General features: G+C 41.0%; 1 protein-coding gene across 2 annotated transcripts; it reads right to left on the bottom strand.

Moving 5' to 3' along the window:
* Positions 1 to 8,465: 8,465 nt before the first annotated feature.
* GCLC (glutamate-cysteine ligase catalytic subunit) lies at positions 8,466 to 56,210 on the bottom strand. 2 transcript variants are annotated; one of them, XM_034991603.1, is made up of 16 exons: positions 55,612 to 56,209; positions 32,616 to 32,728; positions 31,639 to 31,821; positions 28,253 to 28,366; positions 26,637 to 26,695; positions 26,392 to 26,525; positions 22,489 to 22,563; positions 21,913 to 22,029; positions 20,765 to 20,903; positions 20,198 to 20,310; positions 19,617 to 19,709; positions 19,221 to 19,325; positions 11,760 to 11,841; positions 11,572 to 11,675; positions 11,375 to 11,495; positions 8,466 to 10,122 (listed from the first exon to the last, which is right to left on the bottom strand). In XM_034991603.1, exons 1-16 carry the CDS (start codon positions 55,759 to 55,761, stop codon positions 9,911 to 9,913), a joined length of 1,914 nt encoding a protein of 637 aa, XP_034847494.1. In that variant the 5' UTR covers positions 55,762 to 56,209; the 3' UTR covers positions 8,466 to 9,910. The 2 variants fall into 2 exon arrangements, with proteins under 2 accessions (XP_034847494.1, XP_034847495.1); XM_034991604.1 differs by lacking the exon at positions 21,913 to 22,029 and having other exon boundaries at positions 55,612 to 56,210.
* Between the last annotated feature and the right edge of the window lie 15,879 nt (positions 56,211 to 72,089).

Below are 72,089 nucleotides of genomic sequence, written 5' to 3' on the forward strand. Positions count from 1 at the left end.
TTCTAAAACCGCCAGCCACCCCCAGTTCACACATGTGGCCCTGCCAATCCAGTTTCAGTCCAGGGGGCTGCCCTAATGTCCTTTCCCTGCCACTACCAGTCTGTGAATCTGTGCCCCGTCCCCAGCGCAGGAGGCTATCACTCACTGGTGGTGTAGGATCCCCAAAGGCTGGCTCCCTCCCCCTTCCATTTATCCTTCGATATCTGCCCCGGAATCACGGCTCCCCGCTTTGGACCTCAAAACCAACTGCCTGACATATTCTGTTTGTAGAGATCCAGATCTATCTTCTTACACCTCAGGCTGATTTTGTGGGTGTTCAGAGTGGTCTGGTAGATATCCAGCTCAATTCCAGGGACCAGTTGGAATAGGGTCCCCTACTCCTCTGCCATCTTTTCCTCCAAGTCTACTTGATTTATTTATTCAACCACTGATGGACACTTAGTTTGCTTTCCTGTCTTGGCTATTGTAATAATGCTGCAGTGAACATGGTGGTGAGGGGTTGCAGATAGTGTTAGTGTTTTAATTTTCTTCAGATCTACACCCATGGAATTTCTGGATTATATGGCAGTACTCGTTCTAATTTTTTGAAGAACCTCTGTGTACTGTTTTCCATAGTGGCTGCACAAATTTACACTTCCACTAACATTTCATGAGCAGTTTCTTTTTTCCACATTCTCGCCAACATTTATTTCTTGTCTTTTTGATAAGAGTCATTCTAACAGGTGTGAAGTGATATCTCACTTTTTGTGGTTTTGATTTGCATTTCCCTGATGATGAATGTTGTTGAATACCTTTTTATGTACCTGTTATGTACCTGTTGGCCATTTGTATATTTCCTTTGGGAAAATGTCTTTGCAGATCCTCTGCCCATTTTCAAATAGGATTGCTTTTATTCTATTGAGTTGTATGAGTTCTTTATAGAGTTTTGATATTAACATTTTATTTGATAGAAGATTTGCAAATATTTTCTCTCATTCAGTAGGTTGCCTTTTCATTTTGTTGATGGTTACTCTGCTGTGCAGAAGCTTTTCAGTTTGATGTAGACCTAGTTGTTTATTTTTGTTTTTTCTGCCTTTGCTTTTGGTGTTGAATCTGAAGAATCATCGCCAAGATTAATGTCAAGAAGCTTACCACCTTTTTTTCCTAAGAGGTTTATGGTTTCAGGTTTAACATTCAAGTCTGTAAGTCATTTTTTTTTTTAATTGAAATAGGTTAACACACAAATGTTACATTAGTTTCAAATGTACAACAGAGTGATTTGACTACTCTGTATGTTATGCTATGCTGACCTCAAATGTAGCTACCATCTGTCACCACACGATGCTACTACAATATAACTGACTCTATTCTCTATAACTTATATTCCATGATTTATTCATCCTATAACTGGAAGCCTGTACCTCCCACTTCCCTTCACCCATTTTTCCCATCTCCTTACTCCTTCTCCTCTGACAACCATTTGTTTGTTCGTTGTACTTATGGGTCTGTTTCTGCTTGTTTGTTGGCTTGCTTTTTTGTTAAGCTCCACATATAAATAAAATCATACAGTATTCATCTTTCTTTGCCTGATTTATTTCACTTAGCATAATACCCTCTAGATCCATCCATGTTGTTACAAATGGCAATATCTCATTCTTTTTGATGGCTGAGCAATATTTCAGTGTGTGTGTGTGTGTCCCTGTGTCAATAGATGCATGGATTGCTTACATATCTTGGCTATTGTAAATAATGCTGCAATAACCATAGAGGTGCTTATATCTTTTCAAATTAACCTTTTCACTTTCTTTGAGTAAATAGTAGTGGAATTACTGGATCTTATGACATTTCTATTTTTAATTTTTTGAGGAAACCCATACTGTTTTTCATAGTTGCTACGCCAATTTACATTCCTACCAACAGTGCACAAAGTTCCCTTTCCTGCACATTCTCACCAACACTTGTTATTTCTTGTCTTTTTGAGTCTAACCATTCATACAGGAGTAAGGTGATAGCTCACTGCGGTTTTGATTTTCATTTCCCTGATGATGAGTGACGTTGAGCCTCTTTCTTGTGTCTGTTGGCCACCTGTATGTCTTCTTTGGGAAAGTGTCTATTCAGGTCCTCTGCCCATTTTTTAAATCAGATTGGTTGTTTTCTTGGTGTTGAGTTGTATAGGTTCTTAATATATATTAGATATTAACTTCTTGTCAGATCTATCATTTGCAAATATCGTCTCCCATTCAGTAGGTTGCCTTTTTGTTTTGTTAATGGTTTCCTTCACTGTATAAAACCTTTTTATTTTGGTATAGTCCCAATGGCTTAATTTTGCTTTGTTTCCCTTGCCCCTACAAAGAGACAGATCCATGAATATGTTGCCAAGGCTGATCGCAAAGAGATTATTGCTTATCTTTTCTTCTAGAAGCTTTATGATTTCAGGTCTCTCATTTAGGTCCTTAATCCATTTTGAGTTTATTTTTGTGTATGGTGTAAGAAAGTGGTCCAGTTTCATTCCTTTGCATGTAGGTGTCCAGCTTTCCCTTTTTCTTTTTTTTTTTTTAAGATTTTATTTATTTGACAGAGACACAGCAAGAGAGGGAATACAAGCAGGGGGAGTGAGAGAGGGAGAAGCAGGCTTCCCGCTGAGCAGGGAGCCCGATGTGGGGCTTTATCCCAGGACCCTGGGACCATGACCTGAGCTGAAGGCAGACGCTTAACGACTGAGCCACCCAGGCGCCCGAGCTTTCCCTTTCTTTATTGAAGAAACTTTTTCTCCATTGTATATTCTTGCCTCCTTTGTCATAGATTAACTATATAAGAATGGGTTTCTGGACTTTCTATTCTGTTCCATTGACCTATATGTCTGTACCATACTGTTTTGATTACTATAGCTTTATAGTACATCTTGAAATCTGGGATTGTGATACCTAGGAGCTTGTTCTTCTTTTTTAAGATTGCTTTGGTTATTTGGCATCTTTTGTAGTTTGATACAAATTTTAGTATTTTTTGTTCTATTTCTGTGAAAAATGCTGTTGGTATTTTGAGAGGGATTGCATTGAGTCTATAGATTGCTTTAGGTGGTATGGACATTTAATGATATTAATTTTTCCAAGCTATAAGCATGCTATGTCTTTCCATTTGTTTATGTCATCTTCAATTTCTTGCATCAGTGATTTGTAGTTTTCGGAGTACAGGTTTTTCAATCCTTGGTTAAGTTTATTCGTAGGTATTTTATTATTTTTGGTGCAACTGTAAATGAAACTGTTTTCTTGATTTCTCTTTCTGCTACTTCATTATTAGTGTATAGAAACACAACATAAAGGGGGGAAATTGAAGGGGGAGATGAACCATGAGAGACTATGGACTCTGAGAAACAAACAGAGGGTTCTAGAGGGGAGGGGGGTGGGGGAATGGGTTGGCCTGGTGATGGGTATTAAGGAGGGCATGTACTGAATGGATCACTGGGTGTTTTACGCAAACAATGAATCATGGAACACTACATCAAAAACTAATGATGTAATGTATGGTGATTAACGTAACGTAATAAAATAAATAACCTATATAGCATTCAAAAAAAAAAAAAAAAGGAAACAACCTATTTCTGGGTATTAATTTTGTATCCTGCAACTTTACTGAATTCATTTATTACTTTGAGTAGTTTTTTGGTGGAGTCTTTAGGGTTTTCTATGTATGGTATCTGTCATCTGCAAATAGAGACAGTATTACTTCTTCCTTACCAATTTTGATGGTTTCTATTTCTTTTTCTTAGGTAAGAAAAGATTGCTGGGGCTAGGACTTCCAGTACTATGTTGAATAAAAGTGGTTGTTCCTGATCTTAGAGGAAAAGCTCTCAGTTTTTCCATCATTGAATATGATGTTAGCTGTGAGTTTTTCATGTATGGCTTTTATTATGTTGAGGTATATTCCCTCTAAACCTGTTTTGTTAAGAGTTTTCATCATGAACAGGGCGCCTGGGTGGCTCAGTTGGTTAAGCGACTGCCTTTGGCTCAGGTCATGATCCTGGAGTCCCGGGAGCGAGTCCCGCATCGGGCTCCCTATTCAGCAGGGAGTCTGCTTCTCCCTCTGACCCTCCCCCCTCTCATGCTCTCTCTATCTCATTCTCTCTCTCAAATAAATAAATAAAATCTTTAAAAAAAAAGTTTTCATCATGAACAGATGTTGAATTTTGTCAAATGCTTCTTCAACATCTGAGATGATCACATGATTTTTATCCTTTGTTTTGTCAATGTGGTGTATCACTTTAATTGATTTGAAAATTTGAACCATTCTTGCACTTGATTGTGAATGATTTGAAGTATTGTTGAGTGCTGTTTGCTATTTTTTTATTGAGGGTTTCTGCATCTATATTCATCAGGGATATTGGCCTGTAGTTTTCTTTTTTCTTGTAGTGTCTTTGGTGTTTATAGCAGGGTAATGATGGCCTAAAGAATGTATTTAGAAGCTTTCCTTCCTCTTCTTTTTTGGAAAAGCTTGAGACGAATAGGTGTTAACTCTTTTTTAAATGTTTGGTAGAATTCACATGTAAAGCCATCTGGTGGTCCTGGACTTTTGTTTGTTGAGAGTTGATTACCAGTTCAATTTTGTTGTAACTGGTTTGTTAAGATTTTCTATTTCTTCCTGATTTATACATTTCTAGGAATTTATCCATTTCTTCTTAGTTGTTCAATTTGGTGGCCTATAATTTTTTGTAGTATTCTTTTATAAACCTTCATATTTCTGTGGTATCAATTGTTATTTCTCTTTCATTTCTGATTTTATTTATATGAATCCTCCGTTTTTTTCTTGATGAGTCAGCTAAAGATTTATCAATTTTGTTTATCTTTTCAAAGAAGTAGCCTTTGGTCTCAGGGATCTTTTCTATTTCTTTTGAAAGTCTCTATATCATTTATTTCCACTCTGTTCTTTATTATTTCCTTCCTTCAACTAACCTTGGGCTTTGTTCTTGTTCTAGTTCCTTTATGTGTAAGTTTAGATTGTTTGAGATTTTTCTTGTTTCTCCATGTGTGCCTATCTCTATAAATTTTCCTCTTAGAACTGCTTTTGCTGGATCCTAAAGATTTTTGGACTGTTGGATGTTCATTTTCCTTTCTCTCATGAATTTTTAAATTTCCTCTTTCATTTCTTGGTTGACTTGTTTAGTAGCATGTTGTTTAGCCTCCACATGTTTGTGATTTTTTTCCAGTTTTTTCTTTTGATTTCTAGTTTTATATCATTATGCCATGAAAAGATGCTTGATATGAATTTAATCTCCTTAAATATATTGAGGCTTGTTTTGTGGCCTAACATGTGATCTCTCCTGGAGAATGTTCCATGTTCACTTGAAAGAATGTATATGCTGTTATTTTGGGGTGGAATATTCTGTATATATCTGTTAAGTCCATCTGGTCTAATGTGATATTTAAAAACAGTTTCCTTCTTTATTTTTTGGCTGGCTGATCTATTCACTGATGTAAGTGGGATGTTAAAGTCCCCTACTATTATTGTATTACTGTCTATTTCTTTGTTAATATTTGGTTTCTGTATTTAGGTGCTCCCATGTTGGGTGCCTAGATATTTATAATTGTTCTATCCTCTTCTCTGATCAATCTCTTCATTATGTAATGCCCTTCTTTGTATCTTGTTATTATTGTTTTAAAGTCTATTTTGTCTAAGTATTGCTAACTGGCTTTTTCTTCTTTTCCCTTCCATGTGCATGGAATATTTTTTCCATCCCTTCACTTTCAGTTGCATTTGTCTTTAGGTCTGAAGTGAATCCGTTATAGGCAGCATATAAATGGGTCTTACTGTTTTATACATTTAGTCATCCCATGTTTTTCGATTGGAGCATATAGGGCATTTACATTTAAAGGAATTATTGATAGGTATGAACTTATTGCAATTTTGTTAATTGTTTCTGGTTATTTTTGAAGTTCTTCTCTGTTCCTAATTTTTTTCTCTTGTGATTGATGAGTTTCTTTAGCGTTATGCTTTTATTCTTTAAAATTTTTTTGTCTGTTTAGGTTTTTGGTTTGTGTTTGCATGAAATTCATATATAACATCCTAAGAATATAGCGGTCTATGTTGTCACTTAAGTTCGAACACATTTAAAAATCACTAAATTTTTACTCCCCCTCTTCCATGTTTTATGTATGTTGTCATATTTTACATCTTTTAAAAATCCCCTTAACTAATTTTTAGATATAATTGATTTCACTGCTTTTTCTTTTAACCTTCATACTACCTTTGTAAGTGACTGGTCTAGTCTCTTTACTGTGTGTGTGCTTTTGCTCATGAAATTTTTTCCTTTCATAATTTTCTTCTAATCATGGTTTTTTCTTTTCCACTTAAAGAAGTCCCTTTACTATGTCTTGTAAGGCTTGTTTCCTTCGATTCTGAATTATAACCTTGTCAGGTGGAGTATTCTTGGTTGTAGATTTTTTTCTTTAGCACTTTAAATATCTTGTGCTACTTCCTTCTGGACTGCAAAGTTTCTGCTGAAAACTCAGCTGATAGCCCTATGATATTTCCTTATATATATAACCAGTTGCTTTTCTCTTGTTTTTTGTTTTTTTTTTTTTAATCTTCTCTTTAATCTCTGACATTGTAATTATTACATATTGTGGTGTGGGCCTGTTTGGGTTCATCTTGTTTGAAACTCTGTACTTCCTCAACCTGGATGTCTATTTTCTTCCCCAGATTAAGGAATTCCCAAACTATTATTTCTCTAATAAGTTTTCTGCCCCTTTCTTCCTCTCTTCTCTTTCTTGGGCCCCTATAATGTGAATGTTTTGTGTTTGATGTTCAAGCAATCTCTTAACCTGTCTTCATTTAAAAAAAAATGCGTTTCTTTTTGCTGTTCAGTGTGGGTGATTTTTATTACTCTTGTCTTCCCATTTGCTGATACATTCTTCTGCATGTTCTGTGTTGATTCCCTGTAGTATATTTTTGTTATTGTAGTCTTTCTTCAGCTTTTTAAAATTTTCTATCTCTTGTTGATATTGAGTTCATCCACTCTTCTCTCCAGTCCAGTGAGCATCTTTATGATTACTTTGAATTCCTTATCAAGTAGATTGGTTATCTGTTTCATTTATTTTTTTCTGAGATTTTTGTCGTCCTTTCATTTGGAGCATATTTCTATGTCTCATTTTGCTTGACCTTTTGTGTTTCTGTGAATTAGGTGGAATAGCTACTTCTAAACTTGAAGGAATGGTCTTGTGCCTGGTTGTCTCCTGTGTAGATTGTGTGTGCTTGGTGACTGGCTGGCTGGAGGTGTGGATGGCAGGAATTGTGGCTGGCATGATTTGGTGGGGGGGAAGGGTCCCAGGACATTCCACGTTGGGCCTGCCCTGGTAGTATGCCCAGAGCTGAAGTGGGCATAGGCTGGGCAGTTTCAGGGCTGTCTGTACAGAGTGTCCCCAACAGGATAGCTGAAGTGGGTGCAAGCTGGGGTATCACCACGTGTTCCTCTCAGGAGGCATTTTGGTGGGTGGATGAAGTGCTGGCAGGGCGACTGGAGGTAAAGTGAGTGCAGTTCTGTTCCTAAAACCCCAAATTCTCTGTTGGGCTCAGATGGTAAAACTCAGGAAAGGTGGCGGTCTGGTTTTTGGGAAGAGAAGAATCTAGATACAACACATTAGAACTAAAGACAAGTGTCACTCGAGACTTAAAATGACTATAGCTGAGGTACAGAGCATGATCTAAGTCCTTGTTACTCAAAAGGGACCCACAGAGCAGCAGCCTCAGCATCTCCTGGGAGCGTTTTAGAAGTGGAAAACAGACCCCACCCCAGGCCCACTAAGCCAGAATGTGCAACTTACTAAGATCCCAGCAGATCTGGATGCAGATTAGTTTGACAAGTCCTGCCCTAGGATCATTCAGATAAAGAAGTCCGAGCTAAGAAAAGTGGATTGACCATCATGTTATAAGGGGCTCAGGGGGAGGAGAGGATGTTGATCCAAACACATGGGTTGGCAACAGCTCTTGGCCAGGCTTGCTGATTCACAGTCCTGTGTCTCTAGCTTACAGTGGACACAGCACCACCCCTGTGACCACTGACTCAGCACGGCAGTAGTCTGGACTGAAAGAAACATCCACTGCCAGGGGTCCTGTCATCCGTCCAGCAGGTCTCTCCCCTCCCCCTGGGGGTGGACAGCTCCTAAAGGAGTGGAGGCACCTGTTTTGAGACCAGGCTTCTTTCTAAAAACATCGGAGGATTGCAATGAAGAAATGTCACTGGAGAACCTGGGTGGCTCAGTCGTTAAGCGTCTGCTGTCGGCTCAGGTCATGATCCCAGGGTCCTGGGTTCCAGCCCCGTGTCAGGCTCCCTGCTCAGCAGGGAGTCTGCTTCTCCCTCTCTCCCCTGCTTGTGCGCACTCGCTCGCACTGTCATAAAATCTTAAAAAAAAAAAAATGTCATGGAGGATCTGGGCTAATTACAACAATCCCCATCACCCTCCATTTAGCTGTGGAACTCACACATCCGAAAGCTGTCAGAATGCTAATTCCATTCTTTTATTTCCTCATACCACAAACATTTTTAGTTCATCTGCCTTTTTACAACCTGATTTATACAAGCAAACTGCAAATGAAAAACAGGCATTCTTAAATCCTTCAAAATACATGTATGAAACATCGCACAAAGCATAGTATTTATACACAAACAGGCTTAGCTGAAGCAGCTTTATCGCAGTTTGTTAAAATTAGCATTACAACTTAAATATTTATGCCTATAAAAGTTTGCATAATCTGCTATACATAGTTATTTCAGAAGCAGTTAGGACCTAACTAATTGGGGGAAAAAAAAAAACCAACAAAAGCACTAACAATTATGTAAACTTAAATTATTTACAATTGAACATGTAGGGTCCTGATTCACAAAACTTAGTGCACATCATGATTCATTCATGGTTTTCATAGAGAAGGTAAGTATTATGTGGAATATTTCCCAGGTAAAATCTAGAATGGTCTTTAGGAGAATGTCAATATGTTTACTGGAAACTAGAGAAAAAGTAACAAAACAAAGACTTGAGCAACTGCTTTTGATTTGAAAATTGAAGTATATATATAGCAGCGATCAGAACCAAAAGGGGCCACAACAGGGCTGGTGCTATTTCTGACATTACTCTTGGTATGTACAGGAAGAGAATTCTGCCCCTTTTTTTAATAATTAAAAAAATCACCCCCCCAGTTCACCACAGGTGAATTCAAAGTAATAGTCTTTCTTTCTACAGACTGCTCTTTAAACTTAATGCCTAAATCAGCAAATTTAAACAAAGAAGTACCTTTTATAACAGCCTTCAGTTCAATGGATTTTATTTAGAGGTGAAAGCTTGAGGCAGGGTGACCAAGCTGTTAGCTATTCCAATTACAAAAGAAACATTAGAGACAAGGTGCCAGAAACCCAAGGTTACCCTGGAAGCATTTCAAGGGATTCAATAGTGATTTTAAGTACACAACAAAGAAGACTCAAAGAAAATTAACAAGACTAACTTTTTTTAAAGAGAAGTGATAAATTTCAGTGAATCAGGTCCCAGGTAAAGTCTTAAAAAAAACAAAACAAAACCAAAAATTTACAGTAAACATCTTAAACTCTGGAATGCAGGTATAGTACAGTGACAAGTACATTACATTTACAAAACTGCTCAGACAGTAGGTATTCCAGAGTAAGAACTGAAAAATGTACAAGCCAGTTCACAAGGACTTTAGATACAATGTTATTAAAATACATTGTTAATCATAAAAATATTTTACTATGTACATGTATGCTGTATAAACTCTAGATTTACCTACTGAAGGAAAGCCTCTAAACCCATCTCTGGCCGACTGGCCCGAGAGTGCCATTCTAGAATTTGGTCTTCATCCCACACACGGGCTGAGGAGTACTGCAGTCAGTTCTCCAATAAAATAGTAATATGTTTTTCCTTCGGCAGAAGGTCTAGTTGGAAGAGTCAGTTTTACTTCCACTGTATTTTACTTTCCTAAATGCTGGTCCAAGTAACTCTGGGCATTCACATAATTCATTTGCAATTTGGTTACACTTTAAAATAAGGCTATAGTTCATTTCATCAGTTATCACACTGTCTTGCTTGTAGTCAGGATGGTTTGCGATAAACTCTCTCATCCACCTGGCAACTGTCATTAGTTCTCCTGGAGGGGGAAAAATTAAGACAACATAAGTTTTTTTTTTTTTTTTACAGTAAGTTCACTTTGGTGACTGGCATAAACACAATCCTAAAGAAAAATCAGTATGACCTTCTGGTGTACCCACATGGCAGAGGCTGGGGAAGTTGGAAGAATTCCTCCTGGGGAAGAATTTTAGGTTGCAGGCAACTAGCACACACATCCCAAGGTTCGATGTTACCCACACAGGGGCACTGCCAGCTCTTCAGAAACGGGAAGCCACTAAGGATGTCACGTACGCGAGGACTACAGCTAACACTGATGTGTGACGTGGAAGTTGGTAGGACAGTAGACCCTAGGAGTTCTCATCACAAGGAGAAATTTTCTTTTTCTTTTCTTCTGTCTATATAAGAAGAGGATCTTGACTGAGCCTACTGTGGTAATCGCTTCATCATATATGTAAATCAAACCATCCTGCCGTAGGCCTTACGTTTATGCTATGATGTATGTCAATTATTCTTCAACCAAACTGGAAAGAAATCCAAAACCAGGAGCTAAAACGTGTAGTAGAGCATGTGTCCTCCCATTTGGCTGGAGCTGTTACTGATTCAGGAAGTGTAGGGTCTGAAGTTCCCAGAACCATCTTCGATCAAAGAGGTGGAGAAAATAAGGAATAGTTAAGTAGAATGAATGAAGGGAGGAACTGGCAGACACGCCGTTTCGGGGTATATCTTATGTGACTCCATGAAAGTCTCAAGGGAAATGTCAGACGCCATTACTATTACTCTTACAGCTGACTGCTCCCTTGTGCCAGGCCCTTGTTAGGCACCATCAATGTGATCTCAAAACAAACAAAGAGGGGTTTTGGGGCACTCACTGGATCAGAAGCAGGCTGAAGAACCAGACGTCCTAGCTGTCGCTCCTGTAACCTAGAGTTACTTAGCCCTAAAGAGAGCGCCCGTGGTGATGTACAACAAACACAGCTGCCCATAAATGACTAACAGGCAATCTAGATACTCTAGTTCATTGTCTAAGATGCTATGGACTTAAAGACGCATCACTGCTTGATGAACTGGTACGAGAAAAACCACTGCCAATTAAACGGTCAATGATTATAAGGTGCATCCCATTGCAGAGACATCAAGTGTGAAAAAGAATGCACTGATAAAATACAGTATACCTGAAAAGACTATGTTAAGAAACTGAAGACTGTAAGACTGTAAAGGTTCTGCCTACATTAAGATTTAAAACAAGAAAGAAAAAGCAAAGGATGCCATACCAGATGCTCTCTTCTTAATTAGCTTTAGGTAGTTCAGAATACTGCATCTGGTGTCCACATCCACTTCCATGTTTTCAAGGTAAGAGTTCAGAATTGGGATCAGTCCAGGAAACACAGCTTCCTACGAGAAGCAGGGCACATCATTAGTGCTCTGGCCACAGGTGGAGGCGGTGAGGGGCGTGGAGCAGGGCCCCTACCTTCCCGTTGATGATGGTGTCTATGCTCATCAGGGTGTACTCCTCTACTGCCTGTTCCGTGCTGTTCTGGGCCTTGCTGTAGCCGTCCACCATGGTGGTGCCACCTGCCAGAGGACAGGACAGAGGCGCTTGAGCAGCGTGCTGTAGCCTAAAGTAAGTGACCCTAGAAATCCAAGAGAATGTAATACCTTTGCAAATATCTTTCCTGAAATAAAACATTCCCTGCAAGACAGCATCGCGTTTCTGTGCAACTTTCATGTTTTCATCAACCTAAGGGAGAAAAATAATCATGGCTACGTCAGAACATTCTCGATCCAACATAGAAGTTGTGGTGCCTTCCTCGCTTTTGCAATTAAGACTCACCCCATAAGAATTCTAATTTTCCCTTCAACGCTTTCTGTTGGAGGAACAGACTTTTCACTTTTATGTGCGGCCTGTGTCCTCCAACTACAGATGGGCATGTGCTTTTTAATAAGAACGGGGGAATTCTAAGTTTACTTTAAAAAACACAACAAAAACTTACATTCACATGGGCTTCCTGTACTCCAAAACACCTTTAGAAACAAAGCTGTGACTGAGCCTAGTAGGAAATCCCTGGAGGGCAAGGGGTTGGTTCTCTTCTCACAGCACAGTGACTCACCCAAGATGCCAGGGTAACCAAAGGCAGAGAACCCAGAGAGAACTTCTGGTTCAGTGCTGTGCCCTCCCTACCACGGGGGATTTGCTGCCTCACTGTGGTGAGGAGAGGAAAAGAGTCGACAGATTGTCAAATATGGAATAAGGTTAGCCCTCTAAGAACAGAGGGTCCATCTGGTAGTTCTGGCCACAGCAACTATACATGAGCTCAAAAAACTTTTAAAAAAATCTATATATACCCAGGAATGCCTGGGTGGCTCAGTTGGCTAAGCATCAGACTCTTGATCTTAGCTCAGGTCTTGATCTCAGGGTCGTGAGGTTGGGGCTCTATGATGGGGCTCTATGATGGGCATGGAGCCTACTTAAAAAAGAAAAAAAAAGAAAAAGGAAAAAAAAAATATACTCAGCAGTAAGACTGCTGGATCATGTGGTATGCCCAGGCCACACACCAGATCAGTTAAATCAGAGCCTGCGATTGTGGGTCCCAGCTATCTGTATCTATTTTATATCAAAGCTTCATTTCTGGTGTACAAAATAGTGATTCAACAACTGAATCCATTATGCTGTGCTTGCAACAAATGTAGCTCCCATCTGTCACCATACAACACTAAAGTACCACTAACTATATTCCCTGTCCTTACGCTTTCCTCCCTAGGACTTAGTCCTTGATAACTGGAAGCCTGTACCACCTGCTGCCCTTCCCCATTTTGCTCACTCCCCCACTCCCTCCCCTCTGGCAACCATCGGTTTGTTCTCTGTATTTAAGGGTCTGATTCTGTTTTGTTCATTTTTTTTTTTTTTTTAGATTCTACGTAGAAGTGAAATCACAAGGAACTGGTCTTTCTCTGACTTAGAATAATACTCTTTAGGTCCATTTCTGCTGTCGCAAATGGCAACATCTCATTTTTTATGGCTGAGTACTATTCCATTGTACATATAACCACATCTTTTTTCTCCATCTATTGGTGGACACTTGGATCGCTTCCATATCTTGGCTATTGTAAATAATGCTGCAATAAACATAATAGGGGTGTATATCTTTTTGAATTAATATTTTTTCTTCAGGTAACACCCAGTAGTGGAATTACTAAATCATATTGTAATTCTATTTTTCTGAGGAACCTCCATATGGTTTTCCACAGTGGCTTCACTAACTTACATTCCCACCAACAGTGCACAAAGGGTTTCTTTTTCTCCTCATCCTCACCAACATTGCTATATCTTGTCTTTTTGATTCTAGCCATTTTGACAGGTGTAAGATATCTCATTGTGGTTTCGATTTGCATATCCCTGACGGTGAGTGAACAACTTTTCATATGTCTGCTGGCCATTTGCAGGTCTTCTTTGGAAAAATGTCTATTCAAGCCCTCTGTCCATTTTTTAATCGGATTTTGTTTTGTGTGTGCGTGAACTTTTTTATATATATATATATATATTCTGGATATTAACAGATATAACATTTGCAGATATCTTCTATTCAGCATGTTGCCTTTTTGTTTTGCTGATTGTTTCCTTTTCTGTGCAAAACCTTTTTAGTTTGATGTGGTTACAGATTTTTACTCATTTCCCTTGCCAGAGATGTATCTAGAAAAATATGGCTAAGGTATGTGTCAAAGATTACTGCTTATGTTTTCTTCTATGAGTTTTATGGTTTTAGGTCTCACATTTAGGTCTTCAATCCATTTTGAGTTTATTTTTGTATCTGGTTTAAGAAAGTGGTTCAGTTTCATTCTTTTGCATGTTGCTGTCCAGTTTTTCCAGTACTATTTATTGAAGAGATGGTCTTTTTCCCATTGTATATTCTTGCCTCCTCTGTCATAGACTGACCACATAAGAGTGGGTTTATTTTGGGGCTCTCTATTCTGTTCCACTGACCTACGTGTCTACCTTTGGGCCAGTACCTTACTGTTTCAACTGTAATAGCTTTGTAGTATATCTTGAAATCTGGGATTGTGATACCCCCAGCTTTGTTCTTTCTCAAGATTGCTTTGGCTATTTGGGAGAGGGTTTTTTTGTTGTTGTTCCAAACAAATTTTAGGATTATTCTATGAAAAATACTATTGGTATTTTGATAGGAATTGCACTGAATCTGCAGATTGTTTTAGCAGGGACATTTTAACAATATTCTTCCAGTCCATAAGCATGGTATCTTTCCATTTGTTAGTGTCATCTTCAGTTTCTTTCATCATTGTTTTATAGTTTTCAGAGTACAGGTTTTTCACTCCTTGGTTAAGTTTATTTCTAGGTATTTTCTTTTTTGCTTAATTGTATATAAATTTTACTTTCTGCTTTGTTATTGTGTATAGAAATGCAACAGATTTCTGTGAATTTTATAGCCTACAGCTTTACCAATTCATTTATTACCTCAGAGTTTTTTTGGTGTAGTCTTTAGAGTTTCCTATATAGTATCATGTCATCTGCAAATGAGTTTAACTTACTCCTTACCAATGTGGATGCATTTCTTTTTCTTGTCAGAATCCTGGGACTAGGATGACTTCTAGTACTATGCTGAATAAAAGTGGTAGGAATAGATATCCTTGTCTTGTTCCTGATCTTAGAGGAAAAGCTCTCAGTTTTTCACCACTGAGTATGTTAGCCATGGGTTTTTCATATATGGCCTTTATTATGTTCCCTCTAAACCCACTTTGTTGGGAGTATTCATGAATGGATGTTGAATTTTGCCAAATTTTTTTTTTTTTGCATCCACTGAAATAATGATTTTTATCCTCCACTCCATTAATGTGGTGTACCACATTAAAAGATTTGCAACTACTGAACAATCCTTGCATCCCCAGAATAAATCTCACTTGATCATGGTGAATGATCCTTTTAATGTGTTGTTGAATATGGTTTTCTAATATCTTATTGAGGATTTTGCATCTCTGTTCATCAAAGATACTCACCCATACATCTTCATCTGGTTTTGGTAATAGGGTAATGCTGGCCTCATAGAATGTATATGGAAGCTCTTCTTCCTCTTTTTTTTTTTTTTTTGCAACAGTTTGAGGGAAATAGGTATTAACTCTTCTTTAAATGTTTGGTAGAATTCACCTGTAAATCCATCTGGTCCTGGACTTTTGAGTTTTTGGATTATCAGTTCATTACTATATAGTATTTGGTCTGTTCAGATTTTCTATTTCTTCTGGATTCAGTTTTGGAATATACTATTTCTAGGAATTTATCCATTTCTTCTTGTTTGTCCAATCTGTTGGCATATAATTTTCTGTAGTAGTCTCTTACAATCCTTTGTATTTCTGTGGTGTCAGCTGTTACTTTTTTTTCATCTCTGATTTTACTGTGTTCTCTTTTACTTGAGGAATCTAAAGGTGTTTCAATTTCATTTATCTTTTCAAAGAACCAGCTCTTGGTTCCATTGATCTTTTCTATTGTTTTAGTGTCTATTTCATTTATTTCTGTTCTGAGCTGTATTTCCTACCTCCTACTAATTTGGGGCTTTGTTCTCCTTTCTCTAGTCCCTTTAGGCATAAGGCTCTTCGGAATTTTTCTTGTTTCTTGTGGTAGGCTTGTATCACTGTAATACTCTGTCTCCCAAATTTGGACCATTGTGTTTTTATTTTCATTTGTCTCCATGTACAAAAAACTCTTGATTGTGAATTCTCTATTTTTCCAGTGACTTTTGAAGTAGAGCTGGTAACACTTTTTAGTCTCATTTCTCATAACGAAATTTAGGAGAATCTTAACATACATAAGCTAAAGGGTCATGTTGAACTAGGATGGATGGTGCCAAGTATTTGATTACTGTAAGGCCTGTCTCCCATACTCAATTTCTACTGTTATTTTTATTTTTTTTGAGACACGACCTAAATAATCTAGACACTTCTATGAACATATCCAAATAACAGTATAAATTCCATCATGGCTATGAACAAGTTTTCATTTGATATTTTTTTCTTACTCCTGACAAAAGTTCCTAAAGATCATTTTAATTTTTGCTTTTATGAATTCCTCTTTAGAAGTATACTTTACTACTGCACTTTAGATTATCAGTTTGACTGCTAAGGTTTACTTTAAATCTCTTAAGTATTTAAAGCTATGATTTTCCCTTTAGAGACTAGCTTTGCCAGCAACCTAGTTTTGAGTTCATTTAATACCTACAAGGAAAGTAATTTTAGATTTCCAACAGTTAAATTTCTCTTGAACATCTTTTTGTTGATTTTGGTGGGAATGCATCCTGTATGGTGTTTACTTTTGAAAGGTGAAGAAAATCTTCCTTAGGGCGCTTGGCAAAACATGTGCTGTGGTAGGAGATTTGTGAGGACGACTATACAAAGCCAGCTTATTAACTGTGCCATTTAATTCCCCAAGAGCCTTTCTCTTTCTTTGGTTACATGGCCTGTCAGGCACTGAGTAACAGGCAAGGCACTCTAAGTGATTTACCTCCATGAATCCCACATGTTCTTATAAAAGCCTACTTATCCCCAATTCTACACATGCAAACAGAGGCACTGGGATGCTAAGTACCTTGTTCAGGTTAAAAAGCCGGTAAGGAGTACAGGTGATTTCCGAATTTAATGCTAACAATGCAGCCACATCAGAGCCACCACACTACAGTGCCTTTAATTCTTTTGTGCTTCTGAGAAAGGCCGGCTACACTTTAACGTACAAAACAGAAATCATGGCTCCAATACTATCTTGGAAGAATACAGAAAACGGCTTTCTCTATTTAATACTTTATTCTCACACTTTTGTCTGTTATCAATTTGTCATTTCTGCTCTCTCTTTAAAAGGTCATTATCCAGTTCCCTGTCTTGTTTTAGGGATGCAAACACCTTACACCATTATGTTGCTCTTTTATATCATCTGTTTTAGCTTTTTAACAAGATAGTTTAGTCTATTCACATTTGTTTTCATCTTATTTTCACCATTTTATGTTCTCTGGGCTATATCATATCACTCCCTTGCCCCACCCCTAACTTTTGTGGCACTGAAAAGGTTCTCTTTGTTCTTTTCCCACTCCTTTTAACTAGCAGGTTAGAAGTAAAAATTCTTCCACTGTCCCCTTGGTAGGTAAGAGTTCTGGCATACCATTAGCACTAATAATCTGTTAAGTGTTGATGGAATCACCTGGAATTTCCAGTTTGGGAAGACAATTCTGTTTTCCTTACCCCTCAGGATTCTGTAGACTTTTCTCCATCTCAGCATTTAATGTTGGAGATGAGGAGGGATATCAACTCTTTTTTTTTTCCTCTTGGCACTATCTGATCTTTCTCTCCCATTCAGATGGCTGATTTTTCTCTTTTAGGATTCAGAAATTCCTAGATTTGGGTTCTTTAAATATTTCTGTCCCATCCTCAAAGGACTCTCACTCAGGGAAAATTCTATTTCTCAGATTACTGGATCTCATTTTTTTATATAGATCATTCTCTTCTAAATGATTGTAAACATTGAACTTTCCAGAGGAATTCGCCATGTTTCAGTTTTTCCATGATTTCCATTTTCTTGTCATCCTGAGATAAATCTCAATTTGGTTCCTAGATTATCAACTTGGATCTTTAACATCGTTGGCTTTAACTGGTGAATATACTGAGTTTTAAAAGCGTAGCTTTTTCTACGAACTCTTCTCCAAATGCTCTCTCCTCCATAGTGCTTGGTTATTTTCTCTAGAATTTTTTCAAGGGCACTAATTAGAATTTCTTTAAGAATTCTTTCCAGTTGCTTGAATTAACTATATTTCACTGAGGGGAATGCATTCTGTAAGCCCAGCTGGGCCCTTCCCTTAAGGCATTAAAAGTTATCCATTTTCCACTGACTTTCAGACATCTATTCATATTTGTTAACAAAGGCATAGATGGGGAACTTCCAGGGACTCTTCCTTACAGGGGCTGATCCCCCTTAGCAGGTCTACCTGTATGGGCAAATGGCCCATAGAATCCTATGGGTTACTTTTGGCCTGGGTGTTAAGAGCAGGCAGAGACAGGCTGAGGCCAAACTTCCCTCAGGGTGTGCGGGTGGGACAGGTACAGGCTGGAGATCCCCCTCATGGAGATAGTAGGGAGTGAGGTGGGACAGAGGCTGAGCTAGGCATTTCTTTTTTCCTTCCGTGCTTGCTCTGACAGGGCTGCTCTACCTCTCCTTTCTTTGGCACTAAATCCTCAGCAGACCCCTCACTCAGCCCAGCAACCTTTCCCAGCCACTTGCTGCGCCCAGGGACCCACTGGCCCTGGAAGCAAAGGTCTCCAGTTAATTAGCTGCTGTCTCACAGTCTGGAATTGTTCCAAGGCTCTGCTGGGAAACAGCTTCCAGAGAGCTCCTTTTTGAGTTTTTATTGGGCTGGAGCTGATGAACTAGTAGTTGTTTTTCTGATAGTCCAATCTACCTTCTCCAGAAACATCTCCAGTTTGGTTCCACTGAGGTGACCTTTTCCTGCATCCCAGCAGTTACACTTGCCCCTCTCCTATTTTACTATCATAACCAAAACGGCATTTGGGGGAGGATGAAATCAACTTGTGGATTCTCTCCAACCATCATCCTAAATTGAAAGCTTCTAGAAATAAAGTAGTTATTCAAAAGCAACCCTAAGGGGCACCTGGGTGGCTCAGTCGTTAAGCGTCTGCCTTCGGCTCAGGTCATGATCCCAGGGTCCTGGGATCGAGCCCCGCGTTGGGCTCCCTGCTCAGTGGGAAGCCTGCTTCTCCCTCTCCCACTGCCCCGGCTTGTGTTCCCTCTCTCACTGTCTCTGTCAAATAAATAAATAAAATCTTTAAAAAACAACAACAACAAAAAAACAAAAGCAACCCTAAATCTCTTTCAAACAGGCTAAGGAGCTACTGTTAGCACTTTTTGTTTTCCAGGAATCTCTACTAATGCAGTACCAAAATCTACAGCATAAGCTTTGGTTTAAAAGGAAAAAGAATAGGGTAGAGGAGAAGCCATTTTATTCTAAATGGTGAAAATTCTCAATCAGGTCAGATCTAAAATAAATATTATACATAAATAAGCAACAGATAATAATCTGTAGATACCCAAACCCATCACTATACCGACATTCTTACCTTTGATAGTGGAATGAGAAAATCCAGTTTGTATGAAAGGATCACTCTGGTAAGCAGCACCACAAACACCACATATGCAGAGTTCTCAAAGTCTGTTAACTGAACCTAGACAAGCAGGAGCCCAGAGAAGTTATGGACCAACTACACAAACATGCTCTTCCCTGACAGGCCCCTCCTCAGATCATGTCATGCCCAAGCCAGCTCCTACTTCACCACGTGGGGCTTGGAAGCCCTCTGTCCACAATCTATTCTCAGAAGTCAATCTTTAGGTTTTGGACCTGCTTTTATCATGCACGTATTTGATTTGTATTTGAAGAGCCTCTGAGAAGAGCATTAGAAGGGTAATGGGCAGAGGACGGGCATGATCGAATCACTTCCTGCTGATGTGCATCTTACCTCCATGGGTCGGAATTCTACTCTCCATCCAATATCTGAGTTTGGAGGAGGGGGTTTAAATCTCATCGTCTGCCAATTTGTGGACTGAATATTCTATAATAAAAAAAAGCAGACAATAAAACCAACTTTCCACATGTCCAGGATAATATTAAGATGGCTTGATATTTAATAAGGGAAAATTATTCATTGCTGATACCAAATACTCCTTAATTTACAAATACAAAAAGGTACAATGTAGTATTTCCTTGGTGTGTGACCTACTAGGAAAACAAAGTGTTTAACAAAAGTTGGGTGATATGTTGGCAGCACAGAAATAATTGATGCCATTTTTTTTTATGCAGCAAGTTTGAATTTTTCACCTTTCTGCAATCAAGAGAAAATACAGAAAAAATGCAAAATCAGATATAACTTGTCAGAATCATAAAATAAGGGTACTTTAAACCAATCTAAAATTTCTTAATTCTTTATTGCACTAGACAGTGAAAGGCGTCAAGAGATTTCTCCTATAACTGCTCACAGGTACAGAAAATGGCCTCCATCTTGGTTAGTGAAGTGCAATGCATTTAAAACAGAGGTGATACCTCAAAATGGTCAGATTCATTGGCATCATCCAAGTGTATTTTCTCTTCGAACAGAGTCAGTGGGTCTCTAATGAAGAGATGAGCAACATGCTGGGCCAGGAGACGATCAATGCCTGTCAAGAGAGGTTACACCAGACTCCCATCAAAGCCACAGGCTCCATTGTGTCTAAGTCCAGTAAGAAGACAGGACAGCTCAGCAAGTTTGAAGACAGGGCATCTAAAAGCTTAGGAAGTGGCTGGTTTGTTCAGTATCTGCATGTTGCCCAGGGTTTTATCCTACAGACCCTGAGAAAGTGCCAGAATTTTCTTTGCTACTTACACAATGCCTGGTGGGGCACTGGTGTGGACCTAGATACAGACCTCCAAAGTAAGTTCCTTTGCTAAAAGTCAAGAAGATCTCACAAGTATTTGGAACTTGAAACTTTAGGAACAAGCAGCCTCATAAGAAAAGTTAAGAGACTTCACACTAAAAATAGAAACCAGACCAGAAGTCAGCAACAAGTTCTAAAGAGCTTTGAATAACTAAAAGTGTGTAATCAAATCTAGAGAAAAGGAGTGGCTGCTCACCTTCCTGCAACAGTTGTTCGTAGATTTCTTTATCTATCGTCAAGTCGATGTCATTGTACTTCTCACCACACTCAGATAAGTAACTGTCTATCGAATCGTATCGGGACTTACTGATCCTATAGTTATTGTTCTTCAGTGGCTAAAATTGAAAAAAAATACGAATGAATGTCATATAAAATGCTCTGGAAATAAATGCTTTTATGTTTTATATGTAATAATTATATATAAATATCCAACCTGAAAAAAAGTTAATCCTGAGACGTTATCAGGGAAAATTGTTTTTTAAAAATCTGGAAGTAACTTAAGTAGCTGCTCTCTGATATGACTTAAGTATACTTTTTTTTTTTTTTAAAGCAGATCGCCTTCATTCTTATTAAGCTAGGAAAATATATGCCAAGGTTGAAAGCAAACCTATTAACGTAAAACAGAGCTACTAAAATCATTTCTCCCTTAAAGTTTTATTCTACTCAGGCAACATGTTCAACAGCACTCACATGAAGACCAGAGCAGACCAGTGCAGCCCTGGCTGAGAACATCAGAGGCTCATTTAAAAACCATGTCCAGGTCCCAGTTCTGGAGATACTTGTTCATTAGGTCTAAAATGGGCCTGGGTGTCTATTTTTAAAGATCTTCAAAGGTGGTTTTGACGCACACTCCAGGTTGGAGAGGTACACAGTCACAGTTCAACATGCAAACAAGAGGCACTAACCTACCCTTAGTAGGCAAATCTAACCCTTTATATGGGGCAAAATAATCTTTGACCACAGATTCCACAGCAGAAAGCTCATATACAAAGCACTCATGCAGTATCAAAAGCCTTTTGGTAACAATAGCCCATCAGCACTTAGTTCCAAAATATAAGGGGAAAAAAAGCATCACTAAGTTTTAGAAGAGGAGGAAACAAATATAGATTTCAAAAAGTGATGAAAACTCCTTACCCCAACCAAATCATGTTTCCTATATATTCACCCCAAAACAAACACTATGACATCAAAGACAAATTTATAACCTGTGAATTTCTTCCCACCTGTGACTAAACCACTCAAGATAAAAATTTAAGGGAGACTTCAACATTATAAGTAATTACAATAACCCCATTTTACCTGCTTGATTTTTTAAAAAAGGCTATTAAGGAAAATCACTCCCACCTCCAGTCCTCTCTCCTCCCGAGTTCTATCATCTACAGATGCAGAAATCACTCCCCAGCGACAATCAATGTCAGACACATAGCCTCGGTAAAAGGGAGATGCAGCGCTCAAAGCCATCTAAAAACAAACAAGAGTCAGCACCTGCAGGTTCAAAGTGTCACTTACACGCTGAGAAAAGCACCATGCAGTTATCTCTGGTCTAGAAGAATCAGTTTAGGTGAGCCCTATGGAGCTCTACTCCTCTGTGCTTGCTTTTTCATAGTGAAAGATACCAAAAGGGACTCAAATCCTTGGATGGGATTCATTTAATCATCCCCTCTGTCATGCTGAATGTGAAGGACAGGAGAGGGGAAACGGCTACACTCAAACTTGACACTTTAACACACAGATGTCTTACTAGCAATAGTAAACTTCTACAGCTTGGAGTAAGTCCATTAGCTCTAAATGCAAACTCTTTATGTTAGTTCATTTCTGAATAAAGTCTTAACTGGACTTAAATGGCACAGAGTCAGCAAATGTTGCACAAGCACTCTCTCTACAAAGAAGTCTTTTAAGTAAGATGTCGTTTCTACTTACGACAATTGGACAGATAGTGGCCAACTGATCGTACAGGTATCTGGCTTCAGATATGCTGCAGGCTTGGAACGTTACCTGTTTAAAAATTACAGGTTATTAACAATGATGAATCATCAACATCCTCCCCAAGGAGTCGAGTCTGAGGAGGAGGATGGCCAGGGAAGACAGAGGGCATGGTGTGCAACGGTCACTCCACAGCTAACAACACTTATTAACACAGCAGTTTTGTTTTTAAAAGTTGCCTTGGATGAATTTTGCCAAACAATGGCATTTGATCATGTTCACAACTAATATAACCATTTCCTAAGTTAAATAGGATTAAAATGTCAGGAAAGGAAAGGAAGACACTAGGTAAATGGCAAGTTCAGCAAGGCATCGCCGTGACTTATTTCCCTCGACAGCATCCCAGGCACTTCAGTTAGCTCAACGGTTAGAGAAATTTTGGTACAAAAGGATAGAGATGCTCATAATGGATTTCAAAGCTCACTGGTGGCAAGTACAGGAATAGCCTGGGACACAGTGAGACTGGAGGAAGGGAGAGCAGTTAAAATACTGCAGCTGACTAACCAAGGAGGGCTGTAGGAGGCGGCACACCGGAGTCAAAGCAGTGGCCGCTAGGAGCCGGGGTGGGGTGGGGGTAGAGAGAATAAAGGTGTGACTTAGGTTTTGGCTTGGGTGTTCCTGGGACAGACAGTGAGCAGAGGCACCAAGACACGACGGGCATATGAAGGAAAGGAGCACGTAAAGAAACGCTTTAAGTGGCTGGGTCTCCAGGGCTAATGCCCAGAAGACAAGTCTGGGGTGAAGAAGTATTTATGGAGGAAGCTCAGATAATGTTCTGAAGATGGGCAGGATCACCCAGGAAGCCTGCAGAAGAGGCGTAAGTAGAACATTTCAGAGTTAGGCAGAGAAAAAAAAATCGTATCATTCATTAGTACAAATGTTGTAGAAACAGTTACCCAAAAGAAACCAAAAAAGGCCTGCCTGCCTTGGGGTGGGGAGCAGTGGAAGAGACTAGGAACACAAATCCTGGTTGGGTTATAGCATATCTGTATTAACTGCAAATGGGGAACAGTTTTCCTGTCCTCTGTTATTTAATAATGATATTTTGAATTTAGTGTTGGTGTAGGAAATAAATAAGGGCTTAATCCTTGAAAGAGTAGCAGAGTGAATGTTTACTGTTATAATCCCAACCTGTTATTTCCCAGTTTTAGCCAGGTCTCAATTTTGCTTTTTTAACAAAGAACTTCTGTTAGGAGATTCACCGTCTACCTGGAGAATTATATTCACGTCAGTGTGGTAACTACAGAAAAATAATTATTTAGACAACTTGCTATAATTTCTGTTAATGATTCAACGCTATATTTTAATTAAAATGCCCTGGCAATTAACCAGCCATTACTAATTAATACAACATAGAGAAGAGTTGTGTCCTAGACCTCAAGGAATAAGACTATCAAAGGTTAAAGGAAGAGCCTAAGCAGGGTTGGCAATTGGGTCACTCTTCACCAAAACAAGGGCAGTTTCTGCAAAGAGGTGGGAACTCAGAAATCAGCTTGTGCAAGGCTAAGGATAACATGTCAAGCGAGGAAACGGGAGACAGTAAGCCAAGTATTTACATACTTCTCTGCTGGGACAGATTGGCTTCTCTTAGATGACTTAGTATTTACTAGACAATTCACAGGCAAATCCTGGAAAAAAGTATGCTTAAGAAAATTCGCACCTGGAATTCCACAGTTAAGTTACAACAGTGAAGTGCGGGGGTGCGGGGGGGTGCGGGGGGGAGTTCTTATGCCTTCAAAAGTATGAACAGTTTTGGCTTCTGGTGTCCCTTTAAAGTATCTCATAAGAGGAAAAGCAGTGTCACTAGGAAACAGAGGGGAAAAAAGAGGAAGTATGAAAAATAGATGTTAGAAAACTAAATGTCTAATCTAAAATTTACCTAGAACCCACTTTTGAAGGCACCTGATTTTTCTTAGAGGGAGAAATACCTATTACAACGTGCACGAACTTATTAAATGATTCCTGGAAAACTCCCCAAGAGTCAAGCATTTGAGTGTGATTATGTGACTTTGTTTTGTACAGTTAAGTCTTCCATTAACCTTAAAAAATTACTTTAAAACATTTTCTACTTTACTTTAACAAGCAGTTTCTAGTTTTCCACTTGAGAGACACAAAGCAGGGTGTTTTCTGTGGTGATGTGTGGAATTCATCTCATTTCCCATAAACTTTATGTGATTCATGCTAATAATTTTTTAAGTGGAGTATTCAAAGTAGGGTCTTGGACGTGCTACCAACAAAAAGAAAACTTCATCCTAAACCCATGACAAAACGTACATTTGGATGGAAAATTGCATCTACAGGTAATAAAAATGTTAGAACACATTTATTTGTATGGTATTTCAAGAGAAAGACTATCCCTTTGGAATGAAGTAACTGTGCTGTCCCTGGCCAGGCACTCTGGTTTAATATTAAACCAAGAAAAGGCAATCAGTACTCCAATTGCACTGTTACAATTTTAAAGCCATGCACTGTAAGTTCTAGAGCTTAATGGTTCTCTTTAAAAACATTTGTAATTAAGATAGAAAAGCAGATATGCAGGTAAAAGTAAAAAGGTCTCTTTTTTATGAAATGTGACCCTTTGTAAGGAAACTTACTGGCCTGTTTTTTTGGAAGACCACACACTTTATACTGCCTTTGTGAGTCAGGAAAATCAGAAGAAAAAAAAAAAAAAAGAGATGGTTATGTAAACACATTCAACATGGAGCAATCGGACTCTGGCATTCAATGTTCATTTTACAGAGTTGTAAAAATAAGCACATCAGAGCTTTATGTGCAAGAAGGCGCCTGTCTACACTGCAATTGAGATGATGGGAATGCAGAGTTTTTTGGCCTCTGGATGGAGACTGGGCAGACTGGAGGCCCAGTGACTGATGTGGGGCTAGGCTTCACACTACTCCAGGCCTCTAAGGACGCCAGTTCTAATCTTCAGAAATAATCCGAACTGCATACAATCTCCTTGGACAATAACAAGTAGCCTTTTTACTGGAAGTTTTCAATTTTCCCTTTATACGTTGTGCAACTCCTACTCCTGTTCTTATGATTTTAAGCAAAGGAAAGGTTAAAACCAGCACTTCCATTGATAAAAAACAGCAAAGTAAATATTAGCTTAGAGTCAGACCTAGAAAGGGATTTAATATAAACCTTCCGGTTAACCAAGGAGAAAACCAAGATGAAAAGAAGTGAGGAGAGCTACCCAAACCCATGAGTAGGAGGCCCAGCTGCAGGCCAACCACAGGCCCACTGCCACCAGGAGGGTCCTGTGCCCGCCCACCCAGGTCCTAAGTGAGCTTGGGTACAGTTCCTGCCAGGGGCACCAGCCATCTGACTAGATCCACGGGAAGTTTTAATGGAGAAAACACAGAAAGGCTGTACCACCTATGTGACTTAGCCAGGGGCAAGGCAAACACGGGCTGCTCAGTAGTTCTTTTTATACCACTAGATGGCCTTGCCTGAATATGAACATTTCAAGTCCAAACAATCCTTCCCTTGGATCACAAGGTCACTGGAGTGCATCCAGAGGTTACTTTCAGAAACAGAGATCTGAATGATGTTACAAGCTCTAGGCCCGACCATCACCAGAAAGAACAGAGGCAGGGATCATAGAATATTTCGCACTGTAAGTTAAGTAACAACCATTTATCTTTGTAGTAAACTGGAGATTCTCCATCAAGAGATAGCTACCAATGAATTTACTAAAAATCACTGGTTTTCAGAAAGGCACACTTGGCTTTCGTTTCAACCTGATTACAATGTAATTGTAAAAAATGCGAATCTATAAAGAAAACTAGTAAGTAGAAATGGATGAGGGCACTCTGCCTCTCTGTGTATTTGAAACAATACCTGAAGACAGCAATTGCCCATCCCAAATCCCATGGCATCCATGTAAATATGATCAGGCTTAGAAGCCTTGGTTGCCTCCTCATCCTCAGGAAATGCTTCTATAAATGGAGAGGGTGTATTCTTGTCCTTAAATACTGTAGAATTAAATTAAAGGAAAAAAAAAAAGGGGGACAAGGGTGAGATTCAAGATTTAAACAGCAATTCCCCAGGTGCCTCTCCCACCCCACCATCCGCTGTGGACTTACTTGGTACATTGATGACAACCTTTTCTCCTCTCCTGTGTCGGATATTTCTTGTTAGGGTACTGAAAGACAACCAAACGTCATAAATCGGCCTCCTAAGAACCACCATGTAAAAGAAGAATTTGATCATATACAAGTAAATAGAATGAAATCCTACCTCAAACTAACTCTCTGAGGCAATCCTATAGAATATTTATGTGCATCAAGATATTCTGAGGGAATTTTCTGTGAGAAGGCTTTGCATTAACACCACTTCCTCTGCCTCTTACTCAAGAACGCCACTGTCTCCCCTGTTCAACCCCAGATACCCCAGCTTGCTGTAACTTCTCAAATCAAATTCAAGTGTCTGGGGTCTGCTGGTGATCTGGTCTCACCATACGTTTCTAACACATCCCATGTCTACTCCGAAGACTTCAAGCTTTAATACTTACTTTCCCTAGGCATCTCTGGAGCTCCAATACCTTGTTACTATCCCTCCCAATTGGCAGTATTAATACCTATTCTCTAGACCCACAGTGTCTAATCCAGAAGCCACCAGGCACACTGTGGCTGCTGTGCACTTGAAATGGGGCTAGTCCTAATTAAAATATGCTCTGAGGATATTATACACACCAGATTTTGAAGACTTACTACAAAACACAAAAATAAGGTAAAATATCAATAATTTAAAAATATTGACATATTGAAATAATTTTGGATAAAAACTAAATAACATATAATAAAATTAAATTCATCTTTTTTATTTTCATGTGACTTAGAAAATTTAAAACATCTGAGGCTGACATGATTCTAGTGGACAGTGGTGATGCAGACTCAGCTTGTGGACCAGCTCTTTCCCACGGTTGCCAGGATCCCCTCCATCAGAAGCATCCTCTCCTTTCTCTAAGGAGGGTCTCTGATGCATCTACCTTTTGGCATCCAGCATAATCTTATCTTTTCTTGCAGCTGAATCTATTTTCCCCTTGGGCACACTGTAACATTTGAAGTTGGAAACTCCATCTATAAATCTGTTCCATCAAAAGACTCTGCATGTTAACAGGTGTGCAGACCTGTCAAAGGAATCAACACTGGCAAGTCCCAAGGGCCTCACCTGCAGGTCAGGAGCCTAGTTTAGGACTATAGAGGAGATTCAAGGTACAAAGTAAGATCAAACTGTTGTGGGCCCTGAAGCCACTTTGAACCCAGGAATGAAACTACAAGCTACTAGAGCTAGAAGTTAATAGAATAGAAGGTAAAGAGTTGTACATATCTTGCCTTGTCATGAAAGTATAGTAAGTGGAATGAGATCACAGAGAGGGGGAGAAAAGGTAGGAATAACTAAGAAAACTTCCCCAAATAGGCGCTTATAAAACTAGGACTGAAAAAATCTGTACACTTAAGATGACAGTGGCTAAGCCAACGACTTTAAGATGACCTGTAAGATGGGCAAGTCGAGCTGTGCTCTAAAAAGCAAGGATCAAGCAGTCACATGTGTATATCCTGCTGGGTTCTCCGGTTCATTACAATAGGAGGCTGAGTTCAGTAAGTGCTCAGCAAGGATTCTAGGAAGGAGCGCCTTACTCTCAGCAGGCACGGTAAGAGTGAGGGACATCTGTGTTTAAAGGCAGAGCCATACTCACCTGAAGCGGGGGTGCTTGTTTATGGCTTCATCAGGAAAGAAGAGGGACTTGGAAGCTCCTCCTTCAACTGGACTGGGTTTGAACTCTGGCAGCGTGAACCCAGGACAGCCTAATCTACAACAAATTGAAGAACTAAGTAGGTAGGATTTGTTTTCAGAAGTTAATAACGTCTCACCATCACTGCACCTATTAAGAACCACCCACCCCCGTCTACTTTCCCCCCTACCAGGAGTCTAGCACATGAATGCTGTGTAAGTACCGTGCTTTACAAACACCCCCCTTGTACTTGGTCTTCCTCACCGACATCTTTGGCGATTACAGCCTGTTAGAGACTTTATCCATTCACTCGGGATCTCTAGAGTGCTTCTTCACGTCCTATCCATCTCTTCATTTAACAGAGAGCACCAACAGCACAGAAGTCCCTTGGCTAGGTCACGTCAATTGTCACAGGCTATGGGTTCCCTCTACACAGCGTCCGATGGTCTTCCTTTACCATCTCATCTCTCATCTGATTGTTTTTTGACCCCTGCACAGCCCCACTGCCCCCAACCTGTTGATAAGCCTTGTTCAAATATCAAAGGGCTCTCCTGCTTTTTGCCTCTACAGATCACCTCATGAGTCCCTCAGATTAGGTAGTGTCTCTACAGGTGTCCCCATCCGCCTCCAAGATCTCCCTCTGATGTCTAAGACCCAACCCTATTCTCTTACTTGACCTAACCAAGAGCTTTAATTCCAACACAGAAAAAGGAACCTCTGTCTTTATCCCTAAAAGTAAAGTTCAAATTCCACATCCAGCTCTTCAAGTTAAGAATTTTAAGGTCATTGTTAAATGTGCTGTGAGACAGGACAAAGACCGACAAAGTTTGTGAATACAAAACAAGGGAGGCTCTTGGCAGGGCTTTAGATCAGTGGTAGGAAACTCTGGGCTTAAGAGCCAAGACTACCCATGCCTTATGTTCAGCCCCTACCTTTTATAAAATAAAGCACCTGTTGGCTGCCCATATCCGCCTTGTGAACAACAATGGAATTTGCTGATCTTATCTGGAAAACCGTTTCCAGCTATAATGAAGGTTCCTGAGAATTCTTGCAGCTGTGTGCATTATTTACTAGGAGCCTGCAAACTTAGGGAAAATCCTGTAAGAGTGGCAGACTTCAACCTTGAGGATTCCGAGGCAACCAGAATTAGACTGAATGGAGGGAGAATGAAAATGTGTTTGGCAGGACAGAGACAGTCAGAACTCTGATCCTCAGACTCCTACAGCACTGTTTTTCTTCCAGACTGGCACCATCCCACAAACCCTTCTGCAGCACTGGAAGATTTCATGTCCACCCTGTCCAATACCAGTGTGTCCAATACATGTGCCTAGTGAGCACCTGAACTGAGCCTAGTGTGACTGAGAAACTAAAATTTCTATTTAAGTGTCATTAATTTAAATTTAAATATTCACTTGGGCATGGTTTTGGATTATAGCTCCACGATACAGAGTTTTGCCTCTTTACAGAGAAAAATCACACAGTTTACACTTAAGAAACCAAGTATTCCTTTCTCTCTCGATGCCAAAACAAAACTTTCCTTATCATTTACGACTGATAGAAGGTGAGGCTTCTCCAACTAAATAATTATTATTCTTGTTTTGTTTACAAGTCCAAAAATACCCTCCCGTCAAAAAATATAAGTTTTTAAAAAAATTAGATTTTTAGAATAAAACTTATTCCTCTGTCTCAGCGCTCCCTTTATAGTAACTCCTACTGCTTTTAGGATAGCAACCCAAATTCTCAGTTAACAGGATCTGGCCCACCAACTACCTGCCCAGCCTCCCCTTCCCTCTCAGAGTCCTGGCCCCACCGGCCAGCCTTCTTCTGGTTCTCAAGAGGCTCCGTGCTCTCCCTATTCATCCTGGGACATTTGCCCACTCTGCTCACTCTCTCTAGGCTGTCCCTCCCCTCCCCACTCGTAGTAAAGTCGTACCAGGACTCTGGACATCACTCCAATCCTCTTCCCCACCTCACAGAGTCCACCTGACAACCACGTCCCACTCTCTGCTCCACATCTTTTCCTCCTAGCACTTCAACTTTATATTCCCTAGATCTGTGGCTATCTGATCACTCAGTCTCCGCAGAGGCAAAGACTGTCTATCTCTTTGTATTCATGACTGCATCCCCACACTGCATGGCTCTGGCATGGAGCAGGCTCTCAAGTATCTGAGTGAAAGGCAGTCATGATTTTTTTTTTTTTTTTTTACCTCCTCCTTAAAACACTAGGCGCAAAGGACTATGCCAACTCTCTTCCAAGCAAACCTGTCCACCCTCATCCAGCTGGGGCTTTTCTTCTGGCAGGAAGCAGGGAATGGCCTGCCTAATGGAACAAAGCAATCACAGAAAATAAGAGATGTATCTCTAAATGTTTGAGTTGCTTAAATAGGGTTTCAACCATTTAGATGTTACACTGAAGATTTTTAAAAAGAAAATCCCTTCCAAGACCAGTGGTAGGATTCCGAACACCTGAGTTCATTATGGACATTTATCAGAAAAAAGAGGGATGGTATAAAAATAGTTCTAAGTGTTTCAGTCTATGGATACCAATCCCCAAAGCTCTTTTGAACCCTGAGGAGGAAGCATACTTTGCCACAATCTGACAGCTAGCACAGGTAAGTCAGATTTACAATTTGGTAGAACTGCATTCCTATGCAGAGCTCCTATGTGTAACTGTACGATATTTATGTACCTCATTCTAGCTAAGAGCATAGCTTCACTATTTATGGTTTTTTTTATATTTATTTTTAGCAACTTTCAGCCATAACTAGATTTGATGACAACCTGTAAATTTCCTTTTCAACACAAGACTCAAACATGGCCTAATGACCCCCCTCATTCACAGTTAGGATGTATCAGCAGTGGCCTGGGAGCACGGATGCCAGCCCTCCACCAGGTGACCATCCCACCGGCCACCAATACCAGCATCTGCCAGCAGGCAAACAGGCCCAAGGAAGCAACGGTGAGAGTCGAGTGAGAAGAGCACCTGATAATCATCTGACTCAGCTACTCCTTACAGGGTCAGAACTGCCTGGCAGACGCGCCGCTCCCTCCACCCCGACCTGGGGTGGATGCCACCACGATGCTAGCAGTCACGGTGGTCCTCACGGTCTTGCCCACTGAGGCCAGACGAATGCTCTCACCACAGTGCCCCGGGCCACCACCCGCCTGCTGAAACTGGCACGCAAGTTTTGCCTGTGGCTCTAACATTACAGATTCTATCAAATGCAGCATATAAAGTACGAACTGTCTGTAAAGTAGAACTGTATGGTCAAATGCGTGGGTCATGATCTGTTCTTTTAGAACCTAAAGCTCTGAACGATCTGCTGGGGCATGTTCATTTAGGAACTAACCTGGGAAATGAAGTTATTGTGCAGAGAGCCTGGTTTTCTCCTAATAAAGAAGTCGCTTCCTTCCGACGTTTCCTCATGTTGTCTTCGACTGTGTTGAACTCGGACATTGTTCCTCCATACGGCTGTCCGGGTGTACCTTCAATCATGTAACTGCCATACTCTGGTCTCCACAGGGTAGGATGGCTACAGAGGAGGAAAAATTCCATTCCCTCATATTTTGCTGCCATCTACTCAATTTTTGGAAGTTTTTAAAAAGTCACTTCCAAAAATGGAGACACCACTCCATATTAAATGAAGCTAAGAACTCCTTTACAGTTCCCAAAGGCTGGTCATTCTCCTGAGCTCTTCAACTAGGTGAGGGTTAGAAGTACAAATATCCAAAATATTTGTAAGTAACTGAAAACCACACACAGCCCACTCACTCTTCAAGACAAGCTAGTCCACTTTGTGAGAAAGGGGAGGAGGCCATAAGGGCTCTTTCAGTTCACTGTTGGCCTCCAAACTCAAATGCTGCCTCCCGAAGTTGCCGGAGTAGGAAAATGGAACTGAAAAGTACATGCCCCTTCACCTCTTTGTCTACTTAGAGAAGTATTAAAAAACATCCTACCAGCCAAATAAACTCAGTGTAAGTTTTATCTGGCACCATGGTTTGGGATCTCAGTAACACTCTGTCCATGTTTTTTTTTAACATTTAGTAATAGTAAGCAGGCTTTATACTGTGTTGATAGTTCTAAGTGCTTAAATACATTAAGTATTTAAAATGTCAACACCCTACACAGGAGGTATACTATCTCTACTTTACAGATGAAGAAAGAGAGGCATAGAGACATTAAGTAACTTGCCCAAGGTTACACCCATCTATGAAGTAGGGGAACCAGGCGATGCCATCCTGCCTCCTACATCTGAAGAATGATTCTACTTTAGTAGTTCTAGCAGGTTCAGAAACACTAAAGCAACCCTTTGGTTTATCAGCTTACTTTGGGTTTGTCCTTTCCCCCTTTTCTTGTAGAGTTTCAAGAACTTCCTCTCCGGACAGGACCAACCGGACTTTCTTATTTTCATGATCAAAAGACACCAACATGTATTCCACCTGTTGAAAGTAAAAGAAAGATTAACCTCCTTCCAGACTCGTGTTCAGGGTCATCTTCAGGAGAAGGCAGGGAGATGTGAAGGCTGGAAAGGACCCACAGTAACTTGACAGTCACATTTGCTTACGCTACATGGCACACAATGACTGTTCTTTTGCATAATAAGAAAAACTGGAGAAAGCCATCAGTCAATAGGGCCACTGTTTGAGAACCAGAACTTATTCCTTCATTACTTCTTTCTCCTGCTCTACTTAGTATCCCAAAGAAAAGTCAAGATACCCATTTTGACATTGTACTTTAAAAGTATTTCAAAGCTAAAATTCTATAAATTGCAATTACAAAAAGAAACTGCATTTTTAAATTTATTTCCTCAAGTGGCTTACCGGAAGTTTACGAAAGTGGTTATCTGAGCAGATTATCATGGTAGATTATCCTCATTTACTGGCAGGTTATTAACTCCCATTGTAAGTCTCACTGTTGGAGAGTTAAATCATAATCATAAACCACCAGTATGGAGAAGTTATTTTAGGAGTTTCAACAATTTAATTTTGGTTTTTCAAGAGTAACTTAAGACAACTTCCCCACCCTGAAACCATATGCAATTTACAAGGCAAGGTGCACTAGTGCATTTATAACAATACCTGGTGGAATTCTGATAAAAATCAGGAGTTAAATACCAAAGTGAGACTTTTCTGGGCAGAGTACAAATAGAGCCTGCTTTTGTTTTCCCTGAAATCACATGCTTTTAATCATGATAGTTGGTGTAAACAGTGAAGATTATGAATCATGATTTATGGCTGAAATAAAACATTATCCATATGTAAGTGAAAAGGTATGGAATCAGACCATTCAGGCAAACACTTCAAAGTACCCTTAGGACAAGATACTGGGACAGAGAAAAGAAAAGGTGATCAACTGGTGCCCAACGAAGCAGACCAGTCAGCAGAAATACTTTGTTTAGCTTATCATAAAAAAAGAAAAAAAAAAGCAACAATCCAGTATCAACCTGACATTTCACATATAAATCCAGATTTCCAGCCTTAAAAACAAATACCCAGAAGCCCATTTCTACTGGGTGGGGTATGAGCTGCTCTCCTCTAAGGGGGCATGCTCTGGTCTGCGGTGGCCTATTCTTTATTATGTGTACCTGCCTGGTCTTGGACGGTGTTTCAGTTAGCCATCCATTACCACAGACACAGTCTGTGTTCAACAAGAGACAGTTTTACACCTCAGCTAAGAAATGGAATTATAAAGGGGAAAAATGTTAGTAACCATAGAAAATAGCCTGGCAGGTTTAAACAGTAAAAATTAAACTTTCAACTACCTTTTATTAGTTGTTGCTATGGACTGAATGTTTGTGTCCCACTCCCCCAAATTCATATGTTCAAGCCTTTAATCCCCAATGGGATGGGATTAGTGTCCTTACTAGAAGAAATGAGAAAGATGATCTCTCTTGCCACCATGTGAAGACACAGCAAGAAGGCAGCTGTTTGTAAGCCAGGAAGAGAGCCCTCATCTGGAAATAAATCTCCCGCCACCTTTAATCTTGGGACTTTCCAACCTACAGAACCATGAGAAATATGTCTGTTGTTTAAGCCACCTAACCTATGGTAAATGTTACAGTAGCCTGAACTAAGATAGCTGTCTTACTGATGAGTTTAAGTTCCTATTCTTGCTTTTCTATTAGAACTTTTTAGTTCAAGAAATAGGTAAGACTATTTGGTTTAGCTACATGAACCAGAAATGTGAAATTTGCACTTGTACAATCACTCAATGTCAAATGCCTGAAAACTGGGCTGCAGAATCCGGAATTGCTCCCAGATTTAAGTACAGATAGCTATCCAGGAGTCCTGGATCTGGATGGAGAAGCTAAGAGCTGATGGAACAAGAAACTTTGCTAAGTCTCAGGATGGATATATAAAAATATCCTAAGTGTTAGAAGCAAGTTTACTTTTAAATGAGCATAATGCGAAAGGGTATGCTGTGAATTTTCGTATGTGGATCCTAATCTCCAAATCCATCATTTGAAGTAGGCATGATCACCTATTTTACAAATGTGCAAATATGCCCAGAGAGGCTGAATAAACTGCCCAAGTCCACAGTGTAAGGGCAGGGATGTGAACCTAGCCCGCCTGGCCTCAAAGCACAGCACACCTTGCTGCTAGGACTCTAAAGGATGCCAATCTTGGTTAGTAATGATAAGCTTTTAGAAAAACCGTTATGGGGCGCCTGGGGGGGGGGGCTCAGTCAGTTAAGTGTCTGCTTTCAGCTCAGTTCATGATCCTGGGGTCCTGGGATCGAGCCCTGCATCAGGCTCCCTGCTAAGGAGGGAGCCTGCTTCTCCCTCTCCTCCCGGCCTGTGCTCTCACAATCTGTTGCTATCTTTTTCTCAAATAAAAATCTTTAAAAAAGAATCGTTATAAGCTATATGAGGCAGGGACATGATATAATAGTGGCTGAAAATCTCACAAATTGATTATGCTTTATTTTATGAAGTGGGCCTGACATCATAGAGACATTGCTGTTACAGTTATAGATTTCAACAGATGCCTTAGCCCAGCTCTGCCTCTCTGAGGAGGAATCTTCCTACTTCAGTACTTCCTCCTTTGATCACTGGCTCCAACATATCTGCACGGCATCATCAACTATCTGTGTTCTCTTCTTAACCAGAGAGCATGTTTCCTGCAAGACAGATGAAGAGACACTTCCTAGCTTACTGGGTTCCCATCATTTATCTATTATCAAAATGAGCAAGAATTTTTGTACCACTTATATAAGCTAAAGTGCAGTAACTCTTGTTGGTTTCCTAGTTTTGAAATAATTGAAATCCTTAGTTTTCAAAATCACTGAGACCATGAGTTTAAAGCATGGGAAGGGCAGAAGAACAAAAAGCTCAAACTCAGCCTGAGTTTTATTTTTTATTTTTTTAAAAAATTTTATTTATTTATTTATTTGAGAGACAGAGAGAGAATGAGAGAGGGGAGGGTCAGAGGGAAAAGCAGACTCCCTGCTGAGCAGGGAGCCCAACGTGGGACTTGATTCCAGGACTCCAGGATCATGACCTGAGCCGAAGGCAGTCGCTTAACCAACTGAGCCACCCAGGCGCCCCTCAGCCTGAGCTTTAAATATCAGCCAAACGGATGACATTTAAAATGCTTACAAACCAAACTCTCCTTAGTTAAAAAATAATCATCCATGATATCATTAAGCAAATGAAACAGAAACACATCAGAATATTTACCCAAGGAGACAAAAAACAAACGTGCTTACTTTTGGATAAAATGAAAGTTCAGTTGGAAGCCTTAAGAACTCCCTAAACATTTTTCCAACTCAAATTTAAGGTGCTCGGAAGTAACCACCTCCCGCCTCCCCAGTCGCTTTGATTTTCTGCCTCAGTGCTCAGGATGGTTCTTTCAGTTCTTGTCTTTGTTATCTTTTTAAACCCCTCCCCCACCCACTTCAATACATTTATGTTTATTTCTAATTCCAGATCACACAAACATCAAATGATTAACTCGATCTTTCCTAACAGCCAAACTAGAGCCAAAATGGAGTTTGGTTCAGTGAGCTAGCTGTTGAGTGATAATAAAATGACACATTAAGGCAATGCTTTCCCCGTGTAGAATACCTAATGCCACAGGATTTTATTATATCTGGATTTTGTCCCCATCTTAAACTTCCTTTTTGCATCCAAAGGATGAGAGAGAAAAAGATAAAATCAAAGAGAAAATAACAGAAGGGACATAGAGGCCCTTCTGAACACAACAGATTCCAAGGATCAAACATACCTGCTTCCTAACTTCAAATAGCATGCGGGCTGCGTAATCAGAGTTATAGCAACATCTATGTACACTGAACACATACCCAAACCCGAAGGCATTATAAGTGGTCTGCAGAGTGACTAATTCAAATTTGTGTAATCAATATAGTATTTCAAAGTAGCAGAAATAGCCCCTGGGCTCTCTATTCCCGGTTAAATGTAACTTAGGGACACTGCTATGTGGTACTCGTCATTTATCTTTTTAAATGGGGGGAGAATAGACACAATCAAAATAACTTACCACTAGGTGAGACACTCATTTTAAAATGTGCATTTTCTACAAATGAAAATTAAAATTTAGATTTCATTGCCAAAAAGGCTAAATTTTATCCCACTAGGGTAAAAAGCCACTAGTATCTTGGAGCTGCTGAATCGAAGACAAAGGCCCATTCAAAAGACTATTATGTAGGCTACGTATTATAGAGTGTTGCTAGGAATGACCTGAACACAATAACCCACTAGTCATTCAGTGCAGGTTTACACAAGCATGAGGTGCTTTATGTTCATCCAAAAGTAGGCCAACAGAAGTAAAGAATCTTAATTGAGGGTGATGTAAGTACTCAGGACAATGCTGGATGTATAGCAGACAGTGAAATACTTGTGGCATCAGAGTTCAAGATAACAAGAGTAACCGTTAATATCAAAATATTAATTTTTTTAGGACTCATGTTGTCTTTACATGGCATTTACCACTAATTTAAAATAAATTTCCTTTGTAAAAAAAAAAAAAAAAAAAATTTTTTTTATACTCTACCATGAAGGTAAGGATTTCAAGGAGCTTACGAAAGTAGAAAGTAGAAAATTTCTACTCCCTGGAGGTAAAAATGGTGTTCCATTAGGAAAGCAATCTAGGTTCTATAAGGCTCAGAAGCAGTTAGAGGCAGTTCCCTGTGTTAGGGAGGTTCTACTTTGAGAAATTGTCTCCAGCCATCCTACCGAAACTCAAAATTTGGGGTTCAGGGCCAGCTGCTCTACTCCACTGTTGGTGGTTGTCTTGATGCCTGCTGGAACTACCTGTCGCTTCTCAGAGACCCTGTTTTCTCTTTACGCTAACTCCAAAGCAAGCCCACAGCCACTTTGAGGGTTAAGGATCCAGTCAGAGTTCATGCCCGCTCAGCACCCAAACCCATGATCTTGCTGTCTGCTCCCACCCCTCTGTCCTTTTACCCACTCAACCAGGCCCAGTATTAGTAGGTGTTGGCAATACGGTGAAGAATCAGGCAGGTGTGGCTCTGTTCTCAAGCTTCCACTGTGGTTCTCAAGTCACGGACAGTAACGTAACAGAGCCAAACGATCTGGGAGAGTGCTCAGGATGACCAAGTAGAACTGTGCGTATGCAGTAGAACTGATCCAGTCTAGGGGATCAGAAGGCTTCTTGGAGGAAAGGGACTGGCCAGACGAAGGAGAGGGTCTACTGATGTTTCAACAACCTCCCAGAAGACTCCCATGCTTTCCCCAGCCACCATTCTGACTGCAGCACAATCACAGGTCTGGCTGGTCAGAGATGCAGATAAACTGGGTCCACCCCATAGAGATCACGCCACAACAGTCCTTCTCTAGATTAGAAGCAGTTTTAAAGCTCGCAGCCATGCCTTCTGTCCAAAGACTGTTTTCTCACATGGCAAAATACAAATGACCATTACTTCTGGGCACACTCGACCATCCAGTCGGATGGCATCCTTTTCCATACCTAGCAAGATACACAAACTGAGAGCACCCAAAGAGGTGCTAGCTGCAGGGATGCTTATTTTTAAACACCTGTACTTAAATAGGGAAGACGTGCATGACGAGACCAAAAGAAGAGCTGTGCTTCCACTTGAGTAAGAAATTCTAATATGGATGTAATGAAATTTGATGTGGCTCAATGTGATTGAAGGTGGACTCCCAGGTGAGACACATCTAACAGCACTGCAAATACCAAAACCACTGTTTTATGCGGTTACGTCTGAACACTTTGGGGGGACTAGTAACCATAAGGTAGAATCTGTAACACACGTGCTTTTGTGCAGCCTTGTTTACGGTGAGGTTTTAAACTGCTGATAGGTTATATTAAACGGCCCTATGGTCCCCAAAGAAATGCTTTAGTAGTTTAGTCTAAAGTTCTATCAAATTCTTAAATTATTGGATGTATTTTGACTTTCTCTCCTACTATGAAATGTCATTTCGTACCACAGAATTACACAGGGTGTACTCTAGGGAAGTTTACACTTTAGGAAACCAAAATAAATGTGGCCTCACCCTGACCTGGTCTTCTGTTGGCATCCTAGATTAGGACTTCAGCTTACAGAGTGTGCTGCTTTTTATTTATAATATGTTAATCTCAATTTTAACAATACATAACCATCAGTGAATTTCCTGTATGATTCAGTGAAGTAACTTCCTTGAATCATCATCTTGGCCCACACAGAGAAAAATTTTTCACATGCCAAGATTAGTAACACGAAGAAGCCTAAGTGAAAAAACTGAAGACTGTAAAAGAGGGAAAGAAGAGGCGCCCAGGTGGCTCAGTTAGTTAAGCTGTCTGCCTTTGGCTCAGGTCAGGGTCCTGGGATGGAGCTCCGTGTCGGGCTCCTTGCTCAGCGGGGAGCCTGCTTCTCCCTCTCTTCCCTGCTTCTGCTGTTTGTCTCTCTCTCAAATAAATAATAAAATCTTTAAAAAAAAAAAAAAAAAAGGAAGAAAATGGCAGTTGCCAGGGAAAATAAGAGACATAATGACACCTTTCACTAAAGAAAAAACATCACATTGTCCATTCTAGTAGATAGTAGGCACATGTGGCTATTCAGATTTAGATTTAACTCAAATTAAAAATCCAGTTCCCAAGTTCCACTAGCAACATAGGGCTAGTGGCTACCCTACTGAGTAAAGCAAATATTTCTATTACTGCAGAGTTCTGTTGGACCACACTGGACTAAAACCCAGAAGAAACCACAACCCTGGAATTGTACCTGGGCATGCTAATTCATGACATAGAAAATCCCTCAAAGTAGATCTGCTTTCATGTGCTGTTAGTAGCATGAGACATTTATTTTCTGGGCCTCTGACTTTACGTCTATTTTTTTTAACCATACCACTACACTTCAGGCATGTATCAGTTTTAATTTTCTGATGGTTATAAAGACCATGTTAAGGGACTTAAGGGACACCTGGGTGGCTCAAGTCGGTTAAGCGTCTGCCTTCGGCTCAGGTCATGATCCCAGGGTCCTGGGATCGAGCCCCACATCGGGCTCCCTGCTCGGCGGGGAGCCTGCTTCTCCCTCTCCCTCTGCCTGCCACTCTGCCTTCTTGTGCAAATAAATAAAATCTTAAAAAAAAAAAAAAAAGAAAAGAAAAAAAAAGACCATGTTAAAGGCATTCCTACCTTCTTTCTAATCAAATCTAGCACAACCTAACCAGTCTTCTCACACAAATTAACCCCACAAAAGGTAGTTCCATCAAGTTACCAATGTGATGCTTCCTGTGGCTACCAACTTAACACAGGCAACTCAGCAGTTAAAACAACCTAAACCTAAACCAGAAGACAAGTCCTCCTGAAGAAACACTATTGTAAATATAGTTTTCATTTATCTCAAAACATCTGTACTTTAGACCTACAGCTTCTGGGTTCTAAGGACAAATGAATTCCTTGGCTCTTTCCTGTGAACATATTCCTCTGCTAGAATCCTGGTCACCGCGTGGCTAACAAGGAAGGAGGTAATCTGGTCCCCATCCAGATAGAGGCTGCTTTGGATCGACTGCTCTGCAGTGCTCAGTGTTGCGGGGCGTGCATCACGAACCTCTGAGGTGGCTCCTACCAGGTGTAGGCGAGCTTAGGGCTTTAGCAGGGGGCACGCTGGTGCTGGAGAGACTACCCGCTCTCCGTGGTGGTACCCAGCTCTGCCTGAACGCACTCCTAGAGCTGGGCAAGAAAACAAGCACATTCCTTCAAGGTATAAGTTAGGTTGGCCTAAATTCAAGGACTGCCCGAGAAATAGAAATCTGGAGTTTTAGTTTTTAGAACTAGTGGTAGACTAACCCACCAAAGGGGTTTAAAAAAAAAAAAAAAAAAGTGCTTTCTAAAGAGACTGAGAACCAATGCTAAAACAGAGAAATTCCACCTCCAAAGTGACTGCTGTGCCCAGAGAGGCTCACCTATGCCCCCAGTGACAGGGCAGGGGGTGGGGGGCAGGGATTGAACACCTCCAAGTTTAATGCTATATTCCACCGTCACAAGAATCGAGCTCACTCTTTCGTACTCATATCTCATAAAGGCAGCATCAGGGCTCCCCCTCAGGAACACCACCTGGATGTTTGGGCATATCCCACTGAGAGCTATTCTAACCTTAGGTTGGGATGTGAAAGATGGAGACTGCTGTTCACGCGAACTCCTTTCCTGCCCTATTTGAAATTCATGTGAAAGAGGTAAGTCGAAGCGCCTGATTCTGGCCCACTACCTGCTGCCCTGGGCTGAGGCTGGCACGGGCTGCATAACTATCGAGTGAGGTCAGCCCGATGTTCATATAAAGGGCTCCACCGCCAGCAGAAGATTAGCTGGGAGGCTGCAGTCACGTGACTAAACCCGTTAGCATTTGTCCTGCAGACCGAGAAATTTACCAAGCATATTCAGAATTATAATTTTGAAAGGATGGGGCATTTCCCGAGAAGGGAATCACTGGCCATCTGGTAATGAAAAATACTGAAGCATCTGGGGCTCTAAGACATTTATATTTTCACTCAAACAAAAAGTCTACTTCCTTTATCACCACCAGCCCTTCCTCTTTTTCTTTTTCTGCCCACCTTCAATCTCATCTTGGGTTGGAGCCCATGAAGACGGTCAGAGTGCTTTTCCTCCTGCTTATTTGGGAGCTGGTATATGGGGGCAGCAGGCTTTGGAGTCCTTCAGTTTCTGGGAGGGAGTACGTAAAAACTGCGTGTAAACTGCCTGAAGCAGGAGTAAGTACACAGCACCACTCAGATGCTAGTGGCTATTGTTTTTAGCTCGTGGGCGGGGTAAGTTTATTGAGACAGGATAGAGGTGTTTTCCAAACATCAGTTACAACCCTTGTAGTGAGCCAAAGTAGGCTGTAATCAACATTACACAAAACTCTTGAAATAGAGACTACCAGAATAGGTCACTCATGGGAAGGGAAGTACCATTTCACCAAAATATTTCATTTGGCATTTGTTTCAGGTACCATAGGACTCAGCCAAAAGTGAAAGCTGGTAGTGTGGACCACCACCTAATTCTGCAGTCAAGTAGTCCTGGGTTCCTGCACCAAGCAGATCCCGTCATTCCCCTCTTTGAAACTTTCAAGCAGCCCACACTGAGCAAAAAACCCCACACCCCTCACCCAGAGCATTAGCGCCAGTCTTCTGGCTCTGCCTCCTTTGTTTCAAACCTCCCTCTTCCCCACCATTTTGGGGCCACACTTCTGTTCTTCCAACAACCAAGTCAGGGCCTTGACAGCACTTCTCTCTGCTTGAGAAGATTTCACCTCATCCCTTCAAACAGCTGGCTCCTGTGGATCACAGATTAAGTGCTACCTTTTCAGAGAAACCTTTGCTGACCACCCCGCTCCCTCAGCACTAGGACCTCTTTCTTGTCCCCATCCCCAAGGGGGCACCACCCTGCTCAGAACAGTCTTAATTTTCCCTCTTTTCTTAGAAATATTACCATTACAGACATTTGGAATTTGTCTTAGACTCTGGGCCTTAGTTTCATCATTTGGAAAAATGGGGGGGGGGGGGGAGTCCCTTCCAGCTTTAAAGCAATACAAGTATCCCCCTGCTTTTCAAAAATTTGAACCAAGCCATTTCGTTTGTATGACAGACCTACAATTAGCAAAGGTTTCCCCGTTATCGGAAAGCACAGTGTTCCTATAAAACCATGCTTGTGTTCCCTCTCTTGCTGTGTCTCTGTCAAATAAATAATATCTTTAAAAGAAAAAAAAAAATTTCGTAAGGGGAATTGGTATAGAGAGAAGAGTGTTCCCTGTTTTCCAAAAGTTTGTGGTAGGCCACTTGCTTTTACAAAAGACCTGCATTAGCATGGTAACTGCTGCCCCCCCACCCCCCATAAAAGCAAAAATCCTCTTTGGATTTCTTTCGTTAGTGAAAAACATACTAATGTAGGTCTTTCATAAAAGCAAAATGCCGTAATGCAAAATTTTCAGAAAGTGGGGGATAACTGTACCTGTTTTTGCTAAATGAAAGAAATCTGAAGGTTTTTTTTTTTTTTTTGCCTTTACAGAAAAAGGCGAAAATAACATCCTCTCAGCAAGCCCCTTTAGACACAATGGGCACCCCAAACATCGAGAATGTAGTCAAGTCCCTTCCTTGGGAACCACACCAAGCATGTCAGCCTAAAGTAGGCATAGTTCTGACCTTTGTCAGTGAGCATCTCGGCTTTATCTTGGTTTATTTTGTGCATCCATGAGCAAGACATGTCCTAAAGTATCAAAAAAAAAAAATATCTAAGGTTATTTTTGGGGTCTGGGAACACTCAAAATTTTTTCCATACATATTAACGGTAATTGCTTCTTTTTACACCATTTTGGGTTACAAAATGTTTCATAGGGATGCTCTACTTTTGGTTGGTGGGGGAAATCTATATTTCTGTATTTCTATTAAGCTCTTCTAGAAATTCTTATATGATCATCCATTTTTCTTTCACTCTCAAATATGTTACTCAGTATGCACTGCCAGGAAGGTAATTTTATTCAAATGCATTGTCTTATTACCCAAAGCTTACCCCTTTTAAGCATATATCTCTTAAAAATGTTTATGTATATATCAGCGGAAGTCTTTCTAAAATTGATTACATCCTCTTCTGCTATCAATTGGAAGATCCTAAACACATTTTCACTTTTTATTAAGGCTTCAGACTTCATTAGCAATTTTATTTCTTTAACTAGAATCACAGCAGAGCAAGGTTCTTTGAGGTACAATGGGCTGCCACGTCTAGATGTGCTTTTCACAGCTGCTCTCTGAATCGATTGGTTTATAGTTCATCCTGGGTTGAGAAACCAGATGCCAAGCTTTCAGGAATTGTGTATTAAATGAGTGCTCTGGGTGAGGGCTTGAGACACTTTTCGGAGTAAAGTGCATACACTTTATACTTAGAAGCCTTCTGTTTACTTCCTAGTCCTCTGAGTACTAAAGCCCCCAGGATCAGGACCGCTAGATATAATTTAATACAGCAGTGGCAGCCTTGGGGGGCCAAGAAGAGAGGACTACCATGCTTAAGCACAGGCAGGGCTGTCTGAAAGCACGCTAGATAAAAAGGTAACTTCCAAGTACCCAACTTGTGTAAACATATGAACATTTCCAGAAGGAAATGAAGGACACACTCCTAAATAACCTCTTCAGGTTTGTCTGAGGTTTAAAGTGCTCAGAGCATATCCTTTCAAACAAAAACTTTTCAAATGAAAAAAATGTTAACTTTCAGGGTTGCAGGTCACTGCTGCAACCCTGAACTCTTGTAAACACTTCAGACAAGTGCCAACCAGCTTTTAAAGGTACTTCCAGATCTCGACTCTCTCTCCAGAGCATTAAAATATGTGAAGCCCCGTGTACCCCAGCCCATGACCCCTGCAGGTAATCCACATGGGGCAGAGTCACAGCCTAGATTCTTACTAGCTTCCAGGAAAAGGGTCATGGAGTCTCTTGCCTAACAGTTTTGTTTTAACTCTGCTACATCAGCATCCAGGAGGAAAAAAAAAAAGGAAAAAAAAAGCATTAACCAAATCCAAAGGACTAAAAAAAGGACCTCGGGGGGAAGGGAGACAAGACCAGTGGATCTGTGTGAACATTTATGCAATGAGGAACATCTGGTTTGGGGTTCTTTTGTAATCCTGTTCTGGAAATAAGTTTAACTACCAAATCCCAAATGGTCTGTCTGACCATGACAGACACAGAAAACCCAAGCATACAGAAATCTCTCCAAAGAGTGTCCAACAGAATTGTAGCCATATCAACTCTCCAAGGATATACCAATCCAGATAACCAAGGTTTCTGAATACCTATCAAGATATATCCAAAATGGGGCGCCTGGGTGGCTCAGTCGTTAAGTGTCTGCCTTCATCTCAGGTCGCGATCCCAGGGTCCTGGGATCGAGCCCCGCATCGGGCTCCTTGCTCAGCGGGGAGCCTGCTTCTCCCTCTCTCACTCCCCCTGCTTGTGTTCCCTCTCTGTGTCTTTCTCTGTCAAATAAATAAAATCTTTAAAAAAAAAAAAAAAAGATATATCTGAAATGAGCTCTTTTGGCTAGAAGTCTGAGGTTTAATCATGTTTCCCTAATGTCTTAAATAATGTCTGAGAAACCCAATCTTTAAGTGGAGACTCAGGGACATCATTCTAATATACTCAATCCATTACAATCATTGTCAATATGTTACAGAGACAACTTAATAGCCATGGAGGTACTACTTAAGTGATACCCAAACCCACATGCTATCCAATTCAACAAAAATAGGTCAATTCTGTTTCTTTCTAAAATTATAATCAAGATTTCAAGGACCCTATGAGCTGTGAAAACATCTACGGGCTTTGTGCCATTTATTTTGGCCAGAAACCAACTTTTGCTTTTCTCCCAAATTCTTAATATGTTCCAGATAGGCTGTTGCCAAAGCCTCCAGTCCCTCCCCAACCAGCAAATCCAGTGGCTTCACTTCAGTTCCCATCCTTCCACAGCTCTTGAAAGCGTGCTCTTCTTCCTGTACATGACAGGGCTACTACCCCTCACACGGTTTCCTCTCAGGATCCCACGTGTATTCATCAGGGTTCTGAGGCACCGCCAAGGTTTCTTCTCCCTGGGCTAGCTCACTCTCCACTTTGGTTTTAACCACCATCTTTAGGCCTGTGGCTGCCCCACCATACACACACAGTCAGCTCAGATGTTGCTCCAGCTTTCTCCTGTCTACCTGGTATTTCTCCTAAAGGAGTACAGGGCTCCTTAAATTAAAGGGTTCCAGAACAGAATATCCAAACCAACTGTTCCCCGAGGAACCATCCTTGCAGGGACTCTTACTCACTTGGTCATCTTTGCCAGGAACGCGTATGAGAGACATAACCTAACCCCTCATGTGCCAGCCAGGTCCTTTCACTCCTTCTCTTAAGTATCTCTCTTTTTTTTTTCCCTTAAGATTTTATTTGTCAGAGAGAGAGACAGAGAGAGAGACACAGAGAGAGCTCACAAGCAGGGGCAGAGGCAAGCAGAGGGAGAAGCAGGATTCCTGTGGAGCAGGGAGCCCGATGCAGGGCTCGATCCCAGGACCCTGGGATCATGATCTGAGCCAAAGGTAGACGCTTAACTGACTGAGCCACCCAGGTGCCCTAAAGTATCTCTTTAATATACACAAATCTTTATCTCCAGAGTCCTAGGCTACACTCTCTTCTCTCTCCTAGCAATGACATGTCCTCTGTAGTGTGGGCTCCTTGTCTCTAGTTATTCCTCCCAACCCATTCCATTTCACACTATAACCAAAGGGGCCTAGAAGAAATCCCCTTGTACCAGTCTTGGACTTACAATACTATGTCTCCTGACATGGCCTATTACAAAGGACCTTCAACAACCTGAACCCAACCCACCTTTCCAGCCTCAACTTCTAGCCATTCCCTTTTCCCTGCTTTGGTCCTGTGTTACAGCAATACTCCCTCAACATCAGGCACCTCCATAATCTCACATTTGTGCATTCCCTTTCCTTGCTTCTCCATCTCCCTTTGAGACCTTCCATCCCCACCTTCCATCCATAAGACTCCCAGGATCTCTAGATATACAGCAAACTCCTCCTCTCCTCCCTCCCGCTCGTCCACCCACCTGCCTTCCACCAGAATTCAAGGGTAGAGAGCTTCTCACTTGTCTTGATTTCTCTCTTCAACCCCATGACCTAACACAGGAAGTCCTTGATATATTAGGAAGTACACAATAAATACTTAATTTAAAAATTATCCATCATGGAAATAAAGCTTTTAGTGTTTTGCCATATGTAAGTAAAACTTAAATATCAGTTTTCAAGAAAACATTTTTGCAATACCATCTTGCTTTTTTTTTTTTTTTTTTAAAGATTTTATTTATTTATTTGACAGAGAGAGACACAGCGAGAGAGGGAATACAAGCAGGGGGAATAGGAGAGGGAGAAGCAGGCTTCCCGCGGAGCAGGGAGCCCGATGTGGGGCTCGATCCCAGGACCCTGGGATCATGACCTGAGCTGAAGGCAGACGCTTAACGACTGAGCCACCCAGGTGCCCCCCATCTTGCTTTTAATGGAAAGTTTGTGAGGCTCAAATAGGCTTAAGACATTAAAAAATTTCTAGAAACCTAGTATCCATGGCTTTATAATTAGGTTACTTTGTCAGTAGCCAGTGAAGTATATTATCTTAGACCAATGCTAAAACCCAAAAGGTGACAGGGTAAGGAAATAGATTCTACCATTTCTTGTATTCATTTCCTGATTTTTATAAGTTGAATGGAATTTAGAGTATTCTGAAAGTTAAATTGTTAAAAATACAATTAAAAACTATATATATGTAAACATGCAATTCAAAACTAAATGGTAGGTTTTTGTGATTAGTCTTACAGATAAGGAAATTGTGGTCTTACGAATTTAAGTTCTATATCTAAGATCACACAATCATTCAGGGGAAGACTCGGGGCTTAGACTTCCATCTTCAAATTAAAGTCTATTCATAAAATGTACGCAAACTTTTCAAATAATGTGTTTTCACCAAATACCCAGTCACAGGATGAAAACAGGGATACTAAGTGATGAACATCATAGCATAAAGGCAAAGAAAATCCTGACTTTAAAAAAACTTGGCTAAGGGCACCTGGCTGGCTAAGTTGGAAGAGTATGCAACTCAGTCTTGGGGTTGTGAGTTCAAGGCCCACGATGGGTGTGGAGATTACTTAAAAATAAATATTTTATTTATTAATAAAAAATAAAAACTTGGCTAAATGTTGGTTGCTGGAGGTATCTTATAACCATGAGGGCTGCCAGCCTTTGGACAAAGTTTACAGAGAAAGGAGAACAGAGCTGTAGAAAAAATGGGAAAGACTTCTACTTCTGCTCAAGACGGAGTAAAAGCAACCAGTTTTACCTTCCCACCTGAAATAGCCAAAATGAGAGAGAGTGTATGGAATAGCTTTTTCAAGACACTGGATAGCAGTAACACAAGGCAGAGATTCCTGAGATATGGGGGAGAAAAGCGAAGTGAGCTCTTTAATTGCCCCAACTTACTGCCTGGAAGAGAGGCTCTAGGCTCATGGGCAGGAAGGTGAAGCAGAACTTGGAGTACTCCCTGAATTGAAGAGAGAGGGAACTGAAGGCCTGAGGAAACCAAATCAATTAGAGTTCACAGGACCAAGTACCACAGAAAAGAGCTGCACAGAGAACCCTGGAGATCTGCAGAGGGCTCCCCCTTAAGGATTCAGTAGTAAATCAACACATACAGGAGGCAAGTACCCAAAGCTGGGGCCAAGTGTGTTCCCACAAGCCAGAATAGAATAAGTCCTAATTCAGGGGCAATGGGGAAAATATTCACAAAGGTCTTGCCTCAGTAGAAGGATTAGCCCTAAACTAGAGACTTCTCCAGATCTGCTTAATTATAAAATCAAGACCTCAAAGGACTGAACTACCTCCAAATAACTGTATTGTAGAACAAGGCTTAAAGAATAGTTAGGAATATACAAAGAAGAAGCACCCAACAAGGTAAAATTCATAATATCTGACATCCAATCAAAGATAACCAGGCATGCAAAGAAGGAAACTTATTCAGAAAAAAATAAAACTGAACTTAATCTTAAATAACAAAGACAAAAAAATTAGCTAAGACATTAAAACCATTGTTATAACTGTATCCCACATGTTCAAGTTTAGTAAGGTTGCAGAAGATATATATATAAAAGTCAATTTTATTTCAATCTATCAGCAATGAAGAATCAGAAATTGCAACATAATACCATTTACAATAGGAAAAAAAATGAAACCATGATAAATCTAACAAAAGATGTGAAAGACTTGTAAGTTAAAAACTAAAAAAACATGGATAAGAGAAATTAAAGGTTTACTTGTTCATGGGTCAGAAGACTCATTAAGATGTCAATTCTTCCCAAATCGATCTACAGATTGAATGCAATTGCTGTCAAAATCCCAGGAGGGTTTGTTCTTGGTAGAAATTGCCAAGCTGGTTCTAAAAATCCTGTAGAAATTCAAAGGGCCTAGAAAAGTCAAAACAAGTTGAAAAAGAAGAAAGTTGGAGACCTAACACTGCCTGATCTCACAACGTACTATAAAGCTATAGCTATAAAAAGAGTATAGTACTGGCATAAAGATAGACAGATCAGTGGAACAGTACAAAGAATCCAGAAATAAAGCCACACGAACAGACAGACTACTGGAATTCGACAAGCTACAAAGGCCATGTACCTCTGGCAGTGGAGAAAGGATGGTCTTTTCAACAAATGGTGCTGGGGCAACCCACATCAAAAATCCATACCTTACACCATAGACAAAGCTAACTCAAAATGGATCATAGACCTAAATGTAAAGCCTAAGATTATAAAACTTCTAGAAGAAAATACAGGAGAAAACATTTGTGATCTTGGATTAAGGAAAGATTTCTTAGATACCACACCAAAAGTATGATCCATAAAAGAACAAGCAGACAAACTGGACTTCATTAAAATGAACAACTACTCTGTTCTTCAAAAGACACCCTTATTAACAGAATGAAAATAGACTGGAAGAACATGTGCAATGTAAATTATCTTGTAAGAACTATATCTAGAATATATAAAGAACTATCAAAACTCAACTAGGCAAATGGCTTTAAGCACACTTCACAAAAAAGGCATACAGATGGCAAATAATCTCATGAAAAGATACTCATCACCACTGGTCAAGGGAAATGCATATTAAAAATACAATGAAATACCATCACATACTTATTAGAATGGCTAAAATTAAAGAAACTGACTATACCACGTGTAGACAAGGATATGGACAAACAAACTGGTATACATGGCTGCTAGGAATGTAAAATGGTTCAACCATTTTTAAAAAGTTTGTTAGTTTCCTTAAAAATTAAAACAAATCGGGGCACCTGGGTGGCTCAGTCATTAAGCGTCTGCCTTCAGCTCAGGTCATGATCCCAGGGTCCTGGGATCAGGCCCTGCATCAGGCTCCCTGCTCCGCATCTCCCTCTCCCACTCCCCCTGCTTGTATTCCTTCTCTTGCTGTGTCTCTGTCAAATAAATAAATGAAATCTTTAAAAAAAAAAAAAATTAAAACAAATCGCTCCTAGGGAATAATCAAGGTAGATAAAAGCATAAATCCATACAAAGGCACATACATTAATGTTGACACAAGTTTTGCTTGTAATAGCTAAAAATTGGATACAATCCAAATGAATAAATTGTAGTATATCCATGCAATGGCATATTACTCAGTAATTCAAAAGAACATGCAATAAAATGAATCTCAAAATATACAAGCAGCTTAAAAAGCCAGACCAAAAAAGTACATGCTTTATGATTTCCTAGATATAAAACTCTAGGAAATGCAAAGTCTACTATGGTGCCAGAAAGCAGATCAATGGTTGCCTGTGGAAGTGGGGAGGGAAGAGGGGAATTAGGAAGAGGCACAAGGACAGTTTTAGAGATGATGTATATTATTTTGATTGTGGTGGTAGTTTCACAAGTATATACATATATCAGAACTTATCAAACTAGCAAACTGTATATTTTAAGTATGTGCAGTTTACTGTATGTCAATTATATCAAAATAAAGGTGGTAAAGAGTTTTTAAAAATCCACCTAACTTGGTTAAAGTATGTATAAACAGAGAATACTAACTTGCAAACTTATGAGAATATGGCCCATCCAATACCAGCAACGTCAGTAATGCCCCCAATATAGTTTTCTAAATTTAACAACACATTCAGATGCCTTGAGTATATAAAAAGTTCAGAAACACAAATTTATTTTTCCTTGATTTCACCACTGTGCTTTAGAGACAGGTGAATAATAAATACTGTTAAAACAATGTCCACAGTGATAGCAAAGTGAAAGATAAAACAACTTTGCTTTACAGGTCACAAAATACTCAATGTAAGAAACCTGAACATTCCTAATGACTATCAAGAAATATTTGTACTCCATATCTAATTCTGGTCAGTGTCCAATAATGCATTAAGGCAAAATTTAGATTTTAAAATGCAATTTAGAAATACTATAGTTCTCGGGCGCCTGGGTGGCTCAGTTGGTTAAGCGCTGCCTTCGGCTCAGGTCATGATCCTGGAGTCCCTGGGTAGAGTCCCGCATCGGGCTCCCTGCTCGGCAGGGAGTCTGCTTCTCCCTCTGACCCTCCCCCCTCTCATGTGCTCTCTCTCATTCTCTCTCTCTCAAATAAATAAATAAAATCTTTAAAAAACAAAAAAGACTTAAAAAAATACTATAGTTCTCAAATACAATCAATACCATCAAAAATAACTAAGCTAATGGAATATAATTCTATCTGAAAAAACAAATTTAAGTTAACTGGTTAAGAAAATACCCACATACATGGAATGCCCCATTCCCCATAGCCATTTATTTTTTTAATTATTTTTTTCTTCAAGTTTTCATTTAAATTCCAGTTAGTTAGTACTAATATTAGTTTCGGGTGTAGAATTTAGTGGTTCATCACCTACAAACACCTGGCGCTCAACCTAAGTGCCCTCCTTAATCCCCATCACCTGTTTAACCCATGCCCCCACCTCCCTCCCAGCAACCCTCAGTTTATGCTCTATCATTAAGAGTCTGCTTGACCATGGCTATTTAAATGAGATAAACAGATATTGAAGAACTTCCAAGTGAATGTTTTAAGTTACCATTTATGAGTCTTCATTCAAAAGGCGAGGCACTTACTTGTAAACCATTTCATCAACATTCTCATTTAATCTTTATAACCCTATAAGGCATTATCATCCTATTTTATAGATAAAAAAACTGAGGTTGAGATAAAGCAATTTGTCCAAAGCTACATGTTAATTTACACTCAAATGAAAATCTGTTTGTCCATTCTAGATTTATAGCTGTTATTTTTTTATAGGATCATAAGCTTATTAATTAACAAGCTATGCATTTTCTAAATAGTCACTTAAGCATTCTTAACCTACACAGGCAAATTTGTCCTTCAAACTCAATGGATGACATATCAGCCCTTAACATATCCCATCCCAGTTTTGTTGGCTTTATGCATGGTAAGAACACACTCAAATATTAAGGACATATATTCTCCTAAGTTCACATGCACTTCTCTGCTAACTAGAAGACAATTCACCTTCTTAACTTTAAGAGCCACTACACTGGGTTAGAAAAATTGGAAAAACTATACATTTGCTTTTAAATGTTGTTTTCTGACACCTCTATAACCTGTAGCGTGAACTCTGTAAAAGGAGATTTGATGAAATCTCATACACATTGTAAATAATCCAAAACCTGGTATTACGTGTTTAAGAAACGGACCTGAAGTCAGACAGATTTCAATTCTGATAATGTCTCTGTTGTTAAGTAGCCGAAAAGGCCGGGCAGGCAGCTAACACTAGAGTGAATTCAAAAGTTGTACTTACTGCACACTCCAGTTAAAAACAAAATCTGCACCTGAAAAGTTTTTGTCAGCTGTGAAAAGGTAAGTGCTTTCTTTTCTGCATATGTAGAATGCTTAGCAGGCAAGAGAGCACCCAAGAAGAGCCCTCTTACCTCTCCCCCACAGTCCCCATCCTGGGGCAAAATGAACTGTTCTCCCGGCAATCCAGGACTTAGAACTATCTCCTAAAGAAACCATAAATGGTGGCTAGGGTTAGGACCCGTTACACCAAAGGTGAAATGCATCTGTAAGCTGATCTGGGAATCTACATATTCATAAGGTTATCACAGGAAAATACTTTTGATTTCCAAAAAGCCAGCAGACATACACCTTCAGAATACCGTTTTTACAACGATTGGTGGTAGCCTTGGCTTTACTCAACAGTCTAAAGACTATCCTGCAGGTGAATTTCAAAAAGTAACATTCTGGTTTGAAATATGTACATTTAAAGAAAAAATCTTATTGAAACTGTTCTTACTCAAACTATAAAAGCTAGGAGAGTCCAACCCTGTCATTTTCCACAAGAGGAAACTGAGGCTCACAATCACACAGGCAGTTTGGCAGGCCCTGGAATACAAATCCAGAGTTCTGATAAACACCACCAGATATAAATATTGTCCTAGTAATAACTAGGGCTGAGCATTTCCAAAAGTGGCAGGGTCTCCTAACCACAGTTTTAAGGGTTTTGGTTTTTGTTTTTTTGCGGGGGGGGGGGGCAAGGAGGAAGCTTCTAAGACCAAAACTTCCCACAAAAAGCAGTAATTTGGTATCACACCAAGCAGTCTAACATATCACATCTCAAACACCATTTTCGGTCTGACGAGGCCATCCTCCATCTCCAGGGCCACACCACCCACCACACCCTTCTCCCCTTTTATCTGCCCAGCCTGTTTCTCAGTTACTTCTCAAGGCTTCTGCATACGATACATGCATGCTTGCTGCCTGGCCTTGCCTGCAGACTTCTGCTTCAGCAGATGTGATCCGTGAGTTCCTATGTGTAAGCAATGGCGCCAACACTGGAGTAGTTCTCTCCTGCTCTTTTTCAAAGGCTCAGCTCATCAAGGAAGCCTCTCAAGATAAATGTGAGAGTCTGGCTCTCAAACTCCTTAAGTGGCAACCATACTAAGAATTTACATGCGACTCAATACAGACCTGCTCACACGTACCCTCAAATAACCCAAAAGTCTGACATGCTATACTTGCTATTTATGACAAAGTGGTCCCTCTTCATCCAATTCCATTTCACTTTTTTTTTTTTAAGTTCTGGAGAGAAAAAAAGTCTAGGGAGAACCTAAATGTGTTTCTCAACCCGCTAATGGATCATGACCTGCAGTCTGAAAAATAACGTTCTGTAACATAAGAGTGATTACTTTGACATGATACTGGAGGCATCAGCAAATATTTCGGCATGAGACTCCCTACCCTCTTCCAAAACCTCACCTCCTCCCTGCCCAGTCATAGAGATACCACAATGGAGAACTCGTTCCTGCAATACCACAGGTCAGGGATGGGAGGGAGAACCAACTTCAGGGGACTAAGGTGAAGTGCCATTTCAGGAGTAGAAAGTAGAGTAAGGCTTTTTTTTTTTCCTTCTTCTTTTTTCTTTAACCATCTGAGCAGCCTTCACAATCTGAATTCTTCCCTATGTGTCAGGCTGCCTATTTCCGACTGGACTGTCAACACTTGTGGGCAGGAATTTTACTCTTCTTGAAAATCCTACACTCCACCCCTACACATAACTGAAGCAGAATTTAAAGTTATGAGAAGTGTGTTATTTTTAATATCTAAGATAACTTTTCTACTTCATGGCTTCTATTAGACAGTAAATTTCCCACTCCAAAAGATGCTGCTTTATTGGGGGGGGGCGGGAAAGAAGCAAAGAGATGTGGGACAGGAAAAAAAAACCAAACAAACCAGGGGGTCGGGGGATAGAAGACAGATCATTAAATGCACACAATACATAAATGAACATATACAACGGAAGATGCTATGAAGCAACAAGGAACTTTAGAATAAAACTGAAGAATTACCACCAAACACAATACTGTACCCCTTTTCTGTCCAAAGTATGGCAAACCCCTTCTAGTATAAATGTGAATTACTATTATACTTTTCTAACTTAAAACACAATTCTACTGTAAAAAGCAGAATTATCTCCCAACTTTAGAAACAGACGAACTAATTTTGTGAGGAAACAGGCGCAGCACCACCCTGACGCTTGGGTCAAGGGTAGTAACATCAACTAAAAGATAAATTTACACCTGAGCAAGCCACGGAACACAAATGGTGAAAACAAACAGATGCACTTTCCAAAAAAGCATTTAATTATTATTATTTTTTTTAAAGATTTTATTTATTTATTAGAGAGAGAGAGAGAATGAGATACAGAGAGCATGAGAGGGAGGAAGGTCAGAGGGAGAAGCAGACTCCCTGCCGAGCAGGGAGCCCGATGCGGGACTCGATCCCGGGACTCCAGGATCATGACCTGAGCCGAAGGCAGTCGCTTAACCAACTGAGCCACCCAGGCGCCCCAAAAGCATTTAATTATTGAAATAGCATCTACATGTAACTTTTAAAAACGGGAAGGGAGAGTACAAAAAGCTTTGGCAGACGAAAACTAAATATAAAGGGGGCAATGCTTTCCAAATCATTCCAATAAACAATGGTTCAACAAACTGAAAAGGCAAAGACATTTCAGCTCTAGGCAGAACACATGTTGAAACACTGATTTGTAAAGTTTAGACACTGGATCCAGGCCACAGAAAGGCACCAACAAATCCCAATTGCGAAGCTTCAAGAGTTCCCATTCAGAATTAAACAGGAACAAGAAGTTTCCTCCCCTTTAGGAAAACTGAGCCATAATATCTGTTCTATGCCTATAAAGTGGTGGTGAAGCGGGGAGGGTGAGGAAGGGAGTGTGAAGAGAGTGCGAGAAAGCTGATGAGAAGCAGCTGGGGTTTTAAAAGTAACCTGCATGAGATGGGGCAGAAGCGAACATCCTCGAGACCTGATTGCCAGCAGCAAGGCCCTTCTAGGACAACTTGGTCCCTTTCTCACTGATCGCAAAAGCGCATTTTGACACCTGACGGTAGATCGCGATACGCGGCCAGCGGATATACCAGACTGAAAACTCCTGGAAGCACCGAATGTCACACTTGCTTACGCCCGCACCCTCCCAGAGCCTAACCCATTTGTTGAATGAAGGGAGAACCCTAAGAATGAATGAATGGGATAGAGAAGTCTAGGGAGAAGGCTCGGGCAGGGCCCCATGCTCGGGAGAGCCCCGGACGCCCGCCGGGTGAGGGCAGCGACAGCGTGCCGCGGCGGGGACGCGTCTGGGGACCCTCGGGGCGCACCGCAGGACGCGGACCGCCGTGGGGGCGCGGGGCGCGCCTCGCCGAACAAAGGAGAGGGAGTGGCCTGACAGGGGCGCCCGGCGGGGGCGGAGGCCGCGGGTGCTCACCTCGTCGCCCCACTTGAGCACGTCCTTGTGCCGGTCCTTGACGGCGTGGTAGATGTGCAGGAACTGGAGGATCCCGTGCCGCCGCACGTGGTCGGCGTGGCGCTTGGTCTCCTCCCAGCTCAGCGGCGAGCCCTGGGACAGCAGCCCCATGGCTGCCCCCTCCTCCTCCTCCTCGGGGCTGACGGCGGCCGCTCGCTCAGACGCGAGCCGGACACTCAGCTGCCCGCAGACGGCGGCGGCGGCAGCGGCTGCTCCGCCCCGCGGGGGCGCCCTTGGGCCGCAGCCGGCGGAGGGACGGTCCGCTCCGCTCCTCTGCGCGGGGTCCTTGCCGCCCAGGTGACCGACTCAGGGGTCCGGCGCGCCGCGCGGACACAGAGGCAGAGGACGGGAGGGCAGGCGGGGCGGCTCTCGGCCCGGCGGCCTCGCCCCTCGCCCGCTCCGGCTCCCGCCCCGCTCCTGCTCCGAGGCGGCAGCGACGGACCCCACAGGCACGGTGCGGCGGCGGCTCTCGCTTCTCTTTACCGGTGTCGTGCACTAGCTTCTTCCTACTTGTGACCAAGACCTGCGCCGCCACAGAGCATGCCCAGTCTTCCTATCGACTCACGGCTCCAGGGCGCGATCCGTCGCTCCGGATTTTAAAGACTACGGGCGGGGGCGGGGAAAGAAGGCGGTGCAGGAGAGGAGGCGTGGCCGAGCGCCCAAAGAGGCTCAAAGGCGGCCTCGGAGGAGGCGTGCGCAGGCGTGGTTGGGGCGGAGTCAAAGGGGCGGCGGTGGGTGGAGTGAGGTCCCGCATGCTTTAGGCAAAGGAGTTACGTAAAAACCTGTGTTCTCTAATCCAAAGAGATAAACTTTGTGTTGCGGAAAAAATTGGTTATTGGAATTAATAACAACCCACTATATTCTTTTTGAGGTGAGAAAAAGCCTCACGCTTATAAAAAACAGATGAGAGGTGCAGGGTATGGTAATAACTCCATAGCTTGGGAGTCAGATGAAACACCTGTTAAATTCTAGTTTCCACTATTTACTGTGACATCTTGGGCACGCTATTTCCGTACCGGTGCAAAATTATATTAATTCTATCTTTTATGGATGTTGTAAGAGTGTGCACGATGCAGACGTTCAGAGTCTATGACCAATAAATTACCTGGTTATTAAGAGGAATCAATTTGTCTACAAGTTTTCTGTATATACAATGTGTAAATATTACAAGTATTTGTGTAGTCTCTAAATTAATTATTTGATGAGATAAAGTCTTTGGATGGCCCAGACACCATTCATTGCAACGAAAGGGACTTTGACAACATCTCCAGATGGATTTTTTGAAGGAATCATCTCCAAAAGCAAAACCTAATATTCATCCATTATGTGACTAAAATGATGTTCACGTGAGCTTACCAAGGAGAAGATATTAGAAACAACTGGAGTTGACCCTATCCTGGTGGGAAAGAGAAAGGAGGTACCTCACCCCCAGAAATCTGTGTTGACAGAGTGATGATGTGTCAAGGAGAGAAAAAGTGACAGCAACTAGATCACACATGTACTGAGGCCAGAAAGTGTGTATTTATTGTGCCCACTTCCATCAACTACAAAGTTAACATTTAGTAAGTACTCATTAACTGCTGAATGGATATAGGGTAATAGGAGTCTCTTCTCCCACACCCCTTCATAGTGGATGTGCCCCTCTCAGGGATTGGGGACATGGAAACCCAAGGTCTGGCTGTAATTTCCAGAGTGGAGTGTGTGTATGTGGGGTGTGGGTGTGGGTGCGGCTGTGGGGGTGTTTGAAGCTCAGGAGATGTTTCAATCCCCAGCTCACAGCAAGAATAAAAATCAAGCCTCGTTTTAATTTGTTCACGGCTGACTCAGCAACCTCAGCTTCTGCACCCACTCTTCCTTGTACCCTCTGCACCAATATCACCAGGCTTGTTTGGTCCTGGCTTTCCACCGTTTTTTCCTGCTTGGAATTCTCCACCTGACACATTCCTGTTTATCTGTTGAGTCCCAGTTATTCCTCTCCTTAATTTGGTTGCATTTATGCATGCATCTCTTTCTACATTAGGATAAAATCATTTTAAAAATATCTCCACACTAGTGACTTCCTCTGGAGAGATGATTTATGCCTTTTGATTTTTTTTTTTTTTTAGAAAAGCGCTTGTATAAATCTTAGCTTTCTATGGAAGGCAGGGAGTTTGGGGAGCTGGCGGGGCAGTGTTGCTCATGTTTCACATGCAGGTGAGGCATCTAAAAGATCATTTTTTATTCTCAAAATCTCATCTCACATTTGCATAGGCCTGCGTTGTTCAACACAATAGCCATCAACCACATGTGGCTACCGAGCCTTTGAAACATGGCTAATTTGACTGTAAAACTGAATTTTAGTTTTATTTTAATCCACTTAAATATAAATTTCAAAATTGATATTCCATTTCGTTACTGGAACACTTACATAAATTTGGAGCAGGTTGGGAATGTGAATTTACTTTTTTGTCTGTTAATTTTATGACATGGACATACAGATCAAGCATTTCCAATGAAAATTTAGTGGCCTAGGAGATGTACTGTGAGTGTAACACACATACTAGATTCAAAGACAGTACAAAAATAAAAATGTAAATATTTCATTAATAATCTTATATTGACCACATGTTGCTGTAACAGTATTTTGGATATATTAAGATACAGTATAGTGCTTAAATTAATTCACCTGCTTCTGTTTAGTTTTTAAAGGTGGTTAATGGGAAATTTAAGATTCTCTCTGTCGCTCACATTCCTCTTAATTGAAACAGAGCAGGTGCAGACATTTACACTTTGCAATGCACACACTTTCCTCCCACCCCTGCTGGATTTCCTCACAATACCTGAAGCTGGGCTCTTGGGAGAATATCAGTTCCGTTTTAATGGACAGGGTGGTTCAGTAAGAGACTAAGTTCAAGGTTAGCCAAAGCCCTACGTGGTACTGAATGTAGTGAGAGTTAACACTGTAATTTGAGTCATTCAGCCACAGGTTCCAGGTGACACAAAAGGGGGCCTCTCCTACCCGAAATCTGAGCCAGTACCCTGAAGAGCCCCCGGGCTCCGTTCAATCTCAAATCAGGTGCAGCATGGTGGCACTATGGGTCAGTTATGTCAAAGTTAAACCACGGCCGCCACAGTGCCTTTACCAACTGCTGTTACGGGGCGGGAAGAAACCCACCACAGATCAACAGAAGTCACATTCAACGACAATCAATCCCCTCTGTTTGACAGTGTTTTTCATTTTTAGGTTTACTTCTCCTTCAGTACTTCTACGAGTAGGTTTTCAGCGACCAGCCCCGGACAGATCTTTTACAGGTTTAACGATCGCTAAGGGGAAAAGGCTCTGGTAGACTGCAGAACCAGCTCTTCTCCAAGCCTTGCCCGACGGCGGATTCCTCTTCACATCTTCCGCGGAAAAAACCTGGACTCAGTGGGCCTGAACCTACCATTGCCAGCGGCGATCCAGACAACGCTTCCCCGCCTCCTACCCCGGCGACAGCCGCAAGCCCCGCCTCCAGGGCCGCCCGGAAAACCCGGACCGTGGAGCTGGGAGGCTGGCGACTCGGCGCCACCGCGGGGCCGAGCTGAGCATGCTCGAAGAGCGGCTCAGTCGCGGGAGGAAGCGGCGCGGGCCGCGGGGGCTGCACGCCGCGTCGTTGTTGTGATCCAGCCCCCGCCACGTGACTGCGCGGGGCCCGCCTCCAGACGCGCGGTGCCGCCTCCCAGTGACTCAGCACTTTGTGCCGGTTCCGTGCGAGAGGTCAATGCGGGGATCCTGCTCGGGGGCAAAGTGACGGCCCTCCACCCTTCACACTCCCCCACCCCCACCCCCACCTCGGCTGCTGTGCAGCGTGTTGCAGCAGCCATTTCAGACTCGTTCATTTTCCGGCCTCCCCGCAAGGAGGAAGAAATACATTTCCCTGTAGTCACGCCGGTTCCAATTTTCCCTGAGTCAGCAGCTCCGCAGAGATCAACTGAGCAAGCAGAAGGGTTGTGCCTAAGGGTCTCTGAGGAAGAAATTTTGCAGGTTCAGGCTGCTTGCGGTCATCTGCCCCAGCCCTTACTGTTCTGTTGGCTTGAACATCCCTGAGATGCTCTCCCGGGGGTCTCAATAATTTACTCTTCATGGTGCACCTGCTTTACGCCAAGCACTTTGATCTGGAAAACATTGAATAACCCTGCTTGTTGCCATATTTTATAGATAAGGCGACCGAGATCCAGTAATGGTAAATAACAGGTAGTGGCGATGCAGGGATCTGAACTCCGGTGTACTTTCTACTGTACCTCACAGGCTGGGTGAAGCTGAGGGCTTCTTTTTGGGGGCTCTTCATTCTAACTCCACTAAGCCCTCCTCTCCTTTGACACTCCCTTGCCCCCAAAAGACCTCTGTTCAGACAGTGAGGCGTTTACGATTTTCGTGCTTTGTATTTTAACTAATTGGTAGAAACAAACAGCTATCTCTCAAGTGTACGCGGTACAAAGTGCAAAAAGGATTATTTTCCCCTACCATTGCATTATACTTGGAATTTGATTGGACTACATTGAAGAAGTACCCCCAGGGCTTTATCATAGAAGCACGGTATCCAAAAGACTGGTCTTCACCCTAGCTCAGGGTAACCTGCCTAATCTAAGTAAAGTGGTGTTCTTTATCATCAGGGACCCTTCCTTCTCCACCTGTTCAAATGAGGTTTCCCTTCCAACCTACACATTCTCTGATGTCAATGCTACTAAATTAGTTGAAAAAGTGCAAATCTTTTTATATTATGTAGTATTTCCAGTGCATGTTGCTGAGATGTGCTATTGTCATTCCAAGTCAACAAAACACAGAACCTCTGTCAACTTGGTTTTTAAAGCTGACTTTTAGTTCATAGGGATTTTTCTAAAGTATAAACATGCTTATTTTCATGTAGAGTTGCAAAAGGTCTGTTCTGCCAAGTGAAGGCCTTTAATTAAGATGGGGAGATCTTGAATGTGTAAAGAAGATGGGTAGGAGTGTGTGTGGGGGGATTAAAGATATGGGAACAAGAGAGGATGCCTTTGGAAACAAGATCTCTCAGGAGGCATAATAGAATACAAAGCACATGTCAAGTGGTGAAATTTTCCTAACAGTATCATGGCCTTCTTGTGAGATGCTAGGAAAGACGATGAGGATGCCAAGATTGATGTGTTGGGGCAGGAAAGGTAATGGCTGAGTCCAGTAGACTCCCACTTTTTCAGTGGAGTATGGTTAAAGAAACACAACTTTTTACTACAGACATTTCCAAACAAGCACAAAAAAGTACAGAGGACATAGTGTAATACACCTATTGTAACTATTACCCATCTTCAGTATCACCACATGGCTAATCTCATTTCAGGTATTCACTCCCTCCCAGTAATTTAAAGCAAATCTCAGTGGTGTATGATCTCAGGTAGTTAGCTCTAAGTGAGGAATGTAAAAGACAATTTGAGCAATTGGTATAAGGGATGATTCAAGAAGATGAAAAGGAATGAGCAATAGGCTAATCCCTTACTGGGAATCAATTTCCTTTGTCCTGAAATTGAAGATTGGTGTTAACCGATTGGTTTTATTCCAAGTTTTCTAGCTATCGTTGTAGTTTATGTGACCCTGCACTGAAAAACAAAACTAAAAATCCGTCCTTGTCACATGTAGTATCAACTGTTCCACAATGGCTGCCAGGGACAATTATTATTGTCAGAGTAGGCCCACTGTCAATTCTGAGTACAGTCTTTAAGGCATGTGTTTACTTTTTTTTTAAGATCCTAATTTTAGTCTCTACCTTTTTCTTCCCATTTCACTCAGCTTCGTTCACATAAATATATGTGAACTTCATCCTAGATTAGATAACACCAAATAATTGAACTTTGACACACAGCACCCCATCATTTGTGGATGATGAAATGTAAAAAAGCACTTATCATAATCACATCATTTAGAAAGAAAATGGTACTGGATATCAAGCAATTTTGCTTCGATAAGACCAGTTCCTAAAAGCAAAAACAAAGGAGTAACCTAATTGTACTTCTGGAAGGTATTTTTCCTCACACAATACCCTCTCCTGCTTATTTTAGTACTTAGGCTAAAATTTAATAGGTATTTTGAGGGGAAAAATCAATTCCTCTAAAAACGACCTATCCTACAATGCACAGGAGAGCCCCACACAAAGAATTATTCATCCCCAAATGTCAACAATGTGAAGGTTGAGAAACCTTGGTCTACACGTATCAGGATTAACTCTAAATATTAGATGGGTACCTTTTTTATTTTTTAAAATTTCTAATATTTTTTATTTGTCAGAGAGAGATAGAGCACAAGCAGGGGGAGAAGCAGGCTCCCCGCTGAGCAAGGAGCTCAATGCAGGACTTGATCCCCGGACCCAGGGTTCATGACCTGAGGTGAAGGCAGATGCTTAACCGACTGAGCCACCCAGGTGTCCCCGTGGGTACCTTTCTTTAAATATTTGCAAGGGTTTCTAAGGTCATCAAAATGACTAGTGGAGAAGCACTGATATATACAATGGTTAGTATCATTTTATTTGCAGTCATTGTGTGCACAAATATATACAGCTATTTAATATACTACTAGTCTCCAGTGTGTTGATGGAGCCCATGATAAGAGCGGGTAGGGCCCCTTCTTTATCTTGTTTCTCTTTTCCTTGTGGCCACTTACTGATCCAGCTCTGGTCTACTCTCCTGGTCTTATTTTCTGTCCATGTAAGACCAGTTATATACTTATACCAATATTAATATTAAATTGCAGAGTTCTTAGTTCCCTGCCTACATTTTTTTAAAAATTCAGTTTTAAAGAATGAAAACTCATTAGATCTATTAAAAGCTCTGTTACTACTGGGCAGAGAACATGGAATACAGGAAAAGTCTTGGTTTGGGTGTTAGAACAGATTTGGAATCCCAGCTCTGGCCCCTTCTAGCTCTGTGACCTTGGGCAAGCTCCTGTCCTTGAGTTTCATCATCTGTATAATGGGGGGAAATTGATACTTCACTGAGTGCTTGTAAAGACTGAAAATAACATGCAGAGCATCTGACACATATGGGGGGATAAATGAATGATACTTCTTTTGCATCAGTTAAGGCAAGGTAGGAATTTTAGGAGACACAACATTACTACACTCAAGTAGCAGTAAGCTCGGAAAAGATCTTCTTGTCACGGATGTTTTCTGCTGTTGCGAAGGTAAAATGTTTTAGACTTTCCTGGAAAGACATTCCCCTAATACTCAAAAGCCCAGCCCCTGTAAAAGCCGGGGTTAAAAGCTCTCTCCTGGCCACGAAAATCCTCTCTGGCACTTTAATTTTTAATGTTTCACAACTACTGTCAGGGTTTCCCCTGCAAGAGTAGTCCGGGCAAACCTTCACTGGCTCTTCTACTTTCTCCTTCCCCAAGTAGACACCTGCACAAAGTAGACAACAGCTTGCTGGTCACAGCTGCCTCCCTGGCCCTGGGTAGGAACACTGTGGAACTATGCTTAAAGTGGGCAGGTCACAGCTCCTATGGAAGGGTGTGGTGGTAAGTTCACCAAAGAGAGAGTTGCCACAAAGCATCACTTAGTGTGGACAGCTCTGCTCTGGCATAATCCAACTGTCACCTTTGGAGGAGTGTGCAGCCAGCTAAGCAGGTTGTTCTGTTTGTCCCTGATCCAGGGAAGGAGGGGGAGCTAAGAAATCATTTATTTATTATGACCAGGAAGATTCACTTTTATTCCTCCCCCCCAGAACAAATAAGGCAGAGCCTTCCAAAGAGCATGCCTTGGAATACTAATGTGCCCTAACTAGTAATGAAATGCCAAAATGGCATTCCCTTTAGCCCATGTGGTCGCAAAGGAGGACCTGATATGGGTGACCAGAGCCTCGTGGTCTGGTCACATCTCACTGCAGGCAGCAACATCCTTTGCAGTAAAAATATTCTCATTTTCAAGGTGTGTAATGTTATCAGAAGGGTTGGGAACGATTTCTATGAGGCGTTAGCCCATTTTACAGAGGAGGAAGCTGAGGCTCACAGATTAGGAAGCACACTCAAAGGCCATACTTGTAAATAGCAAGAAAACAGCAGGACTTGGATTTGATTCCAGGTCTGGTTGCCTTCCGAGTCCAAATTCATTCCACTTTCCTCTCATTGCTGAAAACAGAACACAATCATATCAACAGTAATACCTAAATTTTGAGTAGGCCTTTATGGCCTATGATGTGCTTTGACAGAAGAAAGGGGGAATTAAGGAGTGAACAAATGAACATTTCTCTTCTACTTACACTGAATTTTGTGCTTTACATCAACAGTCTTACTTAATCTTCTTAACAGTTTTAATTTCTGAGCCATAAAGTTATAGTAGATAGCTTTGGTGTGTTTTATAAATTTAATTTGCTCTTTCAGAATTTTCTTTCTATATCTCACTACTTCTAAGAACTGGACTCAAAGAATGAGCACACTAATAGCCCATATTTGTGTATGATGTATAGCTTTTACATATTTTTTTTATCTCATTTGATTCTTATAACACACTGGTAGAGTAGGGCAATTTTACAGAGGAGGAAACAGGCTGCGAAGTTATTTGTCTTGCCCAAAAGTCACACTGGTAGTGGCCAAGCTAGTGGCCATTTAGAGGACAAGCTAAGATCAGAACACATCATTTTTTAAAAAGATTTTATTTATTTATTTTTGAGAGAGAGAGAAAAAATACGAGCAGGGGGAGAGGCAGAGAAAGAAGCAGACTCCCCCACTGAGCAGGGAGCCCGATGTAGGACTTGATTGGTCCCAGGACCCTGAGATCATGACCTAAGCAGACACTTAACCGACTGAGCCACCCAGGTGCCCAGAACACATCATTATTGTTCCAACCTTGCCAGCACTTGGCAGTGGACACTGATTAGTGAATATTTCATCACAAACTGAGGTCCTCAAGAGTTGAAGTTTAGCAGATAGTTTTCCCCCTGCTTTTCCCTGTAAAACTATCGTCAGTCAACTGTCTTTTAAGAAGACAATACAAAGGAAGGCTAGCCCAGGAAATGACTTTCTTCTCTGGGTAGAGGAGTCACTGGCTTGGGACAGGTGGTGAGGTCCCTCCTCATCAGGGTGATGACTTGAGTGCTCACGTTCACCCCATCTCTTCCTCACAGTCTTTCCCAACAGTACCCTCATCTGACCTCCTGCCTTCGAGAGGTCTTAATATGTAGGCTGCCTTAATATAACATATAACGTAATATATAATAGGCTGCCTCAATATATATGTCCCATTTTCACACCTTACAGAATTTTAATGCGATTTCATTTTAGATATGAAAAACTGAGCTAAAGAAAAGTTGAATGCTAGAACCTGCACTTAAATCCAGGACTTCTGACTGCAAATTCAGGACCCACCTTGCCCCAAGAGTGATGGTGTAATTTCATTCAGTAGACTTCCAAAATATCGTCATCTTTACCGGGTTGAGACTATACAAAAGAAACTCTTAAATTTGATATTTTAAGGTTTTCTTTATACATTTCTATTTCTCTTCCTATGCCCTTTGACTTCTTTGTTCATAATTTTTGGGTTTTAGAATAATAGCTATGTCTTGTGCTCATGGAGGAAGATACAGAGAAAAATCAAAAAGCAGATGAAGGGTTGAACCACCAATCACTCAAATAGCCTTGAGAGGTGAGAACCATAGGAGCTACTATGGCTGCCCTCAAGAAATGGTTCCTTTTTAAGGGAAAATCCTAAGGATGATCCATAAAGTAAATCCATGGATGTAAAAGAGCCCACCTTTTTAGTATCATATAATCGTATCATTCAGTAAAATTCATGGTATTGAAAATGAAAATTCTCTGTCCAGAAATGTCTCTCAAGCACATATCAAAGCCCTTTTTCCTGTCCAGCAAACCAAACATAACTTATGTGACAGATCATGAACCACTTCCACATACAGGTAACTAATCAGGATTCACCTTGCCCTCAGTAAGGTCAGGGACACAGTCCTGTGGTTGTGGGCATGCGTGATAGGGAAATTCACTAGGTTTTTTGAATCATAATTAGGCTGCAATGGTTATAACAATAGCCAAAAGCTTGAATGTGAGAATTTGTCCATGAAGATATTATTATTGAAGTTAGAGTTAGGTACTATCTTCTTGTTTTCACTATGCAAAACAAACAACTAAGAAAATTTTTTTTCAGATGTCTTTTAATATTTAAGAACATGGATTAAATATGTCCATAAACTATCTGCGAAATTAGTACCAGTGTTGATCTGGACTACAAAGAACGTCTGGGAGTTCGGACAATATATGAAGTTCCATGATTATGTAACTAAGGCAATTCTCTGCCAGTTGGATTAAATTTGTGTTTGTTTATTTAATAAATATACACTAGGTACCCACTCTGCATGGGTCCTGTTCTTGGTGCTGAAGATCCTGAGTGAATGGGAAAGGCAACATTTCTGTTCTCATGGAGCTTTCCTTCTAGAGGGAGAAGACAGACAATCAACAAGAAAATAAACTCCATAATTTAGATGCCATTTTTAAGAAAATAGTAAACAGCACCTATTGTTATCATGATGATTTATGTGTGTCAAACTGTCTTCTGGTTAGTTTTGCTAATGATTTAGCTACCAGGGCTGTTATATTGCATACTGAAAGAGACACCAGCTCTGGAGAAATTCCCTTTGCTCCAGCTGGGGATAAAATCTCTCAGTTGAAGAATTCCCCCCACCCCCCGCCTTTATCGTCAGGTAGGGCATATAGCTTCCTTCTTAGATTCCTTCAAAATGAGATAATCAGTGGGAAATGTTATGGAAAGACAGATGCCTTAGTTACCTTTGATAGTCCCTGGTTTCTGTTATGACTCTATAGGCCTTAGAAGCATAATATCTAAACAGTATCTAAAGCCTGAAGGGTTTATGAGAGATTTATGATGGGATTTATTCAGTAAGTCAAAATAGTGTCAAAATGTCAAGGAATATTTAATTTGATGTTAATTACATTGACTGGACTTGTTACATGATTACGGTTTTTATTTTTTTGAACATTACTTGTGATGAAAACGATGATTAATAACATGCTCTTGTTAACATTACACTATACTATTCTGCAGGTAGACCATATTGATAAAAAGTTCCTAGCGCAGATGGTGGAAGCCATCTAGAATGTAAAACTAGAGAGGAAAAGTACAAATAATCACATTTTTCAGAAATTTGTTATGTTTGATGATGTCAAAGTTTATAAGATATAAATAAGCGAATACATGCTCATTATATTACACCCAAGGTTGCTTATAAATCCTCTTTTTTCCTTGTAAAAAAAACAAGATAAATTCTGCTTGAAGATGGAATCCTCAACAAGAGTTTTCTCTCTCTTACCTATTTAAAAATTTTCTAGATGGGAGCGCCTGGCTGGCTCAGTCAGTAGAACATGAGACTCTTGATCTCAGGGTTGTATGTTCGAGCCCCACATTGGGTGTAGAGATTACTTTAAAAAAAAAACTTTTAAAAAAATTTCTAGATGTAAAAAAGGAGATTCAGGGTCATCACTTTTTAACTAAAGTAACATGCCTTGAGGTTTCCATGTTTTAGTTTTCAAGTTATGGCTAGTTTAGACAGTTTCAGGCTGTTTGTTTTATATTTAGATGATTATATGATAGTTTATTTAAAAGGCAGAAACATGCCAACGTAAGCCGGCAAATATTTACTTCAACATTTCAAGTCTGTTAACAGCTCAGTTCAGTTAACGTGTCGTTGCATGATTTGTGAACACTGGATTTCTTGTAACTGTACTTAGCACACTGCTGAAATAATAAAAAACAATGGCTATTATGTTTTGTTTTCTCTGAGGCTTGTAGTTTAGGAATCGCATTAGTATTGCATTCCAGGGTCCCAGGGGAAGGACTATAAAAACTGGTGCAGATTATGAGAAGTTACCAGAAAATGGGAGAGAGGAAGAAAGAACAGAGGGAAAAATGAAAGAAAGAAGAAAGGGATAAAGAGAGGGAAAGGAAAGAAGATAGAATGTGTCTTCGATTCCTAACCTACCAGCTCAGTATAACTCACCCATTCATTCCTTCATATAGTCACGTGCTGGTGATATTACTTTGGGCAAATAAATTCATGTCTTAGCCTGGGTTCTGGGGGGAAAGGGGGAAGATTAAGAAAAAAAAAAGTAAGAGAAGAAACCAGTGGGAATGATAATAATTCCAGCCCTGGTTCATAGTCATTGTGAGGGTTGAACATCATAACATTTATGACAGTGCTTTGAAAAAAGTCTCTACAGAAAAATGTTCTCTACAGATACTATTAATAAATGCACAGGCCCACTTGCCATCCTATTTCTAAAACTGTATTGGAGGTATTGCAAGTGGCTTCCAAGAGGGGCTCAGGCCCCATTGCACAGACAGTAAGATGAACACACTTTATCTTGTGAGAAAGCTTGCAGGGTGCCCAGTACTCCAGTTGAGTGTATGAGGGTACAGTAGGAGCTGAACAATGTCTCTTTCATTAGTGCCTATGGTAAAATTAAAAAAAAAATTCTATAGTTTTGCATATGTAAGATATAGTATCTCATTTCTGGGGAAGAAATTGGGTAGATGATTCATCCTACAAAAGAAGAAAAGATCAAGGAGGCTTATTCATCTCATTCATCTATCTAATGCAAGGCCAGGATCAGATGATTATGGAGGCTGTGTTCCATTAACTGAGGCCACAGTGTGGGTCTGTCATTGTGTTCAAACTCTTAAGCATCCTCTCATTTAATTCTCAACAATGCAAGGTGGGAGACAACATTTCCATTTGCCAGTTGAATAAAGCAACCCTTTGAGGATTTAAGCCTACTTGTAAAGTTACATGTCTAGTAAAGGGCAGAATCTAAACTCAAATCCAGGTGTTCACCACCTTGCTTCTTCACTTCCAGTTCTCCAGGCATCCCTCTGCCACCTGCTCTTTCCCAATACCATAGAAGAACAAAGGTCCCAGGCCCAGGACTCTCCTGCAAAGTCAGCTCTTGGCTCTAAGGACACTGAGATCAGTGACCTTTCTTTCCCTGACCTTTCCTGATTTTCTGTAGCATTTCTGGAAATTGTGGGCATTTCCTGCTCACTTCATGTGGTGGTGGCACCATCTTGGAGGGCAGCTCTCCATCTGGTTGCTTTAGTTCATCTCCTGCTTCTAGTTCCAGTAGTCAGTGAATACTTTGCAGGGGTTAATGGAGGAGCTGGGAAGGGCGGGGTTCAATAAAGAGAGGTAGGTATAGGAGTAAAGTAGGGGTACTGGGGAAATAGGAATAGATCTAATGCGTATTTATTAAGTGCCTACTGGGCGCCAGGAATGTGCTAGATGCTGGGACAAACAAGTGAGCAAAAGGCCTGGTAGTTTTCTCCCAGTTTATAGCTAAGCTGGGTAGGAAGAGACTGGTGTTAAATAAAGAGCCATATGAATTAATGCATAATTTAAAATTATTATGTTTTATGACAGTAAAAGAATGAGGGGAGGAGGACATCGTTTAGATGGGACAGGGGGTGGCTGTTTCACGTGTCAGGAAAGGCCTCTCTGGGCAAATGATGTTCAAAACAACATGTTTACCAACAGTTTGAATCCTGAAATACTTGTATTATTGAGGATTCCAGAATAATAAAATTGTTAACCTCTGATGAAAGTTATAGGTAATAGTAGGAAATACATTTATTTTTATTACACACGCATACTTTTCCTACAGCTTTTAAAAGTAAATTGCAGCCGGAGGCGAATATTTCTACATATGCTATAATTTTACATTTTAAGAAACTATTACTGTCTTTGTATGTCCTGGAGTAAACCATGATAACCACCAATTTTTAGAGATAAAATAACTATTGGGGTGCCTGGGGTGGCTCAGTCATTAAGCATCTGTCTTTGGCTCAGGTCATGATCCTGCGGTCCTGGGACCAAGTCCCACATCGGGCTCCCTGCTTAGCGGGGAGCCTGCTTATCTCTCTCCCCCACCTGCTGCTCCCCCTGCTTGTGCTCTCTCTCTCTGACAAATAAATAAAACCTTTAAAAAAAAATGAGTTGTAGCCCACATGCTGTAGAATATTAACATTAAAACAGACATTAAATGGTGAGAAGAGAATGTATATGTATAGAAAGTATATATATGTATATGTATGTGTACATATATGTATATATATGTATTTGTATAAAAAGGAGTCAACTTTGGTTAGTTGGGGGATATGAAGAAAAAAGAAATCCCTTCACAACACAATAGTTACATTTTTTCTGCTGCTCCCTCTGCCTGCCACTCCCCCTGCTTGTGCTCTCTCTCTCTGACAAATAAATAAAATCTTAAAAAAAAATGAAATACCATTATATATATATATATTTTTTTAAAGATTTTATTTATTTATTTGAGGCAGAGAGAATGAGAGACAGAGAGCATGAGAGACAGAGAGCATGAGAGGGAGGAGGGTCAGAGGGAGAAGCAGACCCCCTGCCGAGCAGGGAGCCCGATGCGGGACTCGATCCCGGGACTCCAGGATCATGACCTGAGCCGAAGGCAGTCGCCCAACCAACTGAGCCACCCAGGCGCCCACCATTATATTTTAATATCCAACTTACCATGGTTCTTCTGCCCAGAATGTGATTGCTTGACTTCAGTCCTGCCCCTCAGTTCCCCATTTTTCTATGCATCTGCTAGGTATTTCTGGGAGTCTTGGGAGGGATGCCTTACACCAGGTGTATAAGCTGGCTCGCTGGTGTCACCACAACGGACCTGTGTGCTCTCGTTCCTGTCCTGGTTCCTGCGGCGGGAAGCAGGATCCCGCGAGACTTCCCAGGTCTGCACAGAGAGCAAGGAGGTGCGGATGCTGCCCACCCAGTACTGATTGGTTGTCCTAGTCTCTCCTGCTTCAGCGTGCAGAGGCCAGAAGGGGCTGGGCCTCAAATGCCAAACTGCGCTTGCTCTCCTTGGTCTGGAAGTAGCTCTGCTCAGAGCCAGATGGTCTCTGAGTCTTTCTGGGAAGCTTCTGCTGCCCCTCCTTACCTTATTGCCTGTCTGGACACTTTAACCCTCGTTTTGGTCGACCTTCCTCCCAGATGCTAGTCTCCACAGTATGTCCAGGTGGTGCCAACGCATTCATTACCTTCTTAACAAGAAAACTCTGCAACAGCCTCCCTTCCCCCCCACCCCACCCCAAGCATCAAGTCACTTAAAGGAAAATTGAGACGGGGCAGTCAGCAACAGACCACAATAGCTGTTACCCCATTTTTAGATTAGCAGCTCAACAGAGAAAATCAGAGCTTGAATGACTTGCCCAACATCACCGACTTTGAAAAGCATTCGTGGGATTTGCACTCAGGACTGCCTCTTCAAAGTCAGCTATGCCACCTACCATAAAACGTTCTGAGTTTCTTCTGCCCCCAGGCCTGGTTTTGCTTCTCGCTGGGCATGTCAGCTGAGGTAAACAGAGCAAGGGGTGGGAAGCACACATCTCCTTCGAGGGCAAAGGTGTGAAACACCTTTCCGCCTTACTGCTGTTGAAGTAGGCATCAAGTGGGCACAGCGTACTCACAAAAAGGCTTCTGGACAAAATTTTCAGCTTTTATCTTGTATTTTTGTTTCTTTTATACAGTTTGATGTATGCACTTAAATGCTTAAAAAAAAAAAAGCTCCAGACAACTGAGAAATAAAAATTATAAAATTGATAACATCTTTTGTTATTAAATCGTATTTATGGTTTTAAGTGAGCTTGGATGCTTTGTTGACCAGTTTTCACCCTTAAAAGAACCATGAATTGAAATTCAATTTTTCATTCAGTCCAGCATTTCTTTTCTTCTTTCCTTTTCTCCGCCCCCCCCACCCCCACCATTGATCATTTTAGGAAACACTTCTGAGATTTGAGACACAAGTGCTAAGCATTATGGGATATACAGAGGAACACAACCGATATATTTCCTAGGATACTATACTGCAAAGAACTGGATCTTTAGAACAGAAGGTAAATACAAAAACAAAACAAAAACCCGAGACAAACAAAAACTTCTAATACATATTAGAAAAGGATGACTATTTAAGCAAAAGTCCGATAACGTGCTATTCTGTTTATCTGTCTGTCTTGTACATAAATTTCTCTCCACTGTAAGGTGGGCATTGGGGAAAGCATCATGCAGAGGTGGGATGTGGGCTAGACTTTGACAGAGAGGTGAAAAGTTGTTATGTAGAGGTGGGACCCGGACATAGAATTTTAGGCAGTAGGACCACAAGGAACTACATCATGGAATCAGAGAATGGGCTGTTCATAGTCAACAGTATTTTGTTTTGATGGAATGTTAGATTTTGAAGGTGAATAATAAAAAATAAGTTTTAAGTGATAGGTCAAATCCAAACCCAGAAGACCTAAAATACTAATCTAAAGACTTAGGACTTTGTTGTTGTTATTGTTGTTTTCCTCTAAGGTGCTGAAGGCTGAGCCAATTGCACTCCTTAGTTTATAGCAGATTGGCCATTGGTCTGGGCTGGA

Source organism: Mirounga leonina, unplaced genomic scaffold (assembly GCF_011800145.1).
Source record: "Mirounga leonina isolate KUSES-001 unplaced genomic scaffold, KU_Mleo_1.0 Mir_53, whole genome shotgun sequence".
NCBI lineage: Eukaryota > Metazoa > Chordata > Mammalia > Carnivora > Phocidae > Mirounga > Mirounga leonina.

Coding starts and splice junctions, on each gene's coding strand:
- GCLC (XM_034991603.1), bottom strand. CDS start 55,761: ATGGGGCTGCTGTCCCAGGGCTCGCCGCTGAGCTGGGAGGAGACCAAG. Junction 28,367..31,638: donor ACAATAACTTCATTTCCCAG/GTTAGTTCCTAA, acceptor AATTTGTTGTAG/ATTAGGCTGTCCTGGGTTCA. Junction 19,326..19,616: donor TAGAATTCCGACCCATGGAG/GTAAGATGCACA, acceptor CTGCTTGTCTAG/GTTCAGTTAACAGACTTTGA.